General features: G+C 38.9%; 3 protein-coding genes across 4 annotated transcripts in view; 2 read left to right on the forward strand and 1 right to left on the reverse strand.

Annotated features, from left to right (window-relative positions):
- Positions 1-44,279: 44,279 nt before the first annotated feature.
- On the reverse strand, positions 44,280-48,941 carry cmpk2 (cytidine monophosphate (UMP-CMP) kinase 2, mitochondrial). The gene is made up of 5 exons (XM_060880016.1): positions 48,205-48,941; positions 47,709-47,832; positions 47,282-47,483; positions 46,433-46,666; positions 44,280-45,323 (listed from the first exon to the last, which is right to left on the reverse strand). The coding sequence occupies exons 1-5, from the start codon at positions 48,802-48,804 to the stop codon at positions 45,188-45,190; spliced, it is 1,296 nt and encodes a 431-aa protein (XP_060735999.1). The 5' UTR covers positions 48,805-48,941; the 3' UTR covers positions 44,280-45,187.
- Positions 48,942-49,647: 706 nt separating this feature from the next.
- On the forward strand, positions 49,648-52,142 carry rsad2 (radical S-adenosyl methionine domain containing 2). Its single transcript, XM_060880017.1, has 6 exons — positions 49,648-50,009; positions 50,432-50,593; positions 51,079-51,308; positions 51,396-51,545; positions 51,680-51,712; positions 51,908-52,142. The coding sequence occupies exons 1-6, from the start codon at positions 49,688-49,690 to the stop codon at positions 52,070-52,072; spliced, it is 1,062 nt and encodes a 353-aa protein (XP_060736000.1). The 5' UTR covers positions 49,648-49,687; the 3' UTR covers positions 52,073-52,142.
- Positions 52,143-55,331: 3,189 nt separating this feature from the next.
- Positions 55,332-72,089, forward strand: part of rnf144aa (ring finger protein 144aa) — a 35,046-nt gene continuing 18,288 nt past the window's right edge. Inside the window, exon 1 of one of the 2 annotated variants that reach the window (XM_060880019.1) lies at positions 55,332-55,452. The gene's annotated coding sequence lies outside the window, so the exon portion shown is untranslated. Of the gene's footprint in view, positions 55,453-55,710; positions 56,048-72,089 lie in introns of those variants that run through there. The other variant, XM_060880018.1, reaches the window with a different exon arrangement.

Here is a 72,089-nt window from a genome sequence, read left to right on the forward strand (position 1 = left end):
GCATTGTGAGGTCGGACCGAGGCGGATTCCACTGTTTACTGTTTTGCTACAAATAAACAGCTCACTGCAAGTTTTATAAAGTAAACTGGTTATTTTACTGACTCTAAATTTTTGAGCTGTTTATGAGTTTGAGGAAGGATGTATGTTGTAACAGCCCTTTATGTGTGACAGTGACTGCACTGTACCATTAGGAATCACTTTATTCTGCTGCAACATATTCTTTTATTCTGTGGCAACATTTTACTTTAACAGTACGTGAATAATCATGCACTAATACCTGAATTAATACATAAATAGGATGTAATAATGAGTTAAGTTACTGTATGTAATAATGAATAACTAATGAAGAGCTTTATTACTAAAAGCACTAAAAAATCTTAATAAAAGCATCTAACCATAGCTTGGGCTCTGCTATGAAGAACATGATCGTATGTAGACAACCTTCATCAAGCTTCAGCTTTAGACCACAGGTTTCCATCATATGCTTATTGCAAAATATATGTACATTTGTGTCCCACAACTATTTCTCTGTGATCACTGGCTTGTTAAAAAAATTATCAACAACATGTCTTAACCTTTACTAGTAGAGGTTTATGGAAAAAATGTCCTAGGGGGCTAGAATTTATGATGCCCCTGGATGTGATCCAAAAGCATTAATGATAAACTACCATTTTTAAAGTGGGTATCAAGTGCCTTTTGTTGTTTGCTGTTTGCAGTTGTGGCTCGGTGGTTAAAGGCTGTGGGTTGCTAATCAGAAGGTCAGGAGTCCAATCCCCTGTATTTCCAATTAAATACACAAAATATTTTAGGATTAATTCAAAACAGGTTTGGGCAATAAGGGCTTATAAGGGAAACAACCAACGACAGGACATGGGTAAAGACAAGACCAGAATGAAAACATAAACAAAGTAGGAATACCTCACAAAAAACTTTTTTGCAATCTTTCTAAACAGCCTTCTTTCCACCCATTTTTTGGATATATTACATTCCATTAAGTTTCAAATGATATTCCACATCAGTGCTCATTTTAAATAGGAGACTGAAATGACATTTTGTGAAATCATAATACTGCAAAAATTGCTGAAGTCACATGAAAATTTATTGCTATTTCATCCATTCTTTCACCTTCAGTAACTGCTTTATCCTGGTCACATCACGCTAGGTCCAGCGCCTAGTCCGAGAACTCTGGAATACCCTGTGGATGAGATGCCACTTTATTAAAAAAAAGCAACAAGAGCCCACACATTCACACATTCACACCTTCAGCTAATTTAGCATATCTAATCCACCAAACTGCAAGTACCCTTAACTTTACCGTCCACCAGATGTCAAGCGTGTATATTTTTCACAAGAGCATCACTGAGTGTCAATTTTCTTGTGCACAACTAACAATGACTTGTTTTCTTACTAATGTCTATATATATTGTTTTCACCTTTATTGCCTGTGAACTATAAAACATAACACCCAGACTCATTAAATTGATTGAGCCATAAAATTTTAAGTTAATGACCCTGTGAGCAAATCAACTTCGGATTACAGCATGCATCCTTCCATTAAACAGTATGTCTATTTGACAGCAGAATACTGCGTGAACCTCTTATTGCTGAAGGAGATTTTTATGTTTACAGTACAGTATGAAGGCAGATTTTGGATTAATCAGTCTAAATTATGCAAATATGGTTCAAATGAGGTGCAAGAAGAAATTTATAGAAGAATTTGTTATATTGTATCACAGCTTACTTCTTTTCAGGCTTTTGTGAAGAAATCGATTTAGAAAATTAAGCTGGAACAGAGCTGGTTGACTTTATCAACACAGGTCTGTTGGGGAAAAGGGAAAAGGCAAAGGCTTGTTAGTTTTTTTCATTATAAATATGAGTTGCCTCTTAATCCTGGGGTATATTTGATGTGTGTATGTATGCAGATGTGACAGCTAAACAAGTGTTATTGTTCACATGCTCGCCTGGGAACGCTGGTTGGATGAAAACACCACATTAAACATATCAGCTATGAAAGAGATCTGACTTCGATAGCACTTCAATATATGTGAGATTTCAAAGCAACATCAAAGCATCGATTCAAAGCATCTGGATAGATTTATGTTCAGAGGAAACCAAAGGATGCTTTCTGCCCACACTGTCTACTGCCAACTGTTAAGTACAGTGGTCCAGTGATCACTATGCACGGTTGTATAACAGCCAAAAAATATGAGGTAATTTAACAGGACCAGGTGCACCCTCCAGTGCAAACACTCTCCCCATATTCCAAGATCATAATACCACCATACATACTGCTGCAATTATACAAGAGTGGTTTGATAAACACCAGAATTGAGTCAAGTGCCTTCCATTGCCTTCTCAATCACCAAATTTAAACATCATTGATCCTCTTATGGAAAGTTCTGGAGCTTAGACTGCAAAGCAGATATCGACTTAGTTCGTCCCTCGAAGAACTGGAAGATTTTCTTCTTGATGTATGATCCAATATCCCACAACAAACCAATCAGAACTTTCATGAAAGCAATCCAAGAAGGATTAAAGGCAAACGGTGGTCCTGCTCCTTATTACATCCTTGATATTAATATAAACTACTGTTACACATTTCCCTTATGTTGTTCATCATGTGTACCTGAACAAATGAACTGAGAAACGTAATGAGTGTAAAAGCTTCCAGACAGATATACTACATGACACAATTAACATTATACCATAATAGACCTGGATATTGAATGAAGATAGCAAGAGGAAAAGATCTAAGTGACTTGGAAACAGATAATTTATTAAGGTTAAAAGTTACAAAGCCTGAAACTGGCTGCCTTTGGACAGGAACAGTGCCTAAAGTGACAACTGCATTTATATTGAGAATGGGTTTGGAAATTGTCGTTGAAATTGCGCATTTGACTGCTGTGATGCTCATGCATTGGTGTGATTTGTATGGAAAAAGGGAAGTGCTGTTTTTTAGGTGAATGAGAAAGTCAACGCCGGCCGACATCAAACCACCAGCAAAACAGTAATGTGGCATGAGACCTGACTAAGACTGCAAAAGTGTTGCTTTTTCCCTTTAATTTGTCATCTGTTTTTGTATGTACATAGCTACAGCTTAATGCTTAATAGCTCTTCTGATGGACAGGTCCACGCCTGTGTTCATACAGAATATTAAAGCTTTGCATATGTGCCAGGCATCTGCCGAATGAGCAACGAACTGTCAAAACCTCCGTCTGTCCATGAGTGAATAAATGGCAGGAATTAGAAAAGATGAATGCATGTGGGTATGTCTCTATACCCAGTTGCCTACTTACCCCCTTCCCTGTAGGCCTCCTGGGATGAGTTGAGCTCAGACCGGCCCCCACTGCTCCTGGCTGTATGTGTATGCATTACAGCCAATATCCTGCTCTTGCCCACAAACTTTAAGTACCCGAATAAAATATAATTGGTCGTCTGGAGGCAGACACTATATGTCATACATACATTCTGAACGCTGAACCTTCTTTTTTTGTTTGTAACAGATGGTATTTCTCCATGGGTCTTGCGGAACTAGTGCCTCCCAGATAATGGCGGAGTTTAAAATTCAGCAGCATATGTGATCCAGCCGGGGTGTTAGTCATGGTGTACTAGCTAAATCCCAAACAGGTTGTAAAACCAGGTCTGCCACTTGTGTCTGTGTCTCGCAAAATGCCCTACTTTCACATAGTATATATAAATTTGCAGAACAAGCATCGCTACAGGCTAACAGAGTTAAGAAAGAAAAAAAAGCCCTGATCAGGGATTCAGCACTACTGCAGCAGACATGGTACTACTGATAAGCCAGGCCAGACTATCTTGTACTGAGCACTCCTCCTGCATGTATGATACTTATTCATTTGTATTCCTGTTTACTTTCACCACTGAATCCATCTCACTGACGTCAAAAATTAGTAATTGCATCACTCTGATCTCCGCTGTGATCTCACTAGAGGTTAGCCAATCATGGCTGAGCTGCACAATGTCAAGCAAAGCAGATTTATTAAGACCTTTTAAAAACCTGGAATTCCTGGGCGCACTCCAAAGTGTGAACAAATTTCTTCGAGGGCCAATGAATCATTATGTATTGACTGAGATGATATAAACCAGCTTAATAAACTCAAGACAATAGGAGACCCTGTAAAATAATTCATCTTCGGGGGGATGAATTACACCATAAAAGTTGGTGCTTTTACAGAAATCCTTCACTTCTACAACCTCTCTGCAGTGGAGTGAAATAATTTCAAGAGATGCTTTTAGCATTTACAGAACTCTTCTTAACACCTAAACTCACTTTTTCATAAACTCAGGAACCGCTTATCCTGGTCAAGGTTGCAGTGGTTCCCAGGAAAAAAGATGGGATTCCAATCCATCACAGAGCACATGCACATTCAGACCATTATCCACCCAGGGACAATTTAGCAAAGGCAATCCACCCATTGGGATGTTTTAGGGAGGTGGGAAGAAAACAAAAAATGCTGAAGAATTCCAATAACATACATAATTCTACACACAAGAACACCTGAGCTCAGGATGAATCCTGGGAACATTGAGCTACGAGGTAGCGATGTTACTCGCTGCGCCCTCTATCACCTAGATGTGTCAAATATTTTAATACCATTAGTAAGGAATAAAAAACAATGGGATGTGTTGTCATAGAAAAAGAATTCAGCACGATGGTGCTTTATTCCTTTATTCCTCTTTTACCACAAAAAAAATTTACAAACAATTTATCCTCTTTTTAAACTGTCTATATTTAATATAACAGTGTTTGTTGTTAAAAATGCTATACAAATAAAATTAATTTGAACAGAATTGAATTGAAAGGACTGAAGGATGTGTCATTAATAACACAAGGACATGATCCATCCATTGACTCTCCTTCTGAAAGCAAGAGTCCCTGATGAGTCCTTTCCAGCAATCAGGACAGCCCTCTTAAAGCTATTATATGATCCTGCACTTAACATGCTGGTGCCCCGTTAAAGCCTACTTAAGCAAATTACATTAAGAAAGTTACAGGCCTCCCTCTCATGAGGTTCTCATCTCCAATCACCTGGGCAACTTTAATGATCTTCAAATCTCCAGAAATGTCTGGATGCTATTAATCTAACTGTAAATTAGAATTAAGCTTCTGCTGCCCACTAGCTCGATACATGCTGGAAAAACGTTTCTCTTAATGTTTGGGCATTTCTTATGTGGGCTCTACTAACCACCGAAAAGACTTAAAGGCCTCTATAATGGCTCTCATCCTGTCAGAGGGTTTTTCGGGATAACCAAGCCATTAAAAAGGACTATGGTGTGAGAAGGCAGGAGGGTGGATTCACATCTCATTAATCTTGTTATTTTTTACATAACAACTGCAAATGTGCTCTAAGGGCAGGAAAATGTGAATGCTTCCCGATGTGGAGCAGGAGCTTGTGGACGTGCAATCACTTTCCCGACTGCTGTTACCAGCTATTTGGGCTACACACAGGGATCATGCATGGCTCTTGAGAGTGCCACATGTGGAAATGCACACTGGGGCAGCAGAAATAAATTCTAAGTGGCATTACACAACTCTCCCAAGAGAGCGGTCTTGAACCAGACTGTAGATTTTGGTCTTACCGTTCCTCGTCTTAATAGTCGTCTTGTTTAACACCATTCACACTGTCTGAAGGAGTTATTCCAGACTGGTCAAGGCAATGCAGCAGGCCACATCAATTTTGCAATGAAGGAATAGAGGGGATAGTGTTTAAAGCTGGGGGCACTTACTAATGCACAAACTATGTATCATGGTCTCCACAAATATTTAAATAATTTATTCTACCATATATTTCAAAATCATGGGAATAAAAGTATATATCATTTGTAATTTGTATGATATAAAACTAAATAATTAATTGCTCTATATGCATTACATTTAACTGATGTTTTTTTTCCTAAATCTGGTGAGGACGTCTTTAAAGAGGTGAACAGTACATACAGTAACATGCTACTGGATCTGCAAGATCCAGTGACTATATGAATTGCTCTGCTTTTATATCGGAGGAGTTATTGTCCAGTATGTTTTGCATAAAACTCCATTCAGTGGCAGTGGTGACTCAAGAGAGTGGCCATGGTGGCTCAAGAGGTTAAGGCTCTGGGATCTTGATCGGCGGATCAGTGTTCAAGCCCCAGCACTGCTAAGCTACCACAGTTGGGCCCTCGAACAAGGCCCTTAACTCGCTCTGCCCCAGGGGCGCTATATCATGGCTGACCCTACACTCTGAGCCCAACCTCCAAAATTGGGATATGCAAAGAAAGAATTTCACTGTGCTGTAATGTACATGTGACAAATAAAGGCTTCTATCTATCAACCATGTTTATTTAATCAAAGTGATTTGATAGATCACTTCAAATGACATTTAGCAAAGAGATCTGTATTATTAATCTTATTATATTCTTCTGTTCCAGATTAATTCTAGCCCATCTATCTATTTTCTGTACTATTTATACTACACACATTTCTATGGAACCCGGAGTTTATCCCAGGGGATTCAGTGCACAAGGCACGGGGACACCCTGGACAGTGTGCCAACCATCACAGGGCACAATCACACACAAACTCACACACCAACAGATTTGAGATGCCAATCATCCTAAAATGCATGTCTTTGGACTGAGGAGGAAACTGGAGTAACCAGAATAAACCCATGAAGCACATACATATCCACACAGAGAGAAGGGAATCAAACCCCCAACCCTGGAGTTGTGTGGCAAAATGTGCTAACCACTAGATTGAGCCTAGATTTTCATTTAATTAAACTGACAATAGGGTTTATCCTGAAAACTTTTCTACAGAAGAAATCATTTTAATCTCTCTTCATAAAAAACATCTCAAGGGTCCTAGACCTGATTTCATTTGTTGCGCTGTAGTCCTGCAGTATTGAGTTATTTTGCCATTAAAAAAAAACATGCAGTGCTCACTTTCAATGCCTTCACACCATAGAGAGTTCTCATTTTTCTAGTTGATTAATCAATAAATGCCCTGCAATTTTGCCCAATTAGTTTCACACACACACTTTTTATCGATTATAGGAAAAGAGATGGAAAAAAACATACTCCATTTTGATGCACACCACTGGCAGCCTGACACCTCATCAGGTGGTATTGATTAAGCATGGCCACACAGGCTGAACCGAATAGTGCTACAGCCGCATGCAGATCATTAAGCCTCAGTTTTGAGCGCTGTAGTCCCCTAGAGTGAAGCCACCCTTCCCACCCTGTCTGCACTCATCCTAATGTAGCGACAATGACCCCCTGTTGGTGATAATGGGGTGAAAATCAGGCCCTGGCGTCAGGATGCATCTCATCCCCCAGGGTGATGGACCGCTGGTAATGAGGGCAGGTGCTGTCATCCTGCATATCAATATACGCACACACACACGCTCTCACACATACACACACACACAGTGAGTAGAGCAAGTAGCTGCACAGGTCTTATGAGTTTGATATCATAAGAGGCTGCTCAGAAAAGAATTCAATGCTTCTGGGAAATGCCTAGTTAAGTTGATTTTGCTCTGTCCTTCACTGGCTGTATTTTCATGTTGTGAAGCGTGTGTGGTTTATTAAAAAGTGGTACGATAAACATTTCTATGTTAATTGGTTATTATTCATTTATTAGTTTATAAAAACTGTGTCTGGTGTACATTTGTAGCAAGAGGCAACCAGTGGAAGCAGACAGATCAATACTTGAATTGCTAAACAAATTAATGCACTCGTGTCAGCAGCTGAGGGAAGAAAATGAGTCTGAGAGTACAAATTACAACTGCACTTACAATCTGAACCCTGACCTCTTTCCTTTGCAGTCCTGGTTTTTAATATGTGTTTTATTAATCACCAAAGGATGTGAGAAAGTTTTTCATCATAGTGTTTTCCATGCACTGCTTTAATATATTCATTTGTCTTTAATGACAAAATATGAATGTTTACCTTAAACACCAGCCCTAAAATGTATACCTGTTAAAAATAAACAATAAAAGTAAAAGTCAGATATGTTGCTGCTTCACAGATCTTGGGTCCACAGTTACTGTCAATCTGCTCCGAGTGTGTGTTCATGGTGTGTGTGTGTTCACTGCTGTGTGTGTGCACTTTGGATGGGTTAAACGCAGAGAACAAATTCTGAGTATGGATCACCATACTTAGCCGTATGTCACGTCACGTCACTTTCACATCTCACTGTGTTTGTGCGAGTTTCTGGAAAGTTTTCTGATTTTGTCCCACGTCTTACAACATGCTGTCAGGTGAATTGATTATAAACAAATTACACCTAATAGTAAATGAATGTACATCATGAAAGTACATAATGTGTGTATGGTTCTGAGGAGTTCCCATCCAGAGTGTATTCCAACCTACCAGTCAGTGTGCATCTGGGAAGCATGTATACTGTACATGGCATATTTGTCCATCCTTTGACTTAATTATCTTTGCAGCCTTGAACTCAAATGTGTGCAACACAGAAAAAAAGACAAGTTATGGAATAAATTTTATAAAAACAATCGTGCAATATAATTATAACGCCATATCTGTAAAAGTGTTTACACAGGCAAGATGGAAACAGGCATGGGCATATTAAAACACCCAGAACATGCTTGAAAAAAATAGCTTAAAACATTAAACACAAAAACTGTATCTTGCTTTTACACTTCCTTTGTCCATTATTGTTGGTTTTGAGGCAAAATCCTAACCACATCAAGGAAAGACAAGGACTCAGAAATGCCTCGTTGCTGCCAGTTTTGCTACCTGTTTGATGGGATCTAAATGAATTATACATTGATGTATGAAAGGGCCTTCTTTTCAAGCTCAGTTTTGTACATCAGCACCTCAAGATATTTTAGTATGTAATTGATAATTCCCAATCAAGTCTATGGACAAGCTTAACAATGTCTGGTGCTGAGTGAGTTTTTAAAGGCTACTCATATATAAGTAATATGGCATCCAGGGTATTAGACTGGCCTTGATAGTGTGGCAGATTGTGGCAGAAAAAAGAAAACTCCAATGCTTTGAACACAGTTCGCCCAGAGCAAGAAACAAGGTCCGATTCCTCCCCACCAGCACTTTTGAAAGGTTTGACAGTTCCAAATACAATCACCAAAAAAATATCTGTTATGATTTTTGTGGGTTTATTTTCTGGGGAGGAATAATGCCCTCTGGCAGTGTTCTCAAAGAGAGAACTATGTCAAAAAAAGCTTTAGTTAATGAAGCCAGTCAGGCTCTTAATTCCTCGAACAAGCCATTGATCAATTCGAAAAAGCTTCCTTTTGCATCCCTCTGTGTCTCATTTACAGTGTGCTTTGATTGATACACTGATACAAGCAAGAATAAAAAACAGCCCCAAGAGATATTTTCTTTTGGTGCGCAGAAGACATAGAGATTAAAAAAGAGATCTTTTTCCCTTATATCTTTTTGCAAAGGTAATGCTATAGACTGGAGGCTCTTCAATATGGTGTAACTCAGAGACAGTGTTGTATTATATTTTCTCTGCACTCTTCAAATCCTATTTCTGACTGTGGTGTTTGTCAGTTTCAAGGCGACCTGTCAAACTCTGAAATGACACTTTGTCATTGCTGAAAGAAACACTGCAGTGAAGCTGGGGAATAATGAACCCGTTCTTGGTACATTTAGAAATAAATTATTAAAGACGATCGCAAAGGCAGTACAGTAATTTTGATACTAGTTCATACTAGAGTTGTTGCTTTCTTTTTCAATGATTCCATACAAAAGTGCAATATAGTTGGGTTGTGTTGTATTGTATATGTTAGCCACAATCAAATGTTTCTCAAACTTTTGCCACTACTACTACTTTGCCGTTAAAGCATGTATTGTATGTGTATTGGGAATATTATTAAGAGAATATTGTTCAAGTGTATGTTATACAGCATAAGCTTTCTTCTATCATGAACATCAGAAACAAGAACAATACAATCAAAGTCAATTTGTCATGTCCTGGTGCTTTAACTGTGGGATGTCAAAAGATTAATGTGCTCCAGATTCAGCTGTGCTTTAAAGGTATGTGTAGGCCACCTCTCCCCCTTCCCCCACCTGGCCTTTAGATAAACCTAGTTGGGACTGACTGCTGATACTCAATTACCTCTCTCACTTTGTGGGCTTGGACTCTAGAGGCCAACCGCAGACATTCGCCTATGGGCAAGACAATGTATTCCTTCCACAACTCTTGATGCAAGAACGTGACATCCAGCGAGCGAGTTAGAGTGAGAGTTGTCCATCACTGACAACTCGCAATACCTCGGCCACATCAAGCAAAGCATCAAGGGACAGGACACAAAGGCTGCTGCAATTGGTGCTTCCTGGGTTGGAACCTCCACCTGACTGGTTGCTGGGCAGATTCTGCTCTCTCTATGAGGCAGTTGGCAGAGATCTTAATCCCCACACATGAGCAGGTGATTGCTGATGACAGCTTACAACACTGTAAAATGATGGCTCTTTTTTCCCTAAGTGTGAGACCCATTTTAACCTTTTCACACTCTTTTTCTTGTGTTAGACCCAGAGTGGTGATTGATGAAATCTGTGTACAAACACAACAGCTCAAGCACGGAAGACCTTTCAGACACTGAAGACTCTTTAGTCAATAGTTTACTGCGTTCGAACCGCTGTTGTCCTCAAAGGTACCTTTTAAAGAAACATTTTATTTAAAGTGACACATTATTGGAGCATTCAGGGTTTTTTAATAAGGAACATCAACATCATTATTGTATTTTTATTATTAGACAATTTATAAAGTTGTTATAAAGTAACTAGCTTCCTTCCTTACTGAACATACTGTGTTAATGTAAGGTAATACATTCATGTTTAAAGCATTTAGAAATTTGAAATTGACTGACATTCCTGGATAAAATATGTCTAATGTTACAGAGGCTTTCTTATATCAACTTATATGGATTCTGACTAGTTGTCATGCAGTTTAATGAATTTAATGTCTGCCAGGAGTTCCCATAATGGCTTTGAATCCCTCAAGTTATACACAGGAGAACACCATTGGAATAAAATCTCTTTTATTTCTGTGTGAAAATGCATATGAAACATTTGTACCATTGTACGTATTGTGGTGACTGGGACAACTGGAAGACAATGCAATGCCAAAGAGAGTAAAAAGACAAATGGGACAAGCTTACAAAGAGTGACTGTGTAATAAGTTTATTTCCCAAAGTTCTGAAGCCACAAAAGTGACGCTATTGCTGAAGCTTTGAGGCCATTTGATTTGGTTAGGTGTTTCCACAGTAATACATTGAAGATAGTGCTATGAATCATTAATTAACATGGCCAATGAAGCTTGTAATTTGGCATGTGTGGCCTTTCTGTCACTGTGAGTTGCAGATATATGACATAAGAATGCAAAGGTTCTGTGAGTGAAACCCGTGGCTTATCTCAGCTAAAGTTATTCAGACAGACAATTTTTTCCTCTTTTGTCCAAGGATAAAAAGATGAAACAGCTGCATTTAGGATGTGAAAACATACTGATTGCAGCAGGACAATGGAACAAATTGGAAAGTGAGGTGATTGTAGCTGCATTTGATCATGTCCTCCTAAAAGTCAAAGACTTCAAATCTGGTTCCAGTAGGAATGCGGTCAATAGCAGTTGAAGAAAAGAAGAGAAAGAAGAGGTCCCAGATACTCAGCTTCTGAAGGCTTGATTCTCTAGGGGAAGGTCTGCCTTGGAGTAAGGCTTTAGTGAGCTATATGGTAGACAGATGGGAAGCAGAAGTACACGTTATCTCTAAAAGAACCCCACAGCATTGTCAGCAGTACAAGGAAGCACACATGGGTTTCTGAAGGATCAATTACTTTTGTTTTGCTTTGGATCTGTTGTGCAATGCTCTAGGGAATGGGGAAAGTAGAAAGCGTGATCAATGCGGTTTGCCTTGAGCACATGTTAGACCACTTGGTAGCACTGACCAGTCTATATGTTCCTATATACTGTATGTTCTACAGCCTTCAGGTCATTCATAGGCAAGTTATTAACCAACCCATAACCCACAGTTCCTTCAAGTAGGCTTATATTACAGGGTTTTAGAAATGAAAAGCAGTGGATGAAACCTGAAACACATAGTGGTCACTAAAGTGCAGCCTGGTGTGAATAAAAACAGTAGCAACCCTTTACATGGCTTAATCTGGACATTTTATATTAATATTAATACTTTTAATATAAATACTTCAAAAACTAAACTACAGGCTTTTCAAAACTGATTTTGTTGTATTTTATGAACATATCACAGATTTAAAAGGTTTTTTTTTTAAATCTGGTTACCGTTAAATATGAAAAAAGAAAAAACTACATTTATACGTTCCATTTCAGTTCCACAGAAATGTGCAGCCAGACCAATTACCTAAAAGCATCTGCTTATTGATTTAATTAGAATACATTAGAAATAAGATCATGAGAAAAAGATCTTTATCGAAGCTTTGATTTTTTTGACTGCTTACTGACACCACGGATACTTATTAATTCAATTATTCTTCTTTATCTCCCACTTTATTATGGTCAGTGCCACAGTCTTATTTTATAATAAAAATATCACCATCATCATGTAATGGCTGATCACATCTGTTGGTTATGTTTCATGTCTTTTATTTGGGTCATTTAACTCTTTTTACCTGAGGAAAATCAAGTTGAATTTCTTTCTCAAAATATTCATAGAAAATTTCCAAAAATCATTGTGTTTTTTTACACAAAAATGTTTATATTTTCTAAATAAATATCAAACAATAAATTGATATTGATAAATTGATAAACAATATCAATATCAAACAATTTCTACTCTAAGCAATGCCCCAAGTGCATATAAAATTTGAAGCCATTATCATCAACCACTAAAATTCTGTGTAAGGTTATGCCAACAGAGGTAAAAACATCTCACACTAAAAGGCAACAGTGCCCTGAATTATTTTATTTCAGACTTGCGATGATAAAATCGTGCATTTGTTTATAAGTCCTGCCACTGAATGGAACACCAATGTATTGGTAAAAAAGATTAAACGGGTGAAACGTTTTCTGTTGTTATTGTATAATGTGTATATTATACGATCATGTAAGCTCTATTCTATCTTTCGTTGATGATGCAACTATTCATACATTGAATTGATCAGGATTACGTCTGTTTATCTACAGAAATAATGATCCAAATTTTGAATCAAAGCCTGACATTCTTTATGTGATAAATTCATATTTACCTACCAACCAATCGTTAGGCAGACTGACCGTATTTACTATTGTGTTTGTTAAACTGATCCATAACCATTATGGTCTTTGCAGGCTTATATTGGAGTTGTCAAGAAAAAAAATGTTTTGTTTTGTTTTTGTCAATTTGCATGTTTTCCAGAATTCAGCCATAGTGATATTCGAATAGTTTTCCCAGACTGCCACATGAGGTAAACCAACTGATCTCTACAACTGATTTGCTCTGCACCATGTATATGCATCTAACTATGGAAATTATTTTTATCTTGGGACAGTTGACATGCTACCACAAATACCTTTCAGCCACCTGTGTATTCCAACCAAACGCTGACATCTTGTTGTAGTAAGCCACCTGTGTTACCTTCCACCAAAATCAAAGTGATGAGCCTGTCAACTACCTGTACGCATGCATTACTGTCAGAGCCCTGAATAGTCCTGAATATATTTACCATTTCAACCCATTACTGGAGCTCACCACTTCATAATCTCATCATTTAAAGGGTTCATTCAGTGCCATTAATTGTTGCGCTTGTGGTATGTCAGCATCACGTTAATGAGTAAGCCTGTTATGTGGTCGCCGTCAGTTCTGCTCCACTGGGCACATCTGCCCGTGCTAAAAACCAGAATCACAGAGGTGTCAAGTTGAGAAGCGCACCCCACCAGGTATTAGCATATTGTCACCTTGGCTATTAAAAGCAAACCTGGGCTGATTATGATCCCATTCACCAGGGGGGGATAACATGCACAAGTGAATGATGCCACATCATAAGCCCGTTCATAAAGCGAGTGTGAGGAAGTGTGGAGTGGAATGCATAATGCCTCTTGCTCCAGACAGTCTCGGCGGTCTCTTTCTCCTCCACTGTCTCACTGTCTGTCTCTGTTTCTCTCTACGTCGGTTCTGATTTCTCTTTTTCCTTATCGTCTATTCATTCACGGACACAAACACGTCTCCTCCCCCTCGTTTCACATGTCTGTACTTTCTCTGGTGGAGGTAGACTCTGGAAAACGTAAAAATAAACCAGCATGATTTACTCTACTCTGTGTTTACCCTGAGGCTCCTAAAGGCTACATCGATTTGTTTACAGAGGCCTTTGTGTTGGTCATGAAAAATGAAGATTCCTGTGGAATCAGGACTTCAAAGGTACCTGTATATTCATGTGCAACAAATTGCCAACATACTAGTATGCCAACAGTTTAGCATGAGACATAAAGTGCTACAGTAAAGCTTCATCTGTTTTTCATATTTTATCTGGAGTGTCTGGTGCAGGCAGTAAACGCTGGAGGCTAAGTGAGGCATTTAGACCTTTCGACAATGTCTCTCATTAAAGCCGGTCCTCAGACAGCAGGACAGGGATGGTGATGAAGAACAGCAATAAAACATTCCTAGAGGAAATCAGTGGGCTGCATCCACGCAGGCTGAAGTGCAACTTTTAATATGTCAGCTGTTTTTATCACACAGCAGAGGAGTTTATGCTAGTGGTTTCATTGCATAAGGCTGCATCCTGGGGGGCAAAGAGAGGCAGGTTTATGAGATTAGCACAAGTAAACTTGTCAAAGTGAAGCAGAGAGAGTTTTGGATTTGCAGGAAATCTAATTTGTAAGCAAAACCGTCCTTTACACCGGGGGAGATTTTGTGTGTGTGTGTGTGTGTGTGTGTGTGTGTGTGTGTGTGTGTGTGTGTGTGTGTGTGTGTGTAGTTGGATCCATGTGTTGGAATTAAGTCATTTTTTTTGGCGAGAATTACACTAAAGTTAATGAAAAGATGAAATGTGGGCCCTCTGTTTTGTGTTTGCATTTTATCCTCTTTTGTGGCAGTGTGGATTGTGCTAGGTATGTACACTTATTCATACATAACAAACTGTGGTCTTTTAACCTAAAGTGGAGATGACTTAGTTCAAAGATTTCTGGGTAACACTTCACAATATTTATGTCTCATGCTGGTAAAAGAAGACGGATGAAGGTCTGCGATATTAATGGTGTTTTTTTGAAAGGGTAGTTGTACTTGACCATTATTGAAAGGTAGCCATGCAGAGCAGCAGGCAGACACTTTGATTAATCTAGCCGGGAGGTAGGGGTGGAGGACGAGGGGGCAGGAAGGTATTTACACAACTACATTAAAGACATTAAAACACTTTAGGAATGTTCACAAAAGCAGAAAAATGAGCTCATGGAAAAACACAAACAAAATCAAACTCTTTGATGTTATTGTATAGAGATTTAAAATTTAGGAATTTGCTTTTAATATATTTACATTTGCACTTGTATTTTCCAGAGCAGCTTACTTTTTAGTTCATGTTTATACAACTGAGCAATTAAGGGCTAACCATTGCTCAAGGGTCCAGCAGTTGAAGCTTTGTGGACCTGGGAAACTCACGACCTTCCGATCAGCAGTCCAACGCCTTAACCACTAAGCTTTCACATCCCATTAATGTGATACTAATACATAACAGTACAACTTAAGTGTATATATCATTTTTTTTTCTCTATGTTTGCCCAATTTGGCTATTTTTCCAATTCCCTCCCACTAGCTAGCTCTCCCCTATCACAACATCTACCAACTGAGATTCCAAGGATAATATCGCAATTTGAAATTTGCGAACTGGTCAGCAGGTTTGGACTTATGTTCCTCTCTGTGGACAATTTCTAGTAGCTACCAAGTCATATTCTTTAAAAGAAATAAAATAAAAATAATGTGAGCCTTTAATGAGGTTAAACTGATGATAAGGTCATGAGGCTTAAAAGGAGCCATGCTGTGTCATGCTTTAGACCCATACAGTATAATGCTTTTTTTTAAGTGCTATAGATTACAGAATGTGCTATAGATTACAGTCACTGGATGACTAAAAGTGTCTTGATTCAGAAAGATAACTTTAGTAGCAAGCGAGGAGATGTTTGATTTTTGTAAAGGTGGTCAGATTTCAACAATCATTTAATGATTTGATTTTTTTTAAGGATGGGGATGTTTTTTAACATATCTCATGATCTAGAGCAACGACACAATCCTAGATTACTATAATAGATCAGTTTCTGTGTGCAAAGCAACAGCTGCTGACTCTGCATACTTATAATCCTCTTTATTACAGGCCCTGTCAGTGGTCTCTGTAATTAATGAAAGAGTTTTCCTGATGAGCTTTACCCTATTCAGGGCTGGGACAGATTGCAGAAGCTGGTTATATGGAGTGTGCTGTAAATATAACATATTATATTCATATACATATTATGTTTTTATTATGTAAAGCCACCAAAACCATGCAAAGTTACAAAACTAGGTTGTAATTTTTACAGACATACAGAAATGGACAAATTATTTACAAACAGACAGATAATTGAATTAATAAAGAATTAATAATGGCCACATAGGTAATGTTATGGTCATATAACATGGTATAGATAATGTTATAGATATGTGTGTGTGTGTGTGTGTGTGTGTGTGTGTCATAAGTGTTTTCAGAAGCATTTTGTTTTCCTCATGATATGAAGAAGGCCTACAATGTATTCCAGTGCTCTAAACTAAAACAAAAGATACCATTTATTTTTCTGATGGCTTTTCCCTTTTGAATTATTCCTCACAAAGTATACAAATATTTTAGCCCACCAGTGACATACACTCCTCTGAGTAATCATTCTCTGAATACGGAAACTGGTAACGAGTTTTATAATTGGCAAGATTAATAGTATTTACAGCAAGGCAATACAAATTGTTTTTGCGCACAGGAATAATGAAAAGTATGCAATTATTTTGAATAGTTTATATCTGAGACTTCTTTATCGTGATTCTTTTAAAAACCAGCGGGCAATTTCAGCTTCTCTCTCTCTTTTTTTTTTGTGACAGCAGCACAAGGTGTTGTAATTACCCCAGTGCATCAGTGCCTATTAATTGCTATGAGAAAGTTCTTCTACACCAGTAGGGAATTTCTTCTGAAGCATGGTAGGCTAGAGATAAACAAGAGCTTGCGGCTTACTTGTGGAAAAAGGAGCAGAAAAGCTTTGTGGCTTTTTTACCCACACCATTTACACACACACATACACTCACACACACATACTGGCTCTGGCCAGCCCTCACGAACAGAATATTGATGTTGAGAATTAATTACTTGTTTTTACATAGATCAAGACAAAGCCCTCGGAGGGATGTAGCGAGCTCAGAGGGAACTGAACAGACATTGACGGAGGTGGGAAATTAGAACAGGGCTCTGTGTGTGAGCGTTAGGAGAGAAGCTAATGGGCTAACAGAGTTTGGCAATGATAACAGTAAGTGCTTCCGGTGGAATAGCTTGGTGTTGTGAGACCGGTTTGGCAGACAGCATTGTTAGAACTGTTTTCTTTAATTCAGGGAATTTGGTTGGCTAGTGATGTGATACATTAAATTACTGAAATGAAATTACCATATATTAAAAATTATACAACTGTGACATAGTGTAGATTATTTAAAAACAACCACAATGGTATGTGTTGTACTTAAAGCTGTGTTATTTCTTCGTGTGGCTGTGTGTTTAATTCCTACTGAAAACTACACTAGATCATGTCAGGGACCTAGGCTTTCAGTACAGGCCTTTCATTTCCCCTTGTTTCAGACTAATTCTAGCTAAACCATTCCAAAATGTGCAATCGATTGGCTTGCCGTAATGTGCCCAGCAGATTTTCTGAATCAGGTCTTGATCTGGAAGCTGCTGCTGCTGGATTAAGGGAACCATGGATGGTCATCGATTTCATCTGATACAATCATTTAATTCAGGCTTAAATCCTTTTGCTGTGGCATGGAGGCAATCTCTTCACAGATCTTTAAATTCCCAAACAGGTCCTTAATTACAAGACCCACCAAATACTACATGTTGGACAGGCATTCGGGTCAAAAACCTTAAATACTACCAAACTTATTAATTTATCTGGAACTGGCAGCTAACTTATTGCTTCATTCATGTACATTCACAAATGTGTCCTGTGTTTTCTAAGCTTCAAGATAATTATTCAAGATACTTATAGGATCTGAGAAATTTAGTTGCAATACAAAATAAACAAAAATAGATTCTTCTAAAATGCAACACAATAAAGGGCTCAGTGGTTAGTACTTTTGCTTTGTACCTTCATAGTTGGGGGTTTGAATTCTGCCTTCCCCTTGTGTGTGCAAAGCTTACATGTTCTCCCAATGCTTTGGGGGTTTCCTCTGTGTACTGTACTCTGGTTTTCTCCCCTAGTCCAGGCATGCACTTTAGGCTGATTGGCATCACTAAATTTTCTATAGTGTGTGAATGGGTGTGTTAGTGTTGTGCGATTGTGTCCTGTGATGGATTGGTGCCCCATCCATTGTGTCTCCCAATCTTGTACCCCAACTCTCTGGGATAGACCATGTTCCCTTCAATCCTATTGTAGTAGTAAGCACTGCAAAAAATGGCTAGATGGATGGATGCTACATAGCCAAATATTTTCTTTCTGTATCTACATTGGATAATTCCTACTGAGGTGCTTATTATGATCAGATTCTTCCATTAAAGGGGCTAAAACAAACAAAATTAACTACCGAGTTTTTACCATTGTGATAGATCAGCATATCTTGCTGCATTTTAAAACAGATTGCTGTAGACTGCTGCTATTAGCTAAGGGTCAGAATAAAAATTAGCTTGCTAAATAGCCTGCACAGCTGTGCCCTACTCCTAAAAAAATGAGGACCCGCTTACTAGTGGCTAGCATACATTTGAACACATTGGCTACTTCTATGTGATTCTTGTACGCTAATCATTACTGACATTTGTTTACGTTGTGTACTGCTGGATTTGTTTTCCTTTACATGCTTTTCTACTCTATCCTCAGCACATGTTTATATTTACCATATCACCTTTCTCTAAGTATACATATTCAGGGTTTTTAAATATCAGTGGTATGTTCCAGCATAGCTGGAGTATATTTTGCTATATTCCTGAACATTTTCTGCACATCCATTTTACTGATGCCTCAGATTAACTGCAGCTGACTCTTGTTCTCATCAGAAACAGCTCATTAACCATCCCATATATCACACTGACATGGACTGGCTTTAACATTCGTCACTTAGTCCTTAACTTTATTTGGTAAAATGTGTGAGTCCTACTCATGAAACCAAACAATATAAGAATATATTGTTATTTATTGATTTTTTTTTACATTTTAACAACTGTGAATGCTACCCTTTGTCATGTCAGCACAGGTTTTAGTCATGAAACTCCCTTTCAATATGTCAACCTTGGTCTTCATTTCCTGTCAGCTTCACAGACTACAGCCAGATCACATGACCAAATCACATGCTATAGACCTTCTGATTACACTCACCTGTTTTGTGTTTCCACTTGATTACTGTCCTAAGTTACATGATGAGGGTTCTTGAGCTGTGTCTCAAATGATGTACTACACACTACTCGCCTTATATTATGCACTATGTATTACATCGTCTTGTGTATGATGTGTAGTATCATCTGAGAGCAGAAGTATACGCAGAGGTCCCAGTTAATGGCAAAACACATCAAACACACTTAATGTGACGCCTTTAGCTTTAGCAGAATACAGTGAATTTTTAAATGTTGAAAAATAAACTGCACGGCATTGACTAATCTAAAAGACATTTGTAAGACGTCTTGTCCACCAAAGTGTCAGAGTCACTTCAGAGTCACCCTGCCCCTCTTCCACTATGTAAGCAAAGCTGTGAGCTTTGAGCGCATAAAGTGTCCAACACACCACACTTCATGCACTCAAAGCTTATTTCAGTTGAATAAGTGCATCACCCATGTGCTTGAAGTGCACTTCTTGTTGGAATTTTCATAGTGAGCACACTATTCACACTATTTATGCTACATAATGGTGTATAAGTATAGTGTATAAGTATGTAATTTGGGATGCCAATCGTTATGATTTCCTCATGACATGCAGAAGGCCTAAATTGTATTTCAGTGCTCTAAGCTTTAACAAAGATCATTCTTGAATTAATTCTCACAAGATACTTCGATATTTTAGCCAGCCAGTGACACGCACGCCTCTGAGTAATCTGAGTATTTAGAGTATTCATACTCTGAATGTGGAAACTGGTACAAATAATAGTATTTACAGCATGGAAATGCAAATACACATAATTGCACTTGCAGGTTATTACTGGATACTCACTCCTCTCATTGCTACAGTAATAAAGGTATCTGTGTGTTTGCTGAGTCCTTTTTTTTTTGTATCTTTCGTTGTTTTTCAGTTGCTCAGTTTTCTCCCTAGTGTTTTCCTGTGTCTGTTGGTTTTTGTTTAAAAATCTATAACTGTTCTGTTATATTTTTTAGAAATTTTCTATAAAAAAAATATTGCCCCAATATGCTAGGTAGCAACAGAAATACTACAAATTCTTAAAGCCCTGAGTGTTACATTCAAATGAGCCATCAGCCACCACTATGGATTGTGACATGAGCAAGAAATTCAATGATGAATGAATGTACGTCTTTCAACATAAAACAGGCACAAAGCTAGTAGAATAGGAAATGGATCAAAACAGGCTCATTCCTTCATCAGTATGTTATTATATAACATCCAATCTACAGCCATGTAATACATGCTGAAAATAAGATATGGCGATTAGATAACTCTCTGTTGAACACCAGTATTTACAATCAAGTCCCTTTGCAGAAACATCTGGTCAATGTGGCAATCTTCCACTGTGGAAGTACAAAATCACATCATATTAAAAGCTGAATATGCTAAATAACTTTTATCAAAATATCCAGTGGCCACTCTGACCACTGAGGTACCATGTGCTATATAAACAAAATCTGAATAGTTCCCGGTCTCATATGGACAAGCTTTAAATAGTGACTCGCATCCTCTCCATCCATTATGTTAGTACAAATGTTAATCTGATGGACAGAGGTCATTGTGAGCCAGTTTTTGGGGAACTGCGGATGTAGTATGTGGTCAATGTAAAATAAAAGTTGAATGATTTTGGATAACCTTTTAGCTGAATAATGCAGATGCAATTGATTCCTCCCCAAAGGCCAGGGATGGGTTGTCTGTTATATTAGTTTATAGACTCTTTGGCTCCCTTCCCATTATTGCATAGTGTCTCTCCCACGCTTGCCTGATATCCCCTCCGCTGAATTTGTTCTCTAACTTATTTTTCAGCTTAGGTTTCAGCAAAGACTGTAACCAAGTAATGCTACATTTGGAATTTTTTGGTCAACTCTAGCTTTTTATTTGGAAATATGTTTAGCAGTGTTTATGAGCTGAATGTGTGAGAATATGCAATCCCATGTGTTAACCCATGTGGATCTGTATAAGTCAAAAACAGCTACAACTGCTTTCAAAGCAGTTCATTAGTTCTATCATCTTCACTTTTACTTTTCAAAACCTGAAAGATTTTTTTAGTAATTTTTCTATATGCTGTCTATAGCTTATATTGTCCGAGGAGACAGGGACTGACAACAATCTCAGAAGGTGATATGATGATAAACTGTGTGCTAGTAAACTGCTTTAAATTGAGGACTGCATAGTCAAAGCTAAACATCTGGTGTCATTATTACTTTTAAGAATACACCAGCATGATTATTACTTTTATCAATGAAATTGCTGAATGAGTTTTTTTTCTTTTTTTTACTGTTTTAGTTAGTAGTTAGAAGCGAAGTAAACCAGTCCACTTTCATAATGACATGAATATTAACACGCCACATAAAAAACAATACAGTGCTCAACAAATACAATTATTGAGATTCACTCATGCATCATGCAGCTTTTAGATTCTCCATATTATTAGATTCAATACTGATTTCAGTAGAAGTTACATCTCCTGTATCCTGGATTCACACTCCTTGCTGGATTAATGGTGGTCTCAGCAAGAAAGTAAAGGGTCCTATGGATGTTGAGAGGAAGCCTGCAAAACTGGCTCCTCTCCAGCCTGTTGAGAAAAAGTTTGGCTCAACGGTCGTATTTGACCCCTCATATTGATTTATTGTAATCAACTGGGGGCAAAGAGGAATTCAGGATGGCCATCTAGCACACCATAGAAAGGCACCTTGGGACAGCAACAGACAATCTGCTCCTCTCCATCAATTTCCAGATGACAGGAGCGAGTGCTGGAGGAGAAAGGTGGAGAACGAGGGAGTAAATGAGCAAACGAACAAGACAAGGAGGGAAGGAGGGGGAGACGGGCTGTGAGGAAATGAAGAGGATCCCTCAGGCGCTGCTAGTTAATTAGCTTTGTGAGGAAACAATCAGACTAACAAGCAAAGCAAAGTTTTTAAGCTCTCTTATTATCGTGCATGGTCTACAGAGCCCTGTCTGGATGAAGAAGCCTCACACTTCTCATCTAGTTGCTACTGTATTATTTATAGAATACATATAGGAAATTATTAATCTCTTTAATTTAATAATTCACTTTACTCCAACTTGCAATGTTGATAATGAATGCAAACAATAGCAAATGTAGATTTTGTTCACAAATGTATCAGCAGTACTTTTGTGTTGTCTTAAGCAGAATCCTTCCTAACTGTGGACTTCCTAACCATTTGACTTACAGTATAGTAGTTTGAGGAAGCACAACTGGAATCTGTGATAAAATGAACTCAGCACATAAAAAAGCTGCCCACACACACACACACAAACACACACACACATACACACACACACACACACACACACAAACACACACACAAACACAGTGATGGGCCCTTGTTCTGGATTACAGCAGCCACACTAGATGCTCTGCTCTCCCAGTACTGGTGTAAGGTTCCACTTAAATCGACAGAGATGAGAGGAAATCTCTAATTTGGACCAATCCCCAAGCAAACACTAGCTCGCGTGGGCTTGTAACTTAAGCTTGCTGCTCTATTGCAGAATACTGCTACATGCAATGAGAGATTTGCCTCATTTGTGGTGAGACAAAGCTATTTTGAGAACAATGTATGCACCAACATACATACATATATATACATACATACATATATGATGTTTGTTATGGCTGATTAGTGGGGACTTGGGGAAAAAAAAAAAAAACAGATGCCATGATTCAGGGGTGCGGTTGGCATAGAGCTACTTGGCTTGGCCAGAGGCCATCTTCTCCTTATGTTCTGGAGCCAGCAGGGATGCTCTTATTATAGGTTTACCTCCCTGCCACTGGGAATAGGGGATCCAATTTAATACCAGCCAGCTGTCTTAGTGGTTAGGCTCATGCTGCATGCGTATATATATGTGGGTATGTCTGTGTATGTCAGCCAGTGCTCAACACAAATGTGTGCACAAAGCCACGAAACGAACGTCAACTCACTCTAAAATACAGCAATTTCTTACACAATGCTTGCTTTGGGTATAAGTTTTAAAAGAAACTCTTCTACTGTTTCCATGAAGATGCAGTGGTGGCAGAGCTCCACTTGTAAACCATCATGCTGGTGCTTTTTGTGTCGATCACTGAGCAATGCGTTCCTATTTTTGAATAGTGCTGTTTAAATCCCAAACTGGTGTCTTGTAAGTCCCTTCAGCATAAATATAAAAGTTACATTTAAAGATTTACACATACTCTCTCTCTCTCTCTCTCTCTTTCTCTCTCTCTCTCTCTCTCTCTCTCTCTCTCTCTCTCTCTATATATATATATATATATATATATATATATATATATATATATATATCTATATATATATATATATAGATATAGATATAGATATATATAAAGTATGATGTTTATCCATGTATGTTTAACCAAACTCTACAAGCAATAAAATTACTTGAATTATTGTTGTGTAACAAATGATTAAATACAGGTATTTCCCTATAACTGCTGTCAGCTCTGATGAACAATCTCCTTTATAATAATGGATGCTCCCATAAGTGACATGAATTCAAGGAAGTGACATTTTCATGTAGGGAACACAGCTGCAGAGAGCATTTTTGCCTGTTCTGTCTGATTTATAATGTTTTAGAACGTGTAACTGCTGGTAAAAGCATACAATGACTACACTGTTACCTATATTTTGGAGATTAGGGCTGAAATCCAGCAAGTGTGCAGGAATCTGACTATAAATGCTTAATAACTTCATCGCTTCATGGCTAGAGTTTAGCTTCCCTTGGCTATTGCCAGTATAATAATGCACCATGTCACAAGGCACCAGGAACATAAAACAAGTTGCTACAGATTGCTACACAGTCTCTGAATCTCAGTCCTAAACTCCAAAAAATACATTATATGGCCAGAATTATGTGGACACCCATATTTCTCACAATGTTGGCACAGTTTGAGGTTCGAGAAACACAATTATCAAGAATGTCTTTGAATGCTATAGCATTAAGATTTTCATTCAAGAGACCCAAACATGTTCCAGCTTGACAATATCCCTGGGCACAAAGCGAGGTCCATAAAGACATGGTTTGTCCAGGTTGAAGTAGAAGAACTTGATTAGACTGCACAGAGCCCTGACCTCAACCCCATTGATCACCACTGGTATGAATTATAAAGCTGACATCAGTGCTCGATCTCACTAATGCTCTTGAGGCTGATTGAGCGCAAATCCCCACAACTACTTTCCAAAATCTAGCTGAAAGCCATCCCAGAGAGTTGAGGTTATTATATCAGTAAAGGTGGGATTAAATCTAAAATGTTATTTTAACATATGGTTGTGATTGGTCAGGTGTCCACAAAATTCTACCAATGTGCTGTTGTGTTGTGTCTACCTGCCAATGTAGTGTTGGACATTATATGTTTTTCATTGTTTTTTTTCCCAAAATAGCAAATAAGATGGTTCTATGATCACTCCACCATTAGTGGCTTCTTAGATGACATACTGCAAACCAAAGGTTGAATTCAGGTGGAATATATCCAGCTCTGGTCTGTCTATGTGCCTGTATGAGTGACACTATTCTCTTTTTACCCCTTTTGATCCTCTACAGAATCTCTAATAACTGGTAGTTAAATGAAATTGTTAAATTGTTAAAACAATTATGCATAGCCTAGCGCCAACTATTATGTCACAGTGACTAAGGCCGCTTATTTTTGCCCATTTCACTGCAGAACAATAACTGATGCTAGAAGAGCTGTTCTGCCCAATATATGTCATGCACACTGCAGTAAAAGAGATATATGACTTGTTGGAATGAACAAATTGTGTGAAGGTGGGGGATGTAATAAACTGCCAATTCTGACATAGCATATGAAGAAAAAAGTAACATAACTCTATCACGGCTCTTCAAAGACCTAGATAAGGAGAGCAAGATTTTAAAACATAATCTAAAGCATAACATGCTGAAATACAGCAAGCAACATTCAAGCTGAATGTAAGAAACTTCACTATTTCATATGATTAGATTGCTGCGTATCATTCATTCATTCATTCATTCATTCATCTTCTACCGCTTATCCGAACTACCTCGGGTCACGGGGAGCCTGTGCCTATCTCAGGCGTCATTGGGCAAGGCAGGATACACCCTGGACGGAGTGCCAACCCATTGCAGGGCACACACTCTCATTCACTCACGCAATCACACACTACAGACAATTTTCCAGAGATGCCAATCAACCTACCATGCATGTCTTTGGACCGGGGGAGGAAACCGGAGTACCTGGAGGAAACCCCCGAGGCACGGGGAGAACATGCAAGGCAATGCAACTCCACACACACAAGGCGGAGGCAGGAATCGAACCCCCAACCCTGGAGGTGTGAGGCAAACGTGCTAACCACTAAGCCACCGTGCCCCACTGCTGCGTATTAAATAATATAATAAACATATAATAGCTAAAAGAAGCCTTATTTTTTTAAGTCTTATAGTTTTTGTCACAGATAAAATATAGCACAGTGAAATTCTTTCATCGCATATCCCAACTTTATAAGTAGGGGTCAGAACGCCATAATACAGTGCCCCTGGAACAGTGAGGGTCTTGCTTAAGGGCCCAACAGTGGCAGCTTGAACCCCAGTCCTCTGATCAACAACCCAGAGTCTTAACTGCTTGAGCCACCACTGTCCCAGCTGAATAAAATAAAATTCCAGTTTAAACATTCATTTGGACAGCACACCAGCACAGCGGTAACATTGAGACCTCATAGCTGTAGAGTTACTGACTGGATCCACAGCTCAGGTTGCTGTCTACTGTATGTGACAACCCAAGGTGAGTGATAGTGGTGAGGGTGCAAATATAGGGCAATACTGTAGGTTGTGGCTGTTATACACATATAAAAGTGTTTTAGTCACACTGATTAATTGTAGATCTACCAAGACTTAGTGTAAGACTCAAACTTGTTTCTTTAATTCAGTAACAGGAATCTACACAATATAATATAAATTACATAATATCAGGACATATAAGCTTCATGGGAAACCCAATTACTGTAATTATTCACCATGATTTGATCAAGTAACATAAAGTGAAGGGAGTGTGACAGACACTTAAGCTAGTTCAGTTCATGAAAAACACAGTGTACCTGATTAACTAATCTAAATGCAAACACAAGTCTGGTAGCAAGACTAATCATTCTGATATTCACAGAGACTACCAAATAATTATGTTAGAGAATTTAAATATTTAAGAAGACTTCAGCTTCATAATTGGTCTCAAGTAGAGATTTTTCTATGTGTATTTCTTTATTTATTTCTTTATTTATTTATTATTCAATTGTAAAGACGTGAAATCATGTAAATAATAAGAAAACAGCAATATTTGTATAACAAAACTGGGTGACTGAAAAAAACAAAGGTACCGCCTTTTTGGTGTTTTATGGCGAAAGGAAAATATGGTATAAGACATTTTCAATCAGTATAAACAAATGAATAATTCTATTACAGAAAGTCTGATATATAATATAAGTCAGGATACTGTTTGCTTTTAGCGAGAGGTATTTTTACCTTTGTTGAAATATCCTTACACCGAATTTTAGTGGATGAAAATAAGTTTCAGATGTTCACCATTTACTTAAAAGCTAGAAACATTTGTGTGAGAAAAAAGCAACTGTTTTTGTTATTTGCCTTTTGTATGAATATAATGCCCTAGGTATGTTGGGTAGAAATAGAAACTATTATGAAACACTACTTATTAAATTGAAGTTTAACTAAAGCCCTGAGTGTTACTTTCATATGAGCCATTAACCAGCACTGTGGAGTGTGACATGACAAAGAAATTCAATGCTGAATATAGAAACCCCGAAAACAGACACAAATTCCATTTATTTTTTTGTAATTTTCCAAATTTGGCAAATTTCCAAATGTCTTTTAGTTTTGTAGAGCAAAACATATGCTCTACATCTGACATCTTTGCTGGTCTGTGTGACAACAATTTTACATAATATTTGGGATTTTTTAAAGATATTTATAACATTTAAAAAAAAGGAATACTGTGTCAAAAGGTACCAATGTAAGATGATCATAAATGAATTTCAATCTCTAATCTAAATTCTTGTGTGTTTCATGAATTCAAAAAGCACCAGCTTCAGTGAGGAACTGATATAGTAAAAAATAAAAAAAAAATAAAAAGCACATTTGAAAAGGATTGAAGATATTTTAATTGTTTTTGTACAACTGCAGTGACTGGTTAGATGTTCATGCCAGGAATTACAGTACCATTTGAGTTATATATAAACCTTAAAGTCTACAAGACTGTTCCAATCAAGAGACTAGTGATGTAAGTGACCATATGTCATGCTGTCCACAGCTGGGCATCTGTTATGTATTGTTTTTACACGGTTAAACTTCCATGGACTTTTCTAACATCCTTACTACCAGAAACAGTGTGAATAGGTGTTTGTGTCAATAATGTGTATGATATCATCCTATACTGTGAATGCCAGTTTGTGTGCTTAGTTGTGTTTCACAGATCAAAAAATAGACAGTTTTTATTTACTGCAAAGCAATATTCACAACTTGTTAAACATGCAGCCAAAGGCGAATAAATCTTCATACAGTGCGTATTATTGCTATTTTTTATTCAGGAATCTTTCTGGCTTCACAAACAACATTTGCTTTAACACTGCAATCTGTTTCTCCCAGCAGCCATTTTTAATGGACTCTGTACGCTTCATATTCATAGCGGCGTGAGCAACAGATAGCACGGTGAAGGTTATTAACACTACCGTCTCCAATAATCCATTGAGTCACATCAGTGATCATTTGAAGAGGCTGTACAGTGAATTATGTAAAATGTTTGGCAACGTTTCACCTGATATTACTGCAGTAAATCACAGCAGCTCCTTATGAAGAGTCAGGAGTTCTCCGTAAATCTATTTAGGGAAGCTGCGTCTACACAGGCTTTCTTCCTGATAATTAGGGTTGGGCTGCAGCTTTGCTTTATAAAACACAGTAATCTGTTTTATCAGTTTGCCAAAGGAGAGGGCTCAAATATAAATATAGTCTTATGTTATTTATTGCCAGTGATGCTGGGGTAATGAAAACGTGAAATATGCAAGCACATTGCCCTGCACAAATAGTAACTGATGACTTCCATGCCCTTTACCAGCAATAACACACAGCATTGTATGCTTTCTTTCATTTTTATATGTGGAAATGTTAGGAACTAGTAAAACATGAGTTTGGGTTCAAAAGTCATGTGTCACTGGTGAATCAGTGTAACTGTGCTACTGTAGCCAGATACCGCATGCTGTTTGTGTGTGTGTGTGTGTGTGTGTGTGTCTGTCTGTTTGTCTGTCTGTGTCTGTATCTGAGCAGGTGTGTGTGCGTGTGTGTGTGTGTGTGTGTGTGTGTGTGTGTCTGTCTGTCTGCCTGTCTGTGTCCATATCTGAGCAGGTGTGTGTGCATGTGTGTCTGTGTGTCTGTCCGTCTGTCTGTCACTCTCTATATCCAAGCAGCTGTGTGTGTGTGTGTGTGTGTGTGTGTGTGTGTGTGTGTCTGTCTGTCTGTCTGTCTGCCTGTCTGTGCCCATATCTGGGCAGGTGTGTGTGCGTGTGTGTCTGTCTGTGTGCCTGTCTGTGTCCATATCTGAGCAGGTGTGTGTGCATGTGTGTCTGTGTGTCTGTCTGTCTGTCACTCTCTATATCCAAGCAGCTGTGTGTGTGTGTGTGTGTGTGTGTGTGTGCGTGTGTGTGTGTGTATGTGTCTTCCTGTCTGTCTGAGCACGTCTATCTGTTAATAATTATGTGTGTGTGTGTGTGTGTGTGTGTGTGTGTGTGTGTGTGTGTGTGTGTGTGTGTGTGTGTGTGTGTGAGTATACTAATGAGGTCAGTTTCAAAAGGTGAAAACTATAATCCATCACGCCAGCACCGCAGTCCCCAGTAACCCTGCTGAACCCCAGGTCCAGGGTCTGTTTGAAGAAAACCAGAGGTTGCCTGTCCCACATGGAAATCCCTTCCCCCCATATATAGGTCTACAGGAGAGATACTACATCCTGTGTTGACAATATGTAACTCCAGGGCTTATCTCAGGGCAACATTTCAGTTTTAGCAGTGAATTAATCAGTATGATGTCACTCTGGAGGGCTGCTAGTTGGTGATGGACAGAGTGGCCATTGCACATACCGAGTCTGTGTTTAAAAGAGTGCACAGTCTGCTGTTTGTGTGTTTTAGCTTCAGTGCCAGGATGTTTATCAGAATTCTTTATAATGCAGAAGCATGTTCCTGAAAAAAATAAAAACGGAGAGCTCAGACTGTCTGCATTTCTCTTGAATAAAATTCACAGCTAAACAGTAGAATAATTAATGTCATTTAAGCCACCCTCACAATTTTGTTTTAATTATTATTATTATTTTCATTGTTTATCAGGAAAACAGAGGTTTAACGTTGTGAGTTTGTTTGTTGAAATGACTTAGCTAAAGTTGCTGGAGGGCATTTTTCTCCAGAGCAGAAATGAAGGTATTAAAGTCTAGGATGGCTGCTGGCCCGGGGAAGGTCGTGCTGGCCTGCATTTTTTATTTTTTTTAATGAGAACAGCTGCTCCCTCTGCTCGTCTGTTCACATGCATGTTTGGATAATCATACAGTCTCCCCTGCAGGGTGAAGATAATGTGGGCAGCTTAGGTAGCAAGAAGCCAGTTAAGAGCGCTTCGGAGGTTATGATAGGGAGAGCAAGAGAGAGAGAGAGAGAGAGAGAGAGAGAGAGAGAGAGAGAGAGAGAGAGAGAGAGAGAGATTAGAGCATAGAGCATGATGGAGAAAAAGATCTCTGAGAGAGAGATAAAGAGAGAAAAATGCATGATGGAGAGAAAGAACTCTGTCAGAGAGAGAGAGATAAGAAGAGATGATTTCTGGCATGATAACTATAACATATTGGAGAAATGTAAAAAAAAGAGAGTCATGATTGGGAGGATGTTAAGAGCCCAGGGTTTTGAGGTCTTCAGTGCTATTTATTTGAACAAAAATGGAAAAACAAAGAATGGATGTAAGATATAAACACTGATGTAGCCCAGGGCTATTAGTCCTTGCACCTGCTAGCCTTAGACCTCTCAGACATGGATGTAATAAAATAATAAAATAGTCAATACACTTCTCTTCCCACTGCCTGAGTATATTCTTCAAACTATTATTTTGTGTATGAAGAACAATTCAGTATATTCAACTAAAACCAGAACAATCTGTTCTGAGTTTGAGTTACAGTTTTGCATGAATTCCTGCTCTCAGTGCATGGCATGCTTCAAAAGTTCTGTTCTTGGGCCTTATTTTGATTTCTTTGTGTTTTCTGTTTGCAGGAATGAAGGAAGGATGGAAGGTAGGAAGGAAGGAAGGAAGGAAGGAAGGAAGTAAGGAAGGAAGGGTGGAAGGAGCGCCATAACTCAAAATGTAAGTAAAGTCATGATGTGAATATAAAATACACTTCAGAATTTGTACACAGAAAATATTTCTTCCTCTAGGTCTATTGATTTCTGCATCACCTGGTATGAAAAGGGAGTTTTTCCTTGTCACTGTCACCTCAGGCTTGCTCATTAGGGATAATTGTTAGAGATAAATAGTACCTTTAATACAAATAAATTGAATTGAAATTGAATTAAAAGTGATAGACTAATCAATTGCAAAGCCCTATATAAATAAATTGAATTGAATTGAAAATTCTACCAAATATAATACCACAGTGAGCATTAATTTCGAAATGTTGAACGTTATCCATATCATGCTGTTATGAACTTGTGGTATTGTAGTAACTCACTCACTCACTACTAGTTAAGTAACAATTACAATTAACAGAGCATTAGGCCTAATTTGGATTTACCACCTGTTTACCTATATTCACTTAATAAATTCACACCCAAAACTATGACAGCAGCTTCTTGTTTACACCACAGCTGTGTGTATGCGTATGTCTTCATCTAGATTATTTATCTATGCTTGAATAAATCATTTATAATGTTAGTAAGGGAGAATGTACCACTACAAATATCACTGCACCTGATTAAATCTTTAGTGCTCCAATTAATGAGATAATACATTCATTGCACTGCGTGATGAAGCAGTTTGATTATCTGTCTTGACAAGCAGAATTCAGTGCTGAGCTCTTAATACTAGAATTAGCAACAGAGACGGCCTGCAGTAGCATCTAAATCATCAACTGCTTTTACACAGTAACTATATTTCGATAAATATAAGTATTAATCATCTTTAAATAGACACTTTAACACTTTCGTGTGTGTGTGTGTGTGAGAGAGAGAGAGAGAGAGAGAGAGAGAGAGAGAGAGAGAGAGAGAGAGAACAGAAAATTAATTTCGATGAAAAATACCTTAGAATTGAAATGTAACACTTTACATTAAGATCCCATTTAGCAAACATTAGTTACTTCATTAATAAGAATCAACAATTCATGGACATTAACATTAAGTTCTGTTTTTAAATTACTGGTCAATCCATGTGTAAAAACATCTAAATAAATAAAAAATAAAAAAAAAAGATTTTCAAATCAGAATTCAACACAGTTTTTTTTTTTTCTTTTTTGTTTAGTTTTTTTTTCGGGTCAGCGTGGACATAAAATCTGTTTATCACTTTGTTTCTTCAAATTAAACATCAGAAACTTTTAATTGTGCCCCTATATCATATCCAAGTAATAGAGAATAGGTAGCAATAGGCAATCTTTACAGAGCTCAGACTATATCTGTAGGTTTCTCCAATCCTAAAGATCATGTAGTCAACTTTTAGCTAATTCTTGTGTGCACTGTAAATCTTATGGCCATTATGCTTTTACTGTGGCTAAACCCTAATCTCTGGAAAGGTCTGCCTTTTTAGCATCAGAGCCTCACCAACAATGAGCATGTTTAAAGCTAGTCTTAAGACCGTGCTCTATAATGTTTGACTTGACTTGACTAGAATTCATATACATTTTTCTTAACGTGCATGCTAATGTCGCGGCCTTCATCATCGCCCAGTGTTGAGAATGTAGCAAAGCAGCAATTTATAACAGCAAAAGTGGCATTCAGTGGGAAGAAGGAAAGAGACAAGGAAACTGGTTATTTACCTGATATCTGGGGAATCAATTCAAGCAAACCTGAAAGTGAATAGTGAAGCAATTGCCCAAGAAATCTATTCATATTATATGCATTCATATTACAGACAGATTTGGGTCATTTGCAGTTATGAATGCGAATTGTCGAGATAGATACTGTAGATAAGAACAAATCAGAACTGTGCAAAAATGTATGTAACATTAGACATTAAACATTAGAGCATGTCCATGCAGCAAATGTTAATACAGTAATTTACTTTTTTTTAAAAAAACTCTGGTCTGTGTCTGTGCTATACAATTTCACTTAACAAATGAACAAGCACAAATCCACAAAGTTTTCACTAATGCAATTTTTTCTGAATCAGTTACAGCAACAGAATGAGATTCACCTGAATGTATTGCAATTCTGTACAAATAATTTGTTTAAAATCAAAGCTCCTTCTCACAAACCTCAGACAATTTATGATAACTCATAATAGCTACTGCTGCAAAGGTACAAAGCACGTAATGGTGTAGGCCAATGTTTCAGGCACAAGGCTAAACAGCGGCCAAATGCTGTCTTGGCTTGATATGCGTTGGCCCAGATGTCAACAGCTGGCTGCTGAAAGAGTGCAGCAGAAACAAGGAGTGAGTGGAGTCAGTCTGTGTCTTTTATAGTCGGATTTTGACAGCAGAGCAATCTGAAACAGAAGCCTCTGAGCCCTGGAAGTCTGGCAGCGTCTGCAGGCCCACAGGGAACCTCAGCACTTATGGGCAATTAGAGGGACCCACTGCTGTTGTTCTTAGAGCCTGTGTGTTAGTGCTAAACTGTAAATATACTTCACATACTTCACAATCGTCCGTACTCATTCAGAATGCATTTATCATGTCATCACAGGGACAGTGATGTCCTTACCAGTCAAAAGGCTGTAGACTGACCTTCTTTGGTTAACACGGGGCTGTAGACTTACAGGAGACTGGGGGTGGAGGAGGGGTGGTGGTCATCATAGTATCATCTGACCCTGTGGTTTCCCTACTGCACTGAGTCATACGATACACAGCTGAGGATCAAGCACAGTGCAATATATGAACGTAACAGGGATGAATGTCGAGCCATGTGTCTATATTACTGTGCCTCACTGTTACTTGCCCTTTTCCATTATACTGTATGGTGCTGCATGAAACTCTAACAATTCCATGATCTTATGTGTTGTCATTGTTTCCACATCCAGTAAGTTGTACTGGAACTGTTTGGGTACCAAGCAAACCGTACTGGGACATATAGGTAAAACAAACTAGTGAAGACTACAAACACTTGGTCAATATGGCACAGCAATGTTCAGTAGTAGTATAGTGACCAACATTCTTTCTCTTTTCCCACACTAGTGGCAACTATAAGATATGACTATTGTATAAATTACTATACCAGATTTGTTCATTTAATCAGACTGATGTTTTTTTAACACTGCTACTTAGCTTTACATTTTTTTTTTTTTTTTTTTACATTTACAGCATTTACCCACATGAGACCATCAAGAGCAACTTACATTCATCTCATTTTATACAACTCAGCAGTTAAGGTTAAGTGCCTTGCTCAAGAGCCCAGCAGTGGTAGTTTTGTGAGCCAGGGATATGAACTAACAACCTTCTGATCAGCAGTTCAACATCTTTGACCTATCACTCCCCTATTTCCATACCACTTCCCTCCATAAATTTTACATCTACATTTTCACTGCTTACTACATGCAGTATAATATAATAACCTTGTTCACCCTACATGTGTGCTATATGTACTATAGATGTACACATATAGTGTGCTATATGTACTATAGATTTCCATTTCAACTTTAGCCACCAAAAAGGATTCAGTTTATTTACAATATATTTTAGCATTTTTATTTTGTATTTGCAGATGTATTAGGCTGCTCCCTATATAACAATTGTTCAAATCACTAGTTACCACTAGTTTTAGGGACAGCGGTAATGCAACAGATATGCTGGCCAGGGTTTGGACGGTTCTAGATTAAGATTCATATTCATACTGTGTGTGCCATACTTGGTTGTCTGGTACAATTTGAGTGCTAGCCAAAGGACAAGCTGAGAGATATTCACATTGAACTCATTTCACACTTTTCTCTAACTCGCCAGGTCATAAATCCTCCCTCCTTCAGCTGGATTGCCCCTGCTGGCACTTTCACGAGCTCACACATCGCTGTCTGTGTGCATGCAAGCAGCCGTGCTGTGCCGTAACATAGAGGCACTGTGTTACTGAGCGTGCTCAGGACAGTTGACTAAATCACACAGCACTCTGTATGGGAGCTGAGGAAGAAGACTATTTTTCTTAAGGGGCAGCACAGGAGCGGAGACAGTTTCTCCTTTATAGTTTGACAATATTGATTTGCCAGTGTTGTCCTGTCTTCCCTGTGGTGAGAGTATTGAGGGATCATGTTGTAGTGGCATCTTGGGCTTTTCTAAATCTCTTTTTTTCCTCAACATCACACTTTACATGTTAACTGATTTACCTGGATTAGGATTAAAACTAGAAGTTCCATGATACTGCATTACAATTCTTGTCATTGGTTTCTTCCACATTTTCCTCCACATATTCTTTCTTACTGTGCATTTATTGTTCTGTGTATACTTTGCACTTATTGTGTATTTGTACTGCATACAGTCCTGTTTTCCATGCTGCTCTATTATTATATGTTTCTGAAACTTGGATGAATGGAAATAATATCCATTTCACATCATTTCACCAATTGAAGTGAAGCTGCCAAAATGTTAAATAAACCAATGAGAATTATGTGTATTTGGAGGTGGGGTGCCCTTATGGAAAAAATGACATGCATGTTACATGGGATTATATTTTTCCACATCATCTGAGTAATATGTGAATGTGGTTATGTGGTTGTGAGTAACCAAAAGTAGTTCAAGGAAGATCAAACATATTACATTTTGCTCCTCATTCTCTACACATATTGTGCCTTACATACATCTGCACTATTTTATTTATGTGTATCTATATATACCTTACTGTACATTCTGCCTAATATTTCACATTCATATTGTCATGATTCAGCCTGGACTTTTTGGCCATGTGCATTTGTTGTCGTTCCTCGTCACATGTCTGCCCCGCATTTGTCTGCTCCTCCCTGTCACCACACCTGCTCCTCATTGTGTCTTCATTGTCTTTTATATTTAAGTGAGCCGCGTTGCCGATGGCAGCGCGGAATCATTAGTTACGTGTACCCCTCGTTATGTTAAGTCTTTGTTAAATGTCGTCAGTTGTATTGTTTTAATACAATGTATTGTTGTATTGTATTGGCTGCGGTGTGTCGGGGTTGTGATCGGCCCTTCAGCTCGGCTGTGGATATCGCTCGGCCCTTCAGCTCGGCCATGGAAGTCGCGTGGCCCTTCTGCTCGGCTGAGGACGTCGCTCGGCCCTTCTGCTCAGCTGTGGACGTCGTTCGGCTCCTCTGCTTGGCTGTGGACGTCGTTTGGCCCTCGCTGGCTGTGCCACCGTGAGCCTTGCTCCCCCACCTACCTCGCCGTGTGCCTTGCTCCCCTCACTGGCCTCGCCGTGTGCCTTGCTCCCCCCACCGGCCTCGCCGTGTGCCTTACTCCCCCCATCGGCCTTCGCCGTGTTCCTCGTTCCCCCATCTGCCTTCGCCGCGTTCCTCATTCCCCCATTTGCCTTCGCCGTGTTCCTTGCTCCCCCCATCTGCCTTCACCATGTGCCTCGCCCCCCCTCCTGGACTCTGACAGGGTTTGGCGTTCCTCGTCACGTGTCTGCCCCGCCTTTGTCTGCTCCTCCCTGTCACCACACCTGCTCCTCATTGTGTCTTCATTGTCCTTTATATTTAAGTGAGCCATTATCATTAGTTACGTGTACCCCTCGTTATGTTTAGTCTTTGTTAAATGTCGTCAGTTGTATTGTTTTAGTTACCGTCATTTCTGTCTATGTCATCCTTATTTATTAAACCCTCTTCATTTGAAGCTATCCTGCGTACGGGTCTGTCTCCTTCCATTTCAGGTTGTGACACATATATATATTTATATATATATATATATATATATATATATATATATTAGTGGACTTGTTTATTCAGCATGCATATTTTTTTAATGTCATAACCTTATAACCTTCTACTTGCTGTTCCTTTACAACAGTGTCTATACAACAGTGTACATGTTTACATATATACCTGTATATATATATATATATATATATATATATATATATATATATATATATATATATATATATGTATATATGTATATTACATGCTGTACACATGCTACATATTTATCTGCACTTGTCTATTTGCACAACAGCTACTCTTTGCACTTCTGGTAGATGCCATACTGCATTTTGTTACTGTGTAAATTTCTATCTATCTATCTATCTATCTATCTACAATAAAGTTCTGCTGGTAAACCTTGGATCCTGGCATTCATTTGGATGTTATTTTGACATCTGCTACCTACCTAAACATTGTTCCAGACCAAGTAAACCCCTGTATGACAACAGTATTCTATAATTGTAGTAGGCTACTTTAGCAGTATAATGTATCCTGCCACACTGCAAAATTCATTGAGGAATGGTTCGAGAAACATGACAAAGTGTTTATGTGTACTTGGCCTCCAAATTCCAAATTGAGCATATCTGGGACCTGCTGGATAAGCTAGACCGATCCATGGAGGCCCACCTCACAAATTACAGGACTTAAAGGATCTGCTGCTAACATCTTGGAGCCATATACTACTGTACACCCTGAGAGGTCTTGTGGACTCCATGTCTCAATGGGTCAGAGCTGGCACAAGGCGAACCTGCACAATATTAGGCAGGTAGCTGATCACGGATACAAAAAGATTTATGTGAATAGGGAAAAAAGTGAACATATATGGATATTAAGAGATTTGTTTATAAATCATTTGCAGGACCAATAACACAATAAATTTGGTATTGAAATGCTTAATTTCAGAAAGATATTTGTATCCAATACATGCTGCATGTAAATTTATAAAATTTAATGTGTAAACCGGAGTCAAGTTTAACTTGATCAACTTCTAGCCATATAGCCAATCATATACAGTATGGATTTCTAGATACAGTATACAGTATACAGTATGGCTTATACTATATACAGTATGGCTTATCTAGAGCAAACTTACAGCAACATTAAATACAAATGACCTGTGTCGGGATCACGCTTTGCACTTTACGGGTGATTGGTGTTCTTCAACAAACACATCCGAGTATGAAAAGAATTGCTTGCTTTGGCTTACACAAACATTTGTACACAAATTTACTAACAGATTGATAAATGGGGCCCAGTGTTCCCACTGAAATCTGCCTCAAAACACAAAGTAACAGCATGTGGAGTTCTAAATGTGAAGTATGTGTATACATTGAAATTCTACAGCGTTCATGATTTGTTGCCAAAACCTTATTTCTTCCCTGTGTCATATTTGCACAATGTAAATGCAAACTGTATTAATGGCCTTCTTTGCGTTGCCGTGCAACCCAAGCTTTTAAAAGATCTTTATTAGAGACATTTCAGATTGATGGCTTATCAAACTGTGCGACCTCTGGTGCCTTTTTCAACCTCGGAGGGACACACATTGAAAAGTTACCTTTGAAAATAAAGGACAGAAGAAGAAAAATGAACAGAGCACTTGGAAGTTGGCAAAAAGCCTGCCCTCTTGTTAGCCTGCCTCGTTCTTACCCACCAAGCACACACACAGGATTGATTATTGAGATGAACGGCTATAAACTCGCTATTTTAACATGGTGAAGTGAAGGGGGCTGTGAAGTAAGAAGATGCCTGGGTCTTAAGCTCACGGGTGAGAAGGCTAAATGGGTGTAGAGGGATTCAAGGGCTTAGTTGGGATAAGAAACTGGGATCTAGATAGTCTCTCTCTCCACCCTAGGGGCTTTCAGCACTGCACTTTCCAACAGCCTGTGACAAAAAAGCGATAGTTTAAAGGAAATCTGGGCAATGTCCAGACTGAAACACTCTCCAGCGGTGACAAGGGGCTTGTAAAATATTTACAAACAGGCATGATTAGTGGAGCATGGTTTTACTGTAGGGTATCTAGTGATTTGATTAGCATTCATGCTTTCAGTTGCCGTTGCACATGTAACCAGGGGTTAAATTTCGGGAAAGATTTCAGGGAGATTTCTGGTTCATGTAAATTAAAAAGTGGAAATCAGCTCCTGTATTTTAAGTTGATGCATGGCTTGATGATAATAACGACAAAAATAATAATGATGATGATAAGGATAATGATTCATGCTGCTTTAAAGAAAAATGCTTACATTTCAAACATCTCGCCCATCACGTCTAGCCCATTAAGGCATCTGTTAATACATTTATTCAAGTAATATGATCGTATAGCTGATTTAAAAGCTTTACTCTATTTATATGCCAAAACTGATAACATCTGGCACATCACATTACTTTAAACTACTCAAATGTATTAAATTGCATTAGACCCTTAGTGCATTAGTGCAGCTACATCTATGTTAGTTTGTATTAATCACATTGCATTAGCTTCTACTTTATAGTAAGCTGGGGATTACCGGGGATGGATACTGTGCTGGGAAATGAGGAGGTTATAGGAATGTACACAGTTTATAATGTGTTTGTTAAATGCATTTAATATGTTTTCATACAGTACTATTCAGTGCCATAGATCATGCTGACAGGTGACCTGTGTAAAGTTTACTAGCTAGTAAACTCTTCCAGGCCCTGATAACATCCCCATAAGCCCCCAATTAGCTCTACCACCATTAGCTGACCTCTGGTCCTTGTTTTTTCCTCTGATAAAGAGTAATAAGTATTAATAAGCCCTTCCAGCTCTCATGAAAGCTGCTGGTTATACAGGTTCTGCTTATCCAGTCAAAGTTCCTCTCTGATCACTAATGTTTCCCAATAACCGGTCTGATCTTGCTTGTTTCTTAATGAGCGATCAGTGTTTGCCGTGCACACATACACACTTTTTTGTTTTGCAATTGAATCTCTCTTCATGGGTACCTGTACATTTGCATGGCTAAGTTTTTTTTTTTCTTTCTACCAACTAGTTGCCACTGCTTCTTTTTTGTCTGTGTTTGTGATAGAAATTGTAATATTTTGTAAGTATGTAAATTGATTTGACTCGATTTTTTAAAGACATAAGAGTATTTCTTATTCAGGAACACATTTGCTGTATTCTTTTCGGCCTTCCAGTGCCTTAATCTTTAAGAGCCCTAGATTGATTCTACATTAATGCTAATTAATTCCAAAGCATTCTGTGCGTTTGTAACTAACTATAGCATACATGCTTTGTCAACACTTTTCCTATAATAAATGTACAGTATGTATATATAAAAGACATTATTCTATATATTAAGTCAGCGGGGTCCATCCGGAAAGGGCCGGTGTGGGTGCAAGTTTTCATTCCAACCAAGCAGAAGCCACACCAGAGTCTACTAAAAGCCAAGAACAACTGATTAAACAGGTGGAATCAGGTGTGGCTTCTGCTTGGTTGGAATGAAAACCTGCACCCGCACTGGCCCATTGTGGATAAGATTGCACACTAGTGATGCGCGGGTCATGCTTTTTTCTAACCTGCGGGTCCCGCTTTTATGAAATTATTGGCCCGCCCCAGCCTGCCCCGCATCAAAGTGACAATTTCTTTAGCCGCATCAACCCGGGACCCGCGGGTTATTAGACGACCCGCGCATCACTATTGGACACCACTGTATTAACTGCTTATTTATAAAGAGTAAGTATCCCTTTAGGATTTAAACAGATACTTATGTTAGTCTCTGTCACTGAAATTAAAATACAGGTTACAAATCTTTGCTTATTTTGTGAGCTGGACAATGTTTGAGTTTGTTCTCGTGTTGCTATCACTTTATTTTCAACAGCTGTGAAAAGAAAAACTTTGTCATATAGGGCAAAAAATGCCATATACCAAGACAATTTGAAAGCTAAAATTTGAATCTGAACTGCTATGACAGTTGATGGAGCTTTAAACAGGCCCTGCCATTAATGGCAGCAAAACAAAAATAGACCTTTTTTTTCTTTCTTTCTTTCTTTTTTTTTTTTTTTTTTTTTTTTTTAAGAAAAAACAGATACACAGCTGTGAAACAACTCAGCAGCCATGGTCTTTGATTTATTCCTTTGGGGAAAAGAGAGGATGCTGTGTGAGTGGGGAAGAGAGAGAGAGAGAGAGAGAGAGAGAGAGAGAGAGAGAGAGAGAGAGAGAGAGAGAGAGACCTGGAGCACAAAATGAGCGTTCCAAGTTTGCCACAAGAAATCAATTACTTAGAGTGGTCAGCTAAAACAGAAAACATTGACAATACATTGAATCAACTGATTAACTGCAGAGACATTACTGTGAAAACACTTAACTGTGCCAAATTTTATTCGCAACTTGTTTTTTTTGTTATGACTCATTGGTCTAGTCGAGCTGTCAGCAGTTATATATTTTTCCTCATTCTCCATGTTTTTTTTCGGAATATTATTTTTTTTCACTTTGAGTTGAAAATCAACTGATGTTGATTTTACGAATGTGCAGTCAACACTCGCCTCGTTTCCTAGAGCATGATGACACATTGCGCTCATGGTAGGAGAGCGAAGCTGTGGATAATAAGGTGTGTTGTGTCACACTTCGCTGAGCTATGACTGTCGGAAAACTGGACGAGACAACTGAAAAATATGGAGATGAAGGCGAGATGTGGTGTTGTACATTTTTAATGACATTTCCTCGTGTATTTAAATATTTAACAGTTCATCCTGTAGAATCGCTAGCAACACACTATAGGGTTCGATCTAAACGTTTAAGAAAGTGTAGTCTTAAAAGTCATTTTGCTGGTGATAAAAACCTATTTCCAATGAAAGGAAATGCTTTGGACAAAAGTATGCTTAAGCTATATTATGCTAAAACAAAGTATGCAATGTTTGTCAAGCTAAGCTGATTAATGTTTCCACGTATTTTCAGTCGTAGGAGTAGTTTTCAGGGAGTAGCTTCCAGATTTTTCCAGTTATTATTTTAGTAAATGTAGAGGAATTGTGTGACAAAACCCTACACCGCCTTTCCTGTTTTACATAACCAGTTTTTAACAAAAAATCTTAATGTACCAACTGTTGTATCCCATCTAGAACTAAGATCGGGACTTCTTAGGAGAATACCAGTATCAGAGGATGTTTGTTCTTCTAGTGATTAAAACAAGGCTATCACATCTCCAATGCCAAATGTGTCACCTTTTATGACCATGAAATATTCAAAAACAACATATATGTTGTCTGTACTCTATTCAAAGCAGTAATAAAAGTTTTTGCGCTACATTTTAAATGCATATTGGCTGCAAAAATGACACAAAGTTTGACAAAGTAGCTTCAGTGTAGTTAGCTGTTTACTGATTAGTTGCTTGTTAGGACTCGATTGTAGCTTGCAAGATACAATTAATGTACAAAAAAGTAGTGTAGCTTCCCCAATGCTTTGTATCATGTACTGCTGAAATCACCAAAGACTCCAGTCACCCTGGTGACTGTTGCAATCATCCTTTCTCTACTCTGATGGCTGAAACTGAGTGGCTCAGGAGAACAATCCACCCTATAACCCTCAGTTTGGCAGCTCATCCCGGCTTGGCGGTATATGTAATGTATTGCATTGGTGCCAGGCTTCCAAGCCCTCATGCCCAATCTCTTATAGCAGCAGCCTATCACTCACACCACGTTTCACATTATTCATGGTCTCATGGACATCTTCCATTTGAACCACAACTTAGGTGGCCTCTGTTGACTTTCTTGCTTCTGCATCTTTAATTAATTGTGTTTTTCTCCTAGACGCAATAATGAAATATTGAAAGAGCTGCTACATGGTGCACACAGTATATGAGGAAGAGAAGCATGTTGAGTTTTCACTCTTTCCTGGATGAAGCAGGCTGATTCGGGCCAGCTGTTGCATATTTCACAACACACACATGACCAGATGTGCATTGCAACAGTCAGTGTAGATCTGTTTGGTCGGATGTGTGATTATTTATGATTACAGGAAAGTCTCTGGTCATCAATTGTGCATGCTTTGATCATAGGCTACTTTTTAGTGTCTGGTTTCATGTGCTCATGACTTTAATATACACAAGTATGGAAATGGTCAGAAGAAATGGCCAGAGATGTCATTTTAAAATCTGTCTTTTGTAAATGTAATGTATGTTGTCTTTATGAGCACATGAGGTCTGGATGTACATTTGTAATGCTTTAATGTATTAGGTACTGAGACATGTTTACTACCAGCATATAGACTTTCTTCTGTAGCTTTTGAATTGTACATACTGCTGTGCACTTTATTGCAAAAAGTAAAGAAATAACTGCGCTCCTGTAAGGTTGGGAGTTTCACTTTGACAACTGAACCTAAGACCCTGGGGCTTCTCTGTGGGAATTAATGTAAATAGTTGGAAAATTGGTGTGTGAAGAGAGAGAGAGAGAGAGAGAGAGAGAGAGAGAGAGAGAGAGAGAGAGAGAGAGAGAGAGAGAGAGCTCAGGAAACTAAACTAAAGCAGCAAAGTTTCCCCTCACATTCATAAAAGTGAACGTCCTATAATAATTAATGCACATGAAAGGAATTGTCACCGATCTCTACTATAAAACCCATGAATAGTTACTGCATGGGAAAAGGTATGAATATAATATATAATACAGTTGTGTTAAAGATGCAGTCTGAGTAATGCAGGCTGAGGGGAGTGTGAGAGTGTGCAACGGCGTGGAAAGACGTCTGGCAGTGATCTACAGGAGTCCATTAATTACTGTATGAATGCTCCTCTCACATATATCTCCCCAGTGCTGCTGCGAAAGAGAGAGAGAGAGAGAGAGAGAGAGAGAGAGAGAGAGAGAGAGAGAGAGAGGGGGAGAGAGGAAGATGGGTCACACTGTCTTCCCCATCCCACATCCGTGCCAAGCTCATAATGACTAAAACCCCTAATTAATCTTGCTATCATGGGTAACTATGAGACAATATAGATGAATTATAGGCCTATCTGCAATGGGTAGTGTGTGTGTGTGTGTGTGTGTGTGTGTGTGTGTGTGTGTGTGTGTGTGTGTGTGTGTGTGTGCGTGTGTGTGTGTGTGTGTCAGTGAGTGAGTAAGTGTATGTGTAAGGCTAGCGCTGTCTCAGAATAAGGATTTTCTTGATTAACCAAAAGGCCAGTTTTTCAGTAAAAGCAAACTGTCTTTCCACAGGAATCAATTCAGAGTAACCTTACAACCAAAAACACTGCATTATATATATTTTGTTTGCTCCTTAAGCCTGAATGTTACTCTTGAAATATACACAGTACATTACAAACAGAAATTGTTCAAAAGCAATTTGATAGCTGATCTGTTATAAACCTGGCATAAGCTGGATCAGGTGCACTTTAGAAGAAACTTTAGAAGACTTAAAACTCTACAAGAGTTTCCCAGGAATATTTTCCTTAACTTCGGTTCCTCTGTGGGTTCTGTAATGGTACTTTAGATGTTTAACAGATCTTGCAATGTTATGGTTTCCTGAGAAGGACAACTTCAAGTACTTGTAAAGTATCCGTTAGGTTGCTAGATGGAAAATTTTGGTTAATTAAAGGGAAGCTTAGCACGGAGAGATATGAGAATGTCTTGTTCATGTACGTTATAAAATCATATTAAACGCTTTATTTTGGTAAGAACAAATCTTTAGACTTTCTGTTTCTACTCTCTTGGAATCAGATTACATTTACTTACACGCTTACAATTTGTTTGTTTATTATTAGTTGTACATTGATTATTTTGGGTTGGAACTGCATTGCAATGGAAATAAACAAATGAGGAATACATGAAGAAGTAAAAGCTAATACTCGCAAATATTTTAGTCAGCAAAGAATCCTAAGCTGTTTACTTCTTGTCTTAGAGGGAAGAGCATTTATATCGGTTATGTGCACTGTTAAAGGGTTATGTGTTGCATTTCCATGGTGGGGAATTTTCCAATATATTAAAAAAAAAAACAGTAAATATATAACTTTCTCTGAACAATTTTAAAAAGTATGTGTTGTATAGAACTCAACTGGACATGAGTGGAAAGTATGTCCCACACTAAACAGCAGGGAGAAATAAAATGACGTTCCTACGGGATTGCTCTTTATAAATGCTCAGAAACACCTACAACTGGAGGAATTTCCTGGCCCACGAGGCCCTGATAGCTCTTAATGTGGCGTGCTCTCTGAGCTCTCCGAGGACTGAATGCTGCACTGACCAACAATGGGCCCTTGTGCAGAAATCTAATTGAGGTGATTGATGAATTCACTGAGCCCTTCGGTTCAGTTCCTATGCTCCGGTGTGAGAGGAAAAACATAACACTGAGCGTATGGAACATGCAAGGCTATAACCCTGTGTATGGGAGTTGACATCTTGTCCCAGCATTCATAATAACTTTCTCTCTCGTGTCATCAGTGTTACTCTGTGGGAAGTGAACAGGTTGTGACATGTCAGGATACAGGAATTTGATGCCTGCTGGCCATTAGCCATCAACCTCTGGTGCGGCCAATGCAAAGAAAATGTGAACGTTTCGGTGAGGATTAGAGAAACGATTTGTGAAAAGTTAGGATTATACTATCATCTAGTGGAAATATCAGGTATTGCTGCCTCAAAGGAAACTCACTACAGGCCTGGGAATTGCAAGTTGTTTTTGTTTCTAATTAAACCGAGCACTTGTTTGAGCACATGATCTGGGCTGGGATTGGCATCCACGACGATACAAGCAGGGTTCTGGATTCTCCTGTAGGCTTCATCAACTCTAGAAATAAACAGACAAAGTGAGTGCAGTTAACAGTGCTGAAATGAAAGATAGGATTTTTACAATCAGTGGTTCATATATTTTTCTGGTCACCTGATTATCATAATCAGCATCCTTTTTGATTAAAAAAGCAAGACATGCAGTATTTGTATGCTTAAACAACATACGTGCTAGTGAATTTTTTTTGCAGGTAAAAAAATGACAGACTACATTATGTTTTTTGTCTGGTGGTGTATTATATAATATGTTAGTTTTTTTTTATATATACAGACATTTTTAAACATTTAATCCTCTCTTGGAAAAGTTGTTTGGGAATCTACGATGCGTTTTTACAGACTTGTTTATTTTACTGAATGAAGTGTACAGTACATAAGAGATGTAAGAGTATTAAAAAAAGTTGTTATAGATCTATAATAACATAATTGTACTTTATTCTACTACATTTAACATATAATACACTGTAGAACACACTCTGTCACCTCTTCTCTTTTCTACTTATTTCGATCCATACTTTTTTAACTGAAATCCTATGTTTTGTTTATTTATATGCACAGTCTAGAAGGAATAGCTAGGTTTTCATTTCACTTCAAGTTGTATGCTGCATACGTGTGTAAGTGACAAATAAAATATTGAATCTATAGGTATAGTATGCAGTTGTGGCTCAAGTGTTTAAGGCTCTGGGTTGTTGATTAGAGGAATGGGGTTCAAGATGCCACTGTTGGGCCCCTTTGAGCGAGGCCCTTAACCCTCTCTGCTCTAGAGGTGCTGTATAATGGCCCTGACCCTGCACTCTGACTTCAACGTGGAGATATGCGAAGAAAGAATTTCACTGTGTTGTAACGTATATGTGACAAATTGAAAGCTTCTATTCTATTATCCGTCCTCCACATGTAAAACTACTCCAGTCGGAAACAGAGATTTAGACAGAAAAGAAAGTGAACAGAGGAAAGTTTCTGTTTCGTTACGTTAAATGAGTCCATGGACTGAACCATATGTTGCAGTTTTTAATAAGCAAACGCATCCATTTTGCACATGGTTTATGGAGCACCACCAGTTGCACTGCATGAAATTTGAACAGGATTGTGGAGAACAGAAATGTGTTGACCTACTTGCGACGAAACAGGTGATTGATCTCCAGCTGGCTTTCCTCCTCTGTCTTGTCGAGGCCTCTGTGTGAAAGTCTGCGCAGCCTCTCCTCAGGGCTTACGCTGAGCAGCAGGACCAGGCTGGGCCTCAGCAGGTCACAGGGCCACTCATAGATCTCTGAGCCAACAGCTGGAAGGTTCTCCTCTCGCCCACTCACTGCAGTGGCTATCGCATATGCTGCGGTGCTGTGCCAGTACCTGAGAAGGAAAATCACTCTACTATTAATTATGATGTCATTTCTCAGTCATTCTGTTTTCCAGTCTGTGTTTTTCTCTGTTTGTCTCTCATTCTGTTTCTTCTGAAAGAGCCAAATTGAAATCCAATAGATAACACAGTTTGGCTTTAGTTTTAGCTACACAGATCAATATTTGTATCCTCTCTTTTAGTCCTTTTCTCTCTCTCTGTCTTTCTTTCTTAAGCAGAGCTTCCATTCACTTGTAGAGTTTCCATTCACTCTAATTTAATCCAGACATTTTTTTTTTTTTATGGTTACATAAACTTCAGTGTTATTTAATCATCCTGTTAAATTTTAGGGTATGACATGTTGTATGGAATTTGATGGTTACTGTTGACTACATCATCTTGGTGCATTTGATGATAACATGACAATTTGTACTTTTCTTTTATCAGCGTTTTGGAAACTACTACTTTGATGATATATGACATTTGGACTGTAACATATCTTTACTCTGGCTATATAAGACTTTCTCTTTGCCTCCCTTTTCTGTTTCACTTATACCTTCATTCCCACACATCGTTGAAAGAAGTGAAAAATGGTGTGTTATTATGTGCATGTCTACTACAGTTTGTACCTGTCTACAATCACAGGAGCATATGATGACTCTCTGGCTATCTGTGCTGCAGTGATGTAGTTCCCTAAGGCATAGAATGCCCTGCGAATAAGTGGTGGCTCTGTGTCAAAGCGTGGTCTGAAGTCAGCTAGGCACTGAGGAGGGGACTTTAGTAGAACTGCACCCAAGGCCTTTTGTAGACTGAAGGTAAGAGTAGTTTTACCTTTGTACATGGATAGAAATGAGAGAAACCTGTTAATTTTCTGTCATGTACCTTAAATTCTCAGTGACAACATCAGTGCAATTAAGTTACACAAAGATCCTTATATGCAGTGACACAAAAAATGTATATGTCACTTCTAAATAAAGCTGTACAAGTACATCTTCAAGCATAAGAATCTTAATTCAAAGGATTGAAATGTGTTAAGGCTTACTGATTATTTCTTACCTGTAGCATCCAGTCCCTCTATAACAATGATTGGAAAGCTTTCATCCTGACTGCTGTTTGGCTCCAGCTGTTGCTCCTCCACTAGCTCTAACACTGCCTTGGATTCTGGTATGACATCAATACACTGCGGACACAAATGCACAATCAGGGCTTTCTCACATCTTGCATCTGGGCAATATATTGGAATTGCACAGTTTTCCACTACTTAATTTATTGAGAAAATGGGTTAGGGATAAACTACATGTCAGTGTTAAAAAACCCTGATGTAGAATTACATCATATAATGTCTGATACCATTATATATCTCCAGTCTAGAGTATAGGACATCCCGTAAGAATGTGATATGAGACAAAGGGTTAGTTTGTTTAATAAACTGGACACTTTGCTATTGTGTTAATCAGTGACTGTAAAATAATTCATACAACACCCTAAGAGTTAATTGAGCTCTGATGTAATGCTTTAAAAGAAATAAACCAATCCAGAAGCTGACTATTACCTCTTGAAGCACTTTGTAAGCATCTTTCATTTGGTAGAACACGTCTGAGTTTATAATGTTCAGTGTTGAGGGATGACGTAGTGGTGCTGGAGCAGTTGTGACGTAATAACTTCTGTCGTCGGTCACATCTGAGCAGAGATACACTCCGTTCTGTTCGCGTGTGTAAGTGAACACACAAACTGAGGCTTTCTGTCTGAGCTGAGTTACAATTCGCTCCGAAGATGACAGTACAGAGTTATCCCGCAAGAAGAATCCATTTACGAGCGAGTTTTTGACGTCAGGGAGAAAAGACGCGGTGTTTAAAAGGTCGCATCCCGGCGGAAGGTCTTGAGTCAGTGCGCGTTTAAGGTGCGTGTGCGAGCGCGCTCTCGGAACTCTGGCGTCGCCAAGCGCGTACACAGCTAACAGTTTCCCGTTCCCCAACACTGCCTCCAAATCCTTATTGCCAGCACTTACAGGTGTTGAGCTTAAAGAGAAATAAATCGGTTCAGTCTTCTGGTTGATTTCCACCATAAATATTCGGGAACACCACTGTGTTAAACGGGACATAGATCTGTTCGCCATTCTGTAGACTGTTCGGTTACAGTGTAGTGTGAACATGTTACACTGAGAGAGAGAGAGAGAGAGAGAGAGAGAGAGAGAGAGAGAGAGAGAGAGAGAGAGAGAGAGAGAGAAACGAAACTGATCGGAAAAGTGAAACAGCTGATAAGAGCACCGACGTGCAAAACAAATGACCCACTTGACCTCAACTTCCGTAAATAAATAAATAATGAAATAAATCTAGGATTTTGAGAGAGAGAGAGTGAGAGAGAGAGAGTGAGAGAGAGAGAGAGAGAGAGAGAGAGAGGGGGGGGGAAGTGTGTGTGTGAGAGAGAGAGAGAGAGAGAGAGAGAGAGAGAGAGAGAGAGGGGGGGGGAAAGTGTGTGTGAGAGAGAGAGAGAGAGAGAGAGAGAGAGAGAGAGAGAGGGAAAGTGTGTGTGAGAGAGAGAGAGAGAGAGAGAGAGAGAGAGAGAGAAAGAGAGAGAGAGAGAGAGAGAAACGAAACTGATCAGAAAAGTGAAAGTTGGTTAAACAGCTGATTAAAGCACCGACGTGCAAAACAAATGACTTCCGCTTGTGCCTCAACTTCCGTAAATAAATAAATAATGAAAGAAATCTAGGATTTTGAGAGAGAGAGTGCGAGAGAGTGAGAGAGAGAGAGAGAGAGAGAGAGAGAGAGAGAGAGAGAGAGTGCATATATATATGTGTGTGTGTGTGTGTGTGTGTGTGTGTGTGTGTGTGTGTGTGTGTGTGTGTGTGTGTGTGTGTGTGTCGCAATCGCTTGCTCTTAACATGAATAGGTTTCGTTTCGTTCAACAATAATACATGAGCTCTCTCAAACTGGCTTTCGTTTTCCTTTCCCCACCTCGTCTATAGTAGGTGTCCATATATAAACACAAGCCACCAGTCAACTGAGCTCAGTGGTGACACACAGCAGCTCAACATGTTGCTTTCCAATCAGGTGACCTTGGTGAGGATGCTCCTGAACCTGTGCATTATTAATGTGCGTTCTATTGTTTCGGAAGTGTTGACACGGCTGTTTTCCTTTTGGATGGGAGAGAACAAGGCTCAGGTGAGCATCCAGCCCAAACGCACTAATCTCAGCAGCACGACTCCAGGTGAAGTCCCAACACCGATGAGTGTGAATTACCATTTTACACGCCAGTGTAATTATAAATGCGGCTTCTGCTTTCACACCGCAAAGACGTCCTTCGTTTTGCCTATTGAGGAGGCAAAGAGAGGGCTAAGACTCCTGAAAGAAGCAGGTAAGTGACTATGGCAGAAATTACGCACGAACTTTAAGTCAACGCAGATTTTTAGCCGCATGTAAACTATTTACCTGTAAGGCACGTCAAATTTGACTATGACGTCATTGCTGTATATCAAATGCGCAATTTGTGAGCACAACAAAGCAAAATGTACTTTTTTGTATTTTGCGCGTAATCACATTGCATCGTAAACACTTGTTGGAAAAAACTTCTAATCAGATCAGGATATTATGTGTCCTTAAGGAATAGAATAATAGAATTTCCCTGCAATCCACAAGGGATATCATTCCATTAAATACCCATTATGTTTATACTGGGCAGCTGGAATGGGGTTGAATACAGTTTGACAAAGGTTCACAGTTAAAATTAGATTTTATTCTTCCTCTCCTTTTCTATCTACCAACTGTTCATTTCATTAGGTATGGAGAAAATCAACTTCTCGGGTGGAGAACCTTTTTTGCATCACAAGGGTGTGTTTCTTGGAGAAATGGTGCAATACTGCAAACAAGAGCTTCAGTTACCGAGTGTCAGTATTGTCAGCAATGGAAGCATGATCAAAGAAACCTGGTTCCAGAAATATGGTAAGCTGTAATAAAGCATTTGAACACATGATGGCAGCACTATTTAATTCAATAAGTCAGGTCAAGCAGCTTTATTTTCATCTCAACTATATATAGTTGTTGCAGTACACAGTGAAATGAGACAACTTTTCTCCAGGATCATGGTGCTACATAAAACAAAGACAGGGCTAAGGACTTAGTAAGTCAGTCCTAGATACATAAAATATGTCTGTGCAACCTGGTGCAAACAGTGCAGGACAAGACAAACAAGACAGACAAGACAGTGCAGACCAAAAGACAGTGCAAACAAAAAACAATAAGCTCTTGTCCCAGGCCATTCATGTAACAAATATGATCTAGTCAAAATCAGATCATAAGAACTGTTGTTAGTTCACTAAATGTGATGCATTAATCTATTATTATGTATTACTTAAATTTAGATAATAGAAAAATCTATGAATGCAGAAAAATCTGGTGCCAATGTACGTCATCTGTGTCTTTTCTAGGAGAGTATTTGGACATTCTAGCAATATCCTGTGACAGCTTTAATGAGGAAACCAACCAAACAATCGGTCGAGCCCAGGGCAGAAAAAGCCACGTAGACAACCTGTGCAAAGTGCGGAACTGGTGCAGACAGTACAGAGTGGCTTTCAAAATCAACTCCGTCATTAACACCTACAATGTTCATGAAGACATGACTGAGCACATCTCTGAACTTAATCCTGTGCGGTGGAAGGTACGGAGCATTTACCTCAGCGTCATATTTAGACGTAATGTGGCTGCACATATTACAAAATATCTAATGTTCACATGTATCCTGTAGGTGTTTCAGTGCCTCCTGATTGAGGGTGAGAACTCAGGCGAGAACAGCCTTCGAGAGGCAGAGAAATTTGTTATCACTGATCAGGAGTTCCAGGATTTTCTAGACCGCCACCAAAGCATAAAATGTCTGGTCCCAGAGTCTAATCAAAAGGTAATATCAATTAGAACTGTCTATATCAGATCCAAATCATGCAACATTTCACTGCAGGTATTTATTTATTATTAAGTTACTGTAGTCTCATTGGATGTAATTTAAGTCTGTATTGTTCACCTTTATTTCTTCAGATGAAAGACTCCTACTTGATTTTGGATGAATATGTAAGTGTTTACTAAGTGTTTATTCATAAATTTCCTTTATACAGAAAATGATCCTAAATCACTTTTAAATTTAGACTTAAATTTCACTTACATCTTTATGACAAACTATAGCTTGTCATGTAAAGCACAATTTATTTCGAAATTTATGCAAATATATGTTTAACATACTTCAATTTGTTTTTTTTCCCTCTGCAGATGCGTTTCCTCGATTGTCGAGCAGGCAGGAAGGACCCATCAAAGTCCATTCTGGATGTCGGGGTAGAGGAAGCTGTAAAGTACAGTGGGTTTGATGAGAGGATGTTTCTTAAAAGAGGGGGGAAATATGTGTGGAGCAAAGAAGATATGAAGCTTGAGTGGTAATATCCCACAGTGGCAATCATATGGCTTTAGATGTATACAAATGTATGTAATAAAAATATCATTTGCTGAACTTTTATTTAAATTTCTAAGTTTGTTACCATTACCAAGAAAGTAATTTTATTAGAATTTATTTGTTTTGAGCATATTATTATTATTATTATTATTAAGATTAATTTTTATAATTATAATTTTTATAATGAATTTTATAATTCATTTTTAAAATGTTAACTTATCTGCATTAACATTAACTTTCACATAATTATTTTTTTACTCTAATTTATGTTCAAAGCTATTAGTACATTAGTTCAGCATTTAATTTTTTTCGATTTTATGCACTTTTAAAAAATTTTAATATATTGTGTTTCGTAAAAAAAAAAAAATCTATATTTGTAACTGAATGCTCCATTAGATTAATTAAATTATTAAAATAAAATTAAAATAAAAGCTGTTAAGCTTGTGGTCCTTGTTGTTGTGTGAATTCAGCTACAGAAGGTTGCACAAGACTAGTTGCTTATTTGTTTCTGAAGCTGCTTAGTTACTTCTTGTATCTTCAGTAGTCTAGTGGACTTTAAATAATGAATATTTAAAGTATTGGAGTATTGTGTTATCTTGCACCCATTGTCCAAAAAGATACCAATTTTAAAACAGGTTGTTGCCAACTTCAACCTTGTATATGTATACATATTTGTATAAATGTATGTAGGCATGAAAGAAAGAAAGAAAGAAAGAAAGAAAGAAAGAAAGAAAGAAAGGTTTCTGTTATCCTTATTGCTTTTTAAAATGGTTCTACCTGGAAACTTCTGGAAAAGAAAATCAGTCACAAAACAAATAAAATCATAAATAAAAAAGGAAATGACCAGATAATGTGTTTAAAAGAATACAGATATGAATAGAAGGTTACTATTCATTTTTTAGAAGGTTTCATAGAGAATTTGGTTGAGACTAATGATAAGCATTCAGATAAAAAACATACAGATACAGCTCATATAATTGAGTTACAGCACTATGTTGCATACATATCATTATTTTTTCATTATCAAGCAATAATTCTAGCCTCGGTTTGTGTATTTAATTTAGGTGAACCATTTAATTATTAAGTAAAGCATTTAATTCTTTTCCATCCAAGAGGGGTCAAAGACACAACATGCTGAGAAGTTCAGATCTCAACTACAAAATCAGATTTCAACTTCTCCTAGAGTATCTTCAGACATTACCAAGCCAAGTCTGTGATATAATCTTTCTAGCAAACCTTGGATCTTCCTTGAGCATTTCAGCAGTGGCACAAATCTGATACATATTTAACTAAAGTTGAGCATGGGGCATCGTGGTAATGTGCTCAAATCACCTCATCTGGACTCAACAAAGTAGCAGTGAGATATGTTTTGATTGTATCTACTGCATGCTACTGGCACCAAGGTGGTGGAATGAACTTCCCCTAGAGGTCCGGATAGCTGAGTCACTGGTTGAAGACCTACTTATTCAGGAAACACTTCAACTAGCACTTCTTTCCTTATCTTTCGCATTTAAAAAAAAAAAAAAAAACACCTTTGACACTTTTTCATTCTAACTTTGAACAAATGTTTTAAACTCATGGTATCTTAAGTATGTAACCTAGTGAGCCAGCATTAATGTATTCAATGTTAGAGATTTAAGCACTTATGTACGTCGCTCTGGATAAGGGCGTCTGCCAAATGCTGTAAATGTAAATGTAAATGTAAATGATTGAGACTAGTAGGCATAAGAATGTCTGCTAAATGCTGTAGATATTAATATAGGTTTGTAGACCATTGTGTAGATCAAATGTTTATTTCCCAGATCAGTAAACCTGGGGCATGTGGTAGCCTAGTGGTTAAGGTGTTGGGCTACCAATCAGAAGGTTGTAAGTTTGATCCCAGGTCCACCAAGCTGCCACTGTTGGGCCCCTGAGCAAGGCCCTTAAACCTCAATTGCTCAGCTTTATCAAAAAATGAGATAATGTAAGTCGCTTTGGATAAGGGTGTCTGCCAAATGATGTATATGTAAACCGATCAAACAGACTAAGAAGTTCATACTCAATTTGTCAATCCCCAACTTCACCTAGGGTATCTTCAGACATTACCAAGCCAACTGTGCAATATAATCTTTCTAGCAAACCCTGGATCTTCCACAGGCGTTTGAGCAGTGGCACACGTCTGATACATATCTAACTGAAGCTGAGCATGGTGCATCGTGGACAGATGTTTAAATCACCTCATTGTTCCTCACAGTTTTTTGGAACAGAGGATCTACTCCAAGACTGGAATTTACGTTGCACCTCTATGGAGGAATAGAACTTAATTTCCACCAACTGTACTCTTGACTTTATTCCTTCCGTTACTACCCACAGCTTGAGCTCCTGCTTCACCACTGCAGATATCTTATCACTGTTGAAATTGGACCTCCAATATAATAACCGTGAGACCTCTCCACTTCTTCTCCCTTTCTACCCATCCTGAGGCATTCAGAAATTGCACCAGCTCCGATTGTCTTCCATGCCATGAATATTTTGGACCTCCACTGAGATGAGGCCAACCATGTGAGGATCCTGAGGCATCTAGAGATCTACCAGCTCCATTTTGACTGTGCTGTATTAAAGAGGAGATGCCAACTCCATGGTGGTCTTTGAGGACCACAACCTCCTCATCAATACAACATTGAGTCTGGTTCCTCTCAAGGTTCTTCCTTCACCATCCAAGGGAGTTTTTCCATGCCAGAGTCACCTCAGACTTGCTCATTGGGGATAAATACATACACATTTAAACTGATCTAATATTGATCTTGAATTTTGTATTATATTAATCTTTATATTAACCTTTTGTTCTATGTTTATGTTCTGTAAAGCCGCTTTGACACAATGTCAATTGTTAAAAGCGCTATACAAATAAATTTGAATAGAATCGAATTGAATAAACTGGTGAATACATCTTTTAAGTTCATTTTCGACTTGCCTGCTTCTTGTTATATATTCTTTAAACTACTTATCTGAGATAGTTCATTGGTAGCAATAATTCAGAAACTGCTGGAACGTTCGTCCAGTGAACGCACCACGAACACACACTCGTTCATCTCTGGGAGGTTTTGTTGGTGTTTTATGGCTGGTGGAAAGATTAGACAAGATTAGACAAGATTAGACAAGATTGGAGAAGATTAGACCGTGTGAAGAATCAGAATTCTCGCTAATATTACAAATTGTAGGAGAAATATGAAATGGTGCGGTTTGTACAGCAGGAGGCGCTCGTGTGCGGTTTGTTTTGGCACTCGTCGTTCTGTAAAGCGCCAACTAGGAAACAGTCAGACAAATGGCGTCTTCATAACACATCAGATTCATCAGCTGATTCTCCCAAACTGAACCGAGACCAGCGGTAAGACATACTGAAGCTTTACCCGGGCATGATTTTTATCTCAACCGCCTCACAAACACGACAAGCTGTTTAATAGCGCATTCAGGTTGTGTTACTTAACGTTAGATACGCGTGCTGCGTTCAACGTTTTAGTGCATCGTTGACAACACTGTTTTGTTTTGTTGTTTTTTTTAAACGTCGACAGATAGCTAGCTAGCAAATAAACATTTATAGCCTTATATGATTTCATATAGTAGAGTGGATTTTTTTCCTCGTTTCTTTTCCACAGGTTATTGAGATGTTCTCAGTGAAATGAAGACCTCTTAAGGCAGATGTTGTCTGTCCTGAAGTCTGGACATAATTATTGTTTTTGTTTAAAAGCCTGAACGCTTCACTGTGCTCACATTGGGACAGTAAGCTAACCAGCTAGTGCACTAAAGATAGCAAGCTACTGTTAGCTGCTTCACATCCTTTCACAGTAATCTGTGCTATCTGAGGATCACACACACACACACACAGACACAGACACAGACACACACACACACACACACACACACACACACACACACACACAGACACAGCTAGGACAAATTCGGGCCACATCTTTGAAGCTAAGGTGAGTTTCTTTACTAATATTTTACAGCTACATGTCACCCTTTTAAAGGAAAAAGAACCTTAAAACCTTTTGAATATTAATCTTTAGTGATCTTCAGTGATGTCCAATGAAACAGAGTTTTTCTTTTTATATTTTTTTTTCATTGATATGCTGGTCTAATTTCACCTTTTTGGCTCTGCACCATTGACAGCTTGTGAAAAATAGTGGTGCCAGTGGAATATGTCCATATCTTAATCTCTAGTTATAGTGCACGTCTTTCTCACCTCTTCACCTGTGCACTCTGCTCAAACTAACAAGGTTTTGTTTGCCAGCCGAGTCGAACCTCTGCTGTAACTCCTAGTATTGCATTGCAGTTTCTCATCATTGTCACCTTGACTTGACTTGACTTTCTCATCACTGTCACCTTGTGACATGAGCGAGGCTGCTTTTGTTATTGTCACGGAAAACAAATAAGCATCCAGATTTCTGAACACCTCACGGATGTTTTGACATCAGCGTTTTCCGTTTAAGGGCTTGTTCTTGATTCACCTGATTCACATTTAATTCATGAGTCGATGGACGAAAGCTCTGAAAATGTCTGATTTGATTTGCATCAGTTTGGGATATCAGTCAATACACATTTCACTGATATCAAAAATGTGAAATAAATGGGATGGATGCTAAAATCATTGTGGTGGACTGACTGCATCTTCAGTGAGAGAATGGAAGAAACCTTCTGGGTAAAATAAAGGGTAGGATCATGAAGAAAGTAGGAATACACAACAGAATAGCGATTGCAGATATAAAGAGTGCAGAAAGATGTGTTGGCATTGCAGAGCAGAAGGAAATATGTCTTTTCAGTCTGTGTTGCTAAGCATTTCATGGCGTTTACTCTAACATTTGGTGAGCGAGGGTCTGGCTGTGTGTTTACTGATGATTATTTGTGCTTTGTGTTGAACTGCTTCTGTACCAGAGTGTCATGTACGGCAGTTTCAACATGTTTTTACATGCTGTATGCCTTTATCTTGTATATTGGAATGTAAAATGTCTTCCTGTTACGGGTCAGTGTTAGTTATTGAAAGTTATGTTCAGATCAATTTCAGATTTATTGTGGTCTGCACTTCTTGTAAATAATAATTGATTAAAAGCACAAGTGGTCCTATTACCATAGCGTCTTATAATCAAATGTATTGGTCAGAATATAGCCTTGTGTTCTTTTAATGTAATTTATTTTGACCCACCGCTCCTGAAAGGATATTTTCATTTTCATGTTATCTGATGTTTAAAATTCGACAAGGTTACTGTAACAAATCCATTTCTGTCTAAGCACACTTAAAACCTCTGTCTGTCTGTGTGTGTCTGTCTGTCTGTCTGTCTGTCTGTCTGTCTGTGTCTGTCTGTCTGTCTGTCTGCATGTGTCTGTGTGTCTGTCTCTCTGTGTGAGTCTCTGTGTCTGTCTGTTAGTGTCTGTGTGTGTCTTAGTGTCTGCGTGTGTCTGTGTCTGCGAGTGTCTGTGTCTGCGAGTGTCTGTGTCTGCGAGTGTCTGTGTCTGCGAGTGTCTGTGTCTGCGAGTGTCTGTGTCTGCGAGTGTCTGTGTCTGCGAGTGTCTGTGTCTGCGAGTGTCTGTGTCTGCGAGTGTCTGTGTCTGCGAGTGTCTGTGTCTGCGTGTGTCTGTGTCTGCGTGTGTCTGTGTCTGCGAGTGTCTGTGTCTGCGAGTGTCTGTGTCTGCGAGTGTCTGTGTCTGCGAGTGTCTGTGTCTGCGAGTGTCTGTGTCTGCGAGTGTCTGTGTCTGCGTGTGTCTGTGTCTGCGTGTGTCTGTGTCTGCGTGTGTCTGTGTCTGCGTGTGTCTGTGTCTGCGTGTGTCTGTGTCTGCGTGTGTCTGTGTCTGCGTGTGTCTGTGTCTGCGTGTGTCTGTGTCTGCGTGTGTCTGTGTCTGCGTGTGTCTGTGTCTGCGTGCGTCTGTGTCTGCGTGCGTCTGTGTCTGCGTGCGTCTGTGTCTGCGTGCGTCTGTGTCTGCGTGCGTCTGTGGCTGCGTGCGTCTGTGGCTGCGTGCGTCTGTCTGTGTCTGTGGCTGCGTGCGTCTGTCTGTGGCTGCGTGCGTCTGTCTGTGTCTGTGGCTGCGTGCGTCTGTCTGTGTCTGTGGCTGCGTGCGTCTGTCTGTGTCTGGCTGCGTGCGTCTGTCTGTGTCTGGCTGCGTGCGTCTGTCTGGGTCTGGCTGCCTGGGTCTGGCTGCCTGCGTCTCTGTGTCTGTCTGCCTGTGTCTGCGTGTTTCTGCATACAGCTCTGTCTGTGTCTTGTCTGTGCGCTCCTGTGCTTTTCCATTTATCTCGCCCAGCCGTGTCTGCCCAGTATACTGAAGTGCTGTGTTGCTGTATTCTAAGGGATAATGGGTTGCTTGTGCTGTAAGAGCATCAACATGATGTAGCACAAGAGGCAGAGGCAGATACCTTCACTTTCCAGGAGAATAATGACTCTCTAACTTTGGCAAAAATCCTGAAGTTTGGACTTCTTTGCTTGGTTAGAGGTTGACGAAACTGCAACTTTATTTTTCCCCTTCAGAACTAAAACACGTCAGTCCTCGAGATGACGTTCGAAATATAATCATTCCACATCAGAGCTACTTGTGAGTCATCAGTCAGACTCGTACAGCCTTTTATTAAATTAACGTGTCTGTACAAAGAGCGTTTAGTTAACTTTTATTGTTGCTACTATTATTGTTATTAATGGAAATGGATTTTTTCGGCTGAGAGGTTTGAGAAATTTTTTTGAGTGTTTATCTCTTTCTTTGTTTGCTTGAAACATTTGATACAATTGAAGTTTTTACCTATTGTATTTAATGCGGTAGTAATTTTTGCCGTGTAAATGGAGAGCAACATACTGTAGGACAGCGTTTTTCACAGCACGGCAGACCCAAGGCATAAAGAAGGGCGGTCAAAGGCTGGATTGAGAAACATAACAGATCGATTGTGCTTTTTATGGATTGGCTTATCCATTTTCCTGTCAGATAGTTTAGCAGAAATGGGAGAAATGGGGGAAAAAAATAGTCAAATTTTCTTGCTCATAATTTTGTTTTTATCCAAATCGACTTAACAACTTCAAGACAGGTTTAATTCTGAAAAGTCGAACCGAGCCACACTGAATACCATCGACAAATCCTTAATAAACTTGAACCTACGACCGTAGTACAATCATTCAATTCTGTATTCTTTTAAACCAATAAAACTGTTCCACTTAAGCCATTATCCTGTCAATAATTTTAGCAACCAAAGCTTACCTTTACGTTTTGTTTACTGCTAATATAACTCATTATTTGTGACCTTTATTTAGGGATTTCATTTTATAATAGCAATAAGCCAGAAAAAGCGGTTAAACATCACAGGAGCATAAAAGATGGAATAAATTGTACAGAGATAATCCGTCCATCAAAAACAGAACGACTTCAAATACTGTTATTAATGTTATTGCTGTGTGCGTGTGTTCGTCCCAGACACTCCTTGTAATGACCGGTTTTCTTATTGAGTCACGCAGGCAAGGGCACGTTCATACAGTTGTTGTGGTGCTCTTGTAACTTCTCTTGTTTAAAAATGAGGCTGATTTCTAAGTTGGGTTTCTGTCAGCCGTACACAATCATACGGTATGATAAGCACCACGGCTAAAGTCCAAGATGAAAGTACACAACACTTTATTTTGTGCCTCTACAGGCAAAGTCACAAGAACGGCAAAGGAGCTGAAGTCAGAAATCCGGTTCAGCGTCAGTCTTAGTGCTTCTAACGAAAAGGAAAATGAACTTTCTCTTCTAGAGAAGTGAAGCACAAGGCTTTGAAACGAAAGAACAAAGTCTGCTGCAGTGCGTCATGTCTTAGTAGAGAACCTTCACCTCAATAATCGAAGAAAAAAAAGTCCAGTATGTCATTATTGTTAGTGTTAGCACTACAGATAAAAAGAATTGTGTCTCATATCTCACAGGCGTAGAGAATTATTTCTTATCTGTCTCCTATTTTAACGCATTTCTCTTTACAAGGATCTATCTGGATCAGGACCTGTTATCTGGACACGAGGAGAAAAGTTTGTACATTGTGTTAGGAATGGGGATTAACTCTTTATGATGGTCTGTTTTTTTTTTTTTTCTTGTTTAATTGTACTTGCACACAAGATTATAATATTTTGAAACCGATCTATATTTTGCCATGCTTCAGGCTGTTTATCAAAAAAAAAAAAAGGAAAAAAAAAGAAAGAAAGAAATAAATACCCCCCCAGCAGCTGAGCAGCTACACCGTATGATCGGGTACCAGGCTGGAAACAACCGTGTGAAGTATCAATGCAAAAATATCTTGTATACAAAATAAGAGAACGTGGAGTAATGATATTATCCTTAAGGTCTACTTATATCTGTATTGTACATCTATGTATGATGATACTAAGACCAAACGATGTACTATTTTTTTGCCATATGACCTAACCCAGTAGTTCCACTTAAAATTGGAGAAAGACTACAGATCTTGATTCAAATTCTGCTTCTTATTTCATCAGGAATAAGCCCTACTGTAGAGGCACGTTTAGACGAGACCTTTACTCCCAGACGCCATGCCAGTGACCGAGCATCTTCTCTTTGAGTCACAGTGTTTCACATCTCTCTTCGTTCATGAAGAACTCCTAACTCTTCTGTAGTCGCATCACAGCTTAGATTAGTCAGCGTCTGTGGTTAGGAAGCGAATGATGTGCGACGTGAAATGTAGGAACTAAGCAGTGAAAGGTGCTGGCTCATCATGTTAGAGAAGTGTTTATTTCAGGAAGCAAATCATGACTTGCTCCATACTGGCTATGAGTGCTGTGTAAGAGGTTATATCAGGGGGAGAGAAGAATGGCAGCAAATTCAATTTGGGGCTATTAAAAGAGGAGAAAACATGCTGTAATGGGTGAAAAAGCTGCTCATCTTTTATTTAGGGCAGATGTTAATGTGTTTGTTTGCTTGGGTGCTTTAATGAGGGTTTTTTATTTTTTATTTATTTATTTTTTTTTATGCAGTTGTTCCTCTAATTCCATAAAATGTGACTTTGTGCATGACACACATGATGCTGAGAGCTGCATTTTGCGAAATGATTCGCAATACATCATCTTTGATATAAGTGGATTTTTAAAAGTCATTATGCTGCACTATGAAGCCTGTAAATACAGCAGTAAATTTCTCCTCTGCTTTTTAACTGTGGCGTTTGTCCCCCACTGGTCGGACATCATCATATATTTTCTCATTTGTGGTTTGTGAGTTTAAAAAAAAAATCTATAAAATCCTGCAAAAAAAAAAGACCCAAATTATTGTCGGTTATTAAAAATCTCCAGAATTGCACATCGTGCTGTCGTCTAAGAAAGCGGCGTGCCGTGTCATCTCTATTCTGAGGTCGTCGTCCTTTTACATCTGTCGTCGTTGAGAGACAGTAATGATGATTGTCGCTCTCAATGGCTTAAATCGGCTCACTGTGGTTGACGATAATGTTTGAAACCACACTGGAAGATATTAGAAAAAAAAAATCTCTGTCAGCAATTAATATAGCAGAAACCGAAACAGTGCTATTTTTCCGAACTGTATTTTACACTGGGAGTCTGTCAGTATGAACGTAGTCACTGTTGTGCATCAAGACATGTGTGTTTGTCATCGCGAGACAGAGAACGTGTTGAAAGGCTGAGTGAAGCTGAGGACAGCAAGTCTGCAGGCACCGGCCGAGTCATGCGGCTTTGTTTTCTCTTCAAGTGCTCTCTTGTACACGGTGCACCAGAGCGCTGCACGTTGAAGCCTGGCCACTGTGCTTACATAGACTGGGATTAGGTACTGCTTCATTAGCTTCTGGTTATGATTATGTTAAGCAAAGAATTATCTGTTTTGGTTGGTTTCCAGGAAAAAGTGGCCACTAATGTCACGGGGAGATAGTTAGCTGCGTAAACACATTCATTTCAGAATCATGGAAACGAACGAGCATCTAATCATTTCAACTTTGACAAAATGGATTCAGACCTTGACATTTAAACATTTAAAAGCATTTTCTAAAATTTTTACCTGAAAGTTGGTGAGCACCTGATCATTACACCAGTGCGTGCTGTTATATTGTTATATTGTTTTTCAGTTTCCTGGGAAGGATTTGTGTTAGAATCGTGGGACTGTGGGAAATTTTGGTCATTAGAGAAAATGAGGTCAGGCGTTGATGTTGACATTGGTGAAGAGGCCTGGTGTGTATTCAGAGTTCCAGTTCATCACAGAGGTGTTCAGTGGGGTCGAGGTCAGGGCTCTGTGCAGGGACAAGTTCCCCCCAACCAGACTTGGTGAACTGTGTGTTCATGGACCTTGTTTTAGGCACAGGGGCATGTCGTGTTAGAACATGTTCAGGCTTCTTCGTTTCAGAGAAGGGAGAATTTAATACTGTGATATACAAAGGCATACTGTACAAAAATGTAGGGAAAGCATACATATGGGTATGATGGTCAGCCATGCACAAGGCTGCCTACGCCTTGGATTTAGGTTTGTTACACCGTCAAGGTGAGATGTGTTACATGGGTTTGTTTGACACTCATTAAGGTGTGTGTTTGTTTTTTTCTTCTTTTTTTTTTCTTTTTTCCCCTGATTGAAGAATCTCTGTCATTTCCAGGCAACTTTGAAAAGCACAAACAACAACTAAGAGCCTGAACACAATATGTTTCGTTCTTCCAACAGTTCGCCACTCCCTTCCTCTTGTGCGTAAAGTCAAATGCCTGTTTTCACTGTTGAGGTTTTTTTTTTCTTCATGTCACTTTCGGAATGTAGAAGCATTTGCGACAACAGATTGCAGTTGTGGCTGACCTCGCACTCTTACTGTCTGCACTTGTCAATAGAAATAAGCAGTGTAGCTAATGGCTGTCATTTCCTTTTAATTTCGTAGACAGAGATGAGATGCCACAGGGTTTCTCGAGGAGATGAAGTCATTTATACGCTGCCGTTTCTGCCTGTAATGGTGGACGTTAATCACATTTCTTTCTCTACATTAATAGTCTCTTTCCTTATTTCAGTTTTGGCCACATTTAGGCTATAACTCTACACACACACACACACACACACACACACACACACACACACACAGACACATATATATATATATATATATATATATATATATATATATATATATATATATATATATATATATATATATATATATATATATATATGTATATATATATAAAAAATCAATCAGCCAAGGCAGATATTTAGATATTATATTTAGATATTACAACCCTTTTTTTTTTTTTTTTTTGGACTTGTATGTTACTACAAATGGGGCAGGCAGAAAGGGTGCTAGCTGCAGTAAGGCTGGACGGTAACAGAATCAGGTACTGACAACGTCTGACACATAATCCCTGACACAATGATCTCACTCATTTGAGCCATAGGTAGGTAGGGCAGGGAAAAAACAACACCAGTATGAGCAATGACATACGGGTTACCATGACAACCCAATTGTAAACAGGCTTATAATCAGGGTTTGGTTATATTATAAAATAAATTATAACCCTGTGTGTGTGTGTGTGCAGACATTTTTAGATATATATATATATATATGTATATGTGTGTGTGTGTGTGTATATATACGTGTGTGTGTATATATGTATATAAATAATTTAAAAAAAATTTTGGCTCTCTATAAAACATAGGCATTTATGTTGTTGCTGTATGTAATTACATATTTGGAATCTGGCGTTTAAATGAAACCGACACCTCCGTCTAGATTCTCTAACGAAACAGTCTTTTCATTTTCAGCTCTGTCATTGAAAAGACAGGATTCGTTGCATTTTCCTCTTCATGCGAGACTTCAAACAGAAATCATTTCCTATGATTTGTTACGAGGTGTTGAGTACTTCAGGAGAACGTGCGCACGTTCCTGAGTGCTTTTAGAAAGCGGAAGGTACAACTGGTGTGCTGCATTAAACCCATTTAAGTGCTGCGTTAACCTCCACTAATTTCTCCAGGCAGCGAAGGCACCGTGTTTTAACAAGGAGGTGGAATGTTGAATCAGGGATAAAGACTTGATTAAACCTGTTTGGATCATTCACTATCATTATTATAATGCTTGTAAATCTGACCACAGAGAGATGAGAAACAACACGTTCTTTAATGGGGCTTGTATCAAAGCGACTAGTCATTTTCTTACAGCAGGTTTCATCATTACTCTGAGGTGTGTGTGTGTCTCCCATCAGGAAAGGAAATTCCCTACAGGAAGCTGACGCCGGATTAACTTTGAGTTATCTGCTCGGACTTTTTTTTCCCCCTGATGTCTGCTTACTCATCATTCAGAGTAGATACTGTAACTGAGTAGCTTTTGTTGCTTTTGTTCAACGTCATTCATTTTATAATATTTTGACCAGACCGAAACGGTTCAATCTCACAAATACCATTTACGAGGAGTGTGACAGCACAAGGTAACAGGACAATTACGAAACGACTGCTTTTAATAGAAAAGACACCATTTAACGACCGCAGCATCGCATGGTGTTCTGGACAGAAGGAACGGAGCGTAACCGGCAGCTCTTAGAGAAGGTGCTACCTCTGAAACACTGAAATAAAATAAAGATCGGGTGATGAATGTGAGTCAGTCAGACAGGCTTTGCAGAAACATCCCTAAGTGTTTCTTCTCCTCTAAATTGCCTGAAAATTGCCATTTGATTGCATATACAGACGTCTGTCTTGTTCAGCTGAAACACAGGTTTGAGTCTTTCTAAACTCTGCAGCAGTCTTTTTTTCCTAACAAAAAAAAAAAAAAACAATAGTTTGGAAATGCATGAGCATTTTTACGTGAAACCAACTGCAATGCCTGTTTTACATAAAACCATTTCTCATGCAGTGCCATGCAAAATAATTCGCAACGCGTAACTTAAGGTTAAAAATGACAAAACATGTTTTGCAGCATCAGATAGTGTTCTTTCTGTCTTACGCAGAAGCCCACGGTAATCCAACCACATTAATTACAGCTCACTGCTTTGTGATTGTGCCGTGTACACAACGATCCGATCTCAATATCATGATATCTTTTCTGTGATATGTGTACTTTTTTAAAATCTTTTGAAATAATTCTTAGAAACACTGGAAGCACCTTATCAGATTAGAAATGCTGGAGAAAGTGCTGACCGATCTGTATACACTTCACCAGTCAGTTAATGTGGCCGCAGCGCAGCGCATGAAAGCATGCAAATACCGGCCGGGTTTTACTTACTGCGCACATCAAACATCAGAATGAGGAAAAGTCGAAGATTTTAAAATGAAAAGTGATTTTGGGCTCGGTATTTTTCTTGGTGCCACACAGGCCGAGGCTGAGAGTGTTTCTCCCGGGATATTCACACACGCCAGACTTTATAGGTCCCACAGAATGGTGCGAAACACAATAAAACCATCCAGCATTCGTTCTTCAACCGGAAATGCCTCGTCGATTAGAGCATTTAGAGGAGAATGACAAGACTGTCAAGAACTGACAGGAATGTGTTTGGTAGCTTGTATACTGTAAATAACCAAGTTCAGCAACAGAAGACCTCGCTGGGTTCCGCTCCTGTCAGTCAAGAACAGAAACCTGATGATACATTGGGCACATGCTCTCCAAAACCTGAAGAGATAAAGCATGGTATATTAGCACTGCTCGACTGGTCCCACCATCTCTCAGGGTAAGACGTAGGCATACAGCAAGATTCTGTTCTGGCACTGAGGTGGTGGACCAACTTCCCCTAGATGTCTGAACAGCGGAGACTTCACTCTTCCTGAAACACTAGCACTTATTCTCACTGGTTGTTTGTGTGTATATTAAAAAAAACAACCACAACAACCCCGGACAAAGTTTTAGTTTTGATGGTATCCAAAGTTTGTAGCCTAGCAACCCAGTGTTAATGTCTTCATTGGTTGAGACTTCAAAGCACTTCGGATGAGGGTGTCTGCCAACTGAGTAACTGTTTGGCTAAATGCATGAATGAGTAGTTGTTACAGATGTTCCTATCAAAGTGAGCGTATATTGTGATGCATGTTATGTATTGTGGGATGCAGGATGGACATCTGCCTTCACCTCCACTCTACATGCTGTGTTAACTTAAACGCATCTTCTAAACGTCCTTCCGGGGATTCCTCTGGGTACTTGGGTTTCCTGTCCCAGTCCAAAGAGATGCACCGTGGTCTGATCTGATCGCCATCTTAATCTCTATTGTCTAAGCGTCTGGATGCGTTGCAGAGATATCTAGAGTCCAGTGAAAAGGCTTGTAATATGATGTTGATTGCAATAGGATGTTGCTGTAATGTGTCATAAGGACCATCAGGAGGAAGACATTATTGTGTTCTGGCTTTAATACAGAGATCGCTGATTAAAACCCGGGGTCTGGATCGTGTAGCATTTTTGTCTAACAGCTCCATGGTCTGGGTTTCTGTCGTCCGTGTGGGGTTTCACATGTTCCTCCTGTAGGTAGAATTTTCATCTGGCTGTTGTAGTTTCTTCTCACTGTGACTCATGAATTTCTGGGGTTTTTTTTTGTGTTTCAACAAAAGAAACTGAACAACCATGCAGCTCTGATTCTTAATGAAATCCCATTCTTCACATAGTAAACTGCTGGCCAGATTTTCTTTCTTTTTTTTTTTTGCTTAGTGCACGTTCTTGCTCTTTGACCTTCCTGAACAGTTGGATTTGACACCTGATTTAACTTCTAAAGCAGTCGTTTCTTAGCTGTCAGTGTTAGGCTTGTTTTAGACGGTCATTGCCAGCATCAGAGTGAAAAAAAATGTAGTAGGCTGACTTGACAACAGGCAGATAATCTCAGGCTTTAAGCAGTGCAAGGTGATTACAGCTACGTTTTAAAACCGCTTTAATTGGACTGCATGGTTCTATTTATAGACCGAGTGTGAGAATGGTAAGAAACTCTGTTTTCCGTTGCCGGGTTTCAGGGCTCCGGGGTTGCATTGTGCAATATTTTGTTTTTTTGCTTCTCTTTTCCCCCCAAGAAACGTGCATTGACAAGTTTAGCATCGGAGTGCATCAGAGCCTATGTTGCTATGTTTGGAAGCAGAGACTGAGACTTTGCTCTGGTAACAAGCCAAAACCTGCCTTATAGCCCTGCTGTGAATGGTGTAGTTTTAGCAACTATACGTAGTTCATGATGCAGATCTTTGGCACCGCTAGAAAATTTGTGTCTATTAAAGATTAAGTTAAAATGAATCCACCTGCTGTTTTTTTCAACAGCTCTATAGGTTTAGCCAGAGAATATCTTTCAGTCGCAGCTGTCTTATATGGTGACGATGACGATTCTGCTGTTAGACCAATGCTAGGTATGTCTAATAATCTGCTCTCTCTCTCTCTCTCTTTCTCTCTCTCTCTCTCTCTGTCTCTCTCTCTCTCTCTCTCTCTCTCTGTCTCTCTTTCTCTGTCGCTCTCTCTTTCTCTGTCGCTCTCTCTTTCTCTATTGCTCTCTCTCTCTCTCTCTCTCTGTCTCTGTCTCTCTCTGTCGCTCTCTCTCTCTTTCTCTGTTGCTCTCTCTCTCTCTGTGTCTCTGTTTCTCTCGCTCTCGCTATGTCTCTCTCTCTCTCTCTCTCTCTCTCTCTCTCTCTCTCTCTCTCTCTCTCTCTCTCTCTCTCTCTCTCTCTCTCTCTCTCTCTCTCTCTCACACTCTACATAGGCAGCAATGAGAATCTCACCCATTGTATTGTTAACTCTAGTAAATAAGACAAACATTAGATAAAGCTTGAGCGATACAACATTAATGCATTTCAAATTTAATATAGCTTTAACCCTTTACATTCATTCCAGAAATCCGTCTAGTTACAGGACAGGAATGTTTTTTCAAGGTGTGTATTTATGCCTGTGAAATTTGATCTCGTTCCCCTACGTCCCACGTTTTTCTTCATAAAGCTAACCTAGATCTCTTAAGGAGGAAGTGATGTCAGCATGCAACACGTCCTACTTTCTCCAAGAGACTTACCTTTCTGTAAAGCCCACAAATTACAGGAGGGCAAACTATTTATAAGATCATTATGTGCAAATTAACTTTGGGTTTTGTCTAGAAACAAAGCAATTTGTGTCCCAGCAGGTTGGATCGGGGGAGCAGATGCTCCACGCTTGCTGTAAAAAAGAGTCCAAAACAAGGACCACTTTCTTGCAAGGTGCTTAATTGTTTGTGTGTGAGACTTAAAATATATATATAGCTATATAGTTTAATAGCTATGTGAGAAGATCAATTGCTGTTTTCTCCGTCCACTGAGCTTTTACTGCAGGAAAACACGACATTTTGGAAGCTTTGTTCTTGCTGATGTCTTGCAGAGGAATAATGAACGTGTGGTAAATGATGTAAGTGCAGGAGTTTTGAGCAAATATTTACTACCAGGATTTCTTACTGTTTAGTTTATAGCTGTGATGAAAAGACAGAAGTTCAGTTTCCTGTTGTTCTTAATCCCACGTTATTTTATTACTATGCCATTTTTACAAGGAAACATAATTGCTAATAAACTAGTGGTGCATAAATACAATTTTTCGAGTTAAAATACACGTTTTATGTTACGTGTCACTGTAGATCTTTATCTGGTTAGTATTAAGCAATGAGGGGCAGCGTGGAATGCTTTATTTCGCTCTGTTTATGTTTGCATGGATAACAAACTCCTAGTGTTGAGGATATCAGTTATGTGTAAGATGTCATTGACTTCTAAACACCATAGATAGAGAGAGCAAAAACACCAGATCCGATCGGACAGAGCAGAAGCCGTAAGCCTGGTCATTAAAATTGAAGACGCAAAGTGCACTCGCAGAATAGAAGCGCTCTCACACGCATCTGTCCGCATCTGTCGCTTCACTGCTCCATGCATGTGACTACTTTAGTGCGCATACAAGTTTCCATCAGTGAACAGCTGATAACAAAATAGACTTCACGATAAACTAGAACGAATCTCCTGGTTACCCAATTGCACTTTTCAACCATATAGTTGATATTTATAGAAGGGAAATGATTTATAATCACACTCCGCTGTCACCCAGATGAGACGGGTTCCCTTTTGACTCTGGTTTTCCTCATATCATCTCAGTGGAGTTTTCTATACTTCCCATACCACCTTTGGATTGCTCATTAGGGATAATATGCATTTTAAACGTATACCCTTGGAGTAACAGATTTTTCCGTAAAGCTGCTTTGTGATAATGGCTTTTGTTAAAAGCGCTGTGCAAATAAAACGGAATAGAATCGACTGCTTTTCATTTACATTTACATCATTTGCTAAATGCTCTCAACCAGAGCGACGTAAATTTTTATCTCATTGTATACAACTGGGGGGGCACGGTGGCTTAGTGGTTAGCACGTTCGCCTCACACCTCCAGGGTCGGGGTTCGATTCCCGCCTCCACCTTCCGCATGTTCTCCCCGTGCCTCGGGGGTTTCCTCCGGGTACTCCGGTTTCCTCCCCCAGTCCAAAGACATGCATGGTAGGTTGATTGGCATCTCTGGAAAAATTGTCCCTAGTGTGTGATTGCGTGAGTGAATGAGTGTGTGTGTGCCCTGTGATGGGTTGGCACTCCGTCCAGGGTGAATCCTGCCTTGATGCCCGATGACGCCTGAGATAGGCACAGGCTCCCCGTGACCCGAGGTAGTTCGGATAAGCGGTATGAATGAATGAGATGAATGAATGAATGTATACAACTGAGCATTTGAGGATTAATGGCCTTGCTCAGGGGCCCAGCAGTGGCAGCTTCGTGAACCTAGGATTCAAACTCACAAGCTTCCAATCACTAGTCCAACACATTACACACTATTCTACCCCCATCCCCAAGTCTTGGTATCTTGTGCACATTTTTCATGACTTTCTGAAATTCCTTGGGTTGGGTATCAAAAGAAATTTTTCAGTTCCAGTTCTGCCTTACGATTCCCAGTTCTGATTCCGATTCCATAATAAAATAAATGTGAAAAATAATGCACAATACTTAAACAATTCCATTTGTGTTTATTAATCACTCTTTAAATATTTTAAACAGAGCATTTCAATTCATATCAATTTAAATTGAAATAAATCCAACATCAAATTTAACATCCAGAATTACAACTTAGCAAAACAGTTAGCAATTTTTCTGAAGAAACATTAACGTTTGCTTTCTCTGGGAGAAGACGAGACCTTTCCTGGCTTATTGTATCTCCAGCTGTGGAGAAAACGCTCTCAGACGGGGTAGATTTGCTTCATTGTTGTAGCTTTGGAAATGAATCCACACTTTAGACGTTTTTTAGACATGTTTAACACAAAGTGTACCTCAGCACAGCAGCACGAGTGGCTGATTTCTGTGGTAAGCTTTGTTAATTTGGTTATTTTGTTTACAGTGTAAACAATTAATATTCATGAGGTATGACATGGCTATTTAAAGTGAAAGTTCCCAGCGCTTTGCCCGTCATCGCATTGGAACTTTTGGAACCGGTTTAAAGAACAGAACCGGTTCTGAATAAGAACCGGTTCTCGGTTCCCAACCCTATTCGTGAGTGGTTTTATATTTACAGCATTTGGCAGACACCCTTATCAAGAGCAAGTTGTGCAATTTAAACAGCAGTACAATGGAGGGTTAAGGTCCTTGCTCAGGGGCCCAACAGTGGCAGCTTGGTGAACCTGCGACCTTCGTGATCAGTAGTACAACACTTTTACCACTGAGCTGCCACTTTTCCTTTTGTTCAGGTTTCCACTTGTATTGCTGCATGATGCTGTAGTTCCACCTCTTCATACGTTCGCAGAGCAGTTTTTTCAGTCTGGTTTGTTTGTAAGCATCACTTACCTCATTTGTAAAGTTCAAGTTCACATTACAACCGAGATTAAATATTTTTTCGAACATTTAATAGCCGCTGCTTGGCTGAGGTCGGTGCACATTTGCATCATGTTCTGCAGTGCTGAAGAATGATGAGACTGTTAGTAGAGGTGGATAGGGAATGTAGCAGAGATGGATGGATGTAGAATACAGAACAGCAGGCCATGGCAGAATGAGGAGAGACTGAGGGATGATGTAAGCCTGAACTGTGCATACAGAATTAGCCCTGGTCTTGTTGGCTTTGACTTGGGACTAGGTGCTACGCTGTTCAACACCGAGGCTGATGGAAGTCATTTATCACAAATAAAAATTGTGTTAGTGCAACAAAGCATCCACAAATCACCTTGTTGGTTCTGAATCACAGAAAACTTGTATTGGTCAAGAAGAAGAAAAAAGTATGACCACTGTAAATTGTATGCCTGGCTTCAGGCAACAGTCTCACTGGATCAACCGAAACAAATTTATCAAGTAAATGATGTAGGTAATATCACATAAGCAGTCAGCAAAGGTTGGCTACAACCAGTGTGATGTATAGTATAATAAATCTAAAATAATAAGTATTTATTATTTTAGTGACCTGCCTTTTCCAGTGACCTGCCTTTTTCCAGACAAAATTTGATTCGTTCCACCTTCGTCTCCATGAAATGTGATTAAAAACAATTGTTGCAGTGCAGTGAAAATTCGTGGTCTCCGAAAATTTTAGTTTTCTGCAGCCTGTTGTATGCAGTGCATATAAATTAGATTTGAAGATTCATTCATAAAGTTTTTTTTTATCATATCGGTGCCTAAGATTCTGGGACTTCTTTCTCTGTGGCATTGAATGTCATCAATACCTTGTGTCATTTTAGCTGCTTTCACATGCTGTTTCAGTAATAAGACCTGTAGGCATGTCTGTCACCATCCAAACAGGAAAGATATAAGGTCTTGTTTGTGAATCTGAGAAAAAACCCATCAACTATTGTTGTAAGAGGATTCTATATTTTATCCAGAATCGATTTATTTATTTATTTATTTATTTATTTATTCTCCTACTCTTACACCTCAACACCTAAGACACCAATATATATGTATATATTTTACCAGAGAAAGTTTTTACTTGCTTTTAAATACAGATAATGTTGGGAGCCAGTTCGGTGTCAGAGTTAGGCTTTGATTTGGATGTTGTGTTTTAGTGATATGAACAAAGCTCTTTTTCCACTTTTAAGGGAAACTAGCCATTAAAATGCTTTAAATTTGCTTGTGGTGGTTGAGAGCCACTAA

The sequence above is a fragment of the Tachysurus vachellii genome, chromosome 10 (assembly GCF_030014155.1).
Source record: "Tachysurus vachellii isolate PV-2020 chromosome 10, HZAU_Pvac_v1, whole genome shotgun sequence".
NCBI classification, from domain to species: domain Eukaryota; kingdom Metazoa; phylum Chordata; class Actinopteri; order Siluriformes; family Bagridae; genus Tachysurus; species Tachysurus vachellii.

Bases quoted from the DNA above. Each gene is read 5' to 3' on its own strand.
- cmpk2 (XM_060880016.1), bottom strand. From the start codon at position 48,804: ATGTTCACACTACACTGTAACCGAACAGTCTACAGAATGGCGAACAGA. The intron at 47,833-48,204 runs GTAATAGTCAGC...TTGTGTCCGCAG, and splicing joins CTTACAAAGTGCTTCAAGAG to TGTATTGATGTCATACCAGA. The intron at 46,667-47,281 runs GTACAAACTGTA...TTTCCTTCTCAG, and splicing joins GCTCCTGTGATTGTAGACAG to GTACTGGCACAGCACCGCAG.
- rsad2 (XM_060880017.1), top strand. From the start codon at position 49,688: ATGTTGCTTTCCAATCAGGTGACCTTGGTGAGGATGCTCCTGAACCTG. The intron at 50,594-51,078 runs GTAAGCTGTAAT...TGTCTTTTCTAG, and splicing joins AACCTGGTTCCAGAAATATG to GAGAGTATTTGGACATTCTA. The intron at 51,713-51,907 runs GTAAGTGTTTAC...TTCCCTCTGCAG, and splicing joins ACTTGATTTTGGATGAATAT to ATGCGTTTCCTCGATTGTCG.